We start from the raw sequence: 72089 nt of genomic DNA on the forward strand, positions 1-72089 counted from the left end.
AATTCCTATACACTCATGATGAAAAATCTGAAAGAGAAATTAAGGAAACACTCCCATTTACCACTGCAACAAAAAGAATAAAATACCTAGGAATAAACCTACCTAGGGAGACAAAAGACCTGTATGCTGAAAACTATAAGACACTGATGAAAGAAATTAAAGATGATACAAACAGATGGAGAGATATACCATGTTCTTGGATTGGAAGAATCAATATTGTGGAAATGACTATACTACCCAAAGCAATCTACAGATTCAATGCAATCCCTATCAAACTACCAATGGCATTTTTTACAGAACTAGAACAAAAAAATCTTAAAATTTGTATTGAGACACGAAAGACCTCGGATAGCAAAAGCAGTCTTGAGGGCAAAAAACGGAGCTGGAGGAATCAGACTCCCTGACTTCAGACTATACTACAAAGCTACAGTAATCAAGACAATATGGTACTGGCACAAAAACAGAAATATAGATCAATGGAACAAGATAGAAAGCCCAGAGATAAACCCACGGACCTATCATCAACTAATCTATGACAGAGTAGGCAAGGATATACAATGGAGAAAAGACAGTCTCTTCAATAAGTGGTGCTGGGAGAACTGGACAGCTACATGTAAAAGAATGAAATTAGAACACTCCCTAACACCATACACAAAAATAAATTCAAGATGGATTAGAGACCTAAATGTAAGACTGGACACTATAAAACTCTTAGAGGAAAACATAGGAAGAACACTCTTTGACATAAATCACAGCAAGATCTTTTTTGATCCACTTCCTAGAGTAATGGAAATAAAAACAAAAATAAACAAATGGGACCTAATGAAACTTAAAAGCTTTTGCACAGCAAAGGAAACCATAAACAAGACGAAAAGACAACCTTCAGAATGGGAGAAAATATTTGCAAATGAATCAACGGACAAAGGATTAATCTCCAAAATATATAACCAGCTCATGCAGCTCAATATTAAAGGAAAAAACAACCCAATCCAACAATGGGAAGAAGACCTAAATAGACATTTCTCCAAAGAAGACACACAGATGGCCAAGAAGCACATGAAAAGCTGCTCAACATCACTAAGTATTAGAGAAATGCAAATCAAAACTACAATGAGGTATCACCTCACACCAGTTAGAATGGGCTTCATCAGAAAATCTACAAGCAACAAATGCTGGAGAGGGTGTGGAGAAAAGGGAACCCTCTTGCACTGTTGGTGGGAATGTAAACTGATACAGCAACTATGGAGAACAGTATGGAGGTTCCTTAAAAAACTAGAAATAGAATTACCATATGATCCAGGAATCCCACTACTGGGCATATACCCAGAGAAAACCATAATTCAAAAAGACACATGCACCCTAATGTTCATTGCAGCACTATTTACAATAGCCAGGTCATGGAAGCAACCTAAATGTCCATCAACAGACGAATGGACAAAGATGTGGTACATATATACAATGGAATATGACTCAGCCATAAAAAGGAACGAAACTGGTTCATTTGTTGAGACGTGGATGGATCTAGAGACTGTCATACAGAGTGAGGTAAGTGAGAAAGAGAAAAACAAATATCGTATATTAACGCATATATGTGGAACCTAGAAAAATGGTAGAGATGAACCGGTTTGCAGGGCAGAAGTTGAGACACAGATGTAGAGAACAAACGTATGGACGCCAAGGGGGGAAAGTGGCAGGGAGTGGTGGTGGTGGTGTGATGAATTGGGAGATTGGGATCGACATTTATACACTAATATGTATAAAATGGATAACTAATAAGAACCTGCTGTATAAAAAAATATATAAAATAAAATTCAAAAAAAAAAAAAGAGAGAAATAAGTAGTCTCTTTATCTTCTATCCCAGCAGGACTCAGCTCATCTTTGCTCCTGCCATTATCTTTATCTTGGAGTATCTGTCCACAGGGGACAGATTCCAGCTGCTCAGCCTGGGCCCCATCTATCTCCTGCCTCAAGGTTCTGGATCCAGGTCATCACAATTGTGCCAGATATTCATTTTAAAGTCGAGTAGGTTAATATGAACAACATGGGAAGACTTATGTTGTAACTGTGGATGGGGGAACAGAGTTGCATTGGTTTTCTGTTAGAGCAGAAATGGATTTCGGTGTTGGCTTCAGTCTGTAACATATTTTGGGCGCCCACTGTGCTCAAAACAGCTGTTCCCTGACACTTCCTCTCCTCCCCACATCCTGGAGCAGGGAGGGGAAGTGGCAAAAAGGAAGAAAAGGCAAAGAGGATGTGGAAGGCAGGAAGGTGGGCAACCTCTGCCGCCCAGCCTCACCCTCCAGCCCGCACCGGCCGCGCCTCTCGGCCCCGCCCTCGCCCCAACCTACTTTAAACTCCCGCCCCCTCTTAAGGACGACCAATGCCCAGCCGGGGAGCCCGGAGGAGGCTGCGGATTGGCCGGCGCCGCGGTTGCCCAGGTGACGGGTGGGTCCTGCTGGGTCCCAGAGCCGGGCGGGGCGGGGGCGAGGGTTGCCCGGTGGTTTCCGTCCCGGCCCGCCCAAGCCTGCGGCGCCCAGGTTTGCGCCCGGCGGTAGCTGGAGGGGGCTGTCCCCGCGCGCCCCTCCGCCCAGCGCGTTTTTTGCCGGCCTCCCGCTAGGGGCGCGACGCCCTCCGCCTCCGTCTCCGCCCCCAGGATCTGCGGCTGCCAGCTTCCGAGCGCGGCTTCCCCGGACGGCGGCGCGATGGGCTGCGGGAACTCCACCGCCACCAGCGCGGGCGCGGGCCAAGGTGAGCGCGGCGGGCGGCTGGGGGCGCGGTGACGGCGACTCGGGGGCTGTGGGGAGCTCTGCAGGGCGGGCCGCCTCTGCGGGAGAGGCCAGGAGAGAGGCGGCGAGAAGGAAGGATGCAGGGACCTCGGGCAGGGAGGGCGAGCAGCCCCCTCTCCCCGTCCCCATTTTCGGGAGAGGAGCCGACCGTCCGGTTTTGGAAAGACCGAAAGCAGGGCATGTCCCCCCTGTGCGGGGGGCGGTCGCGCCGGGACGAGGCGAGCCTGCAGAGCGATCCTGCGGAGGGAGCGCGGGGAGTCCTGGCGGCGGGGCTCCCCTGCAGCGCGTAGACCCGGAACCCTCCTGGGAGAGAGGGTTCCTACTCGTGGCCGGCGTCCGCTCCCCCTCGTCTCGCAGTCGCTCCCGCAGGCCTCGCCCCCAGCCCCTCGGAACCCAGAGGCTGCACCTGGAAAAGTGCAGCAGAACAATTCAGTACTTTTTTGCGGGGAGTTGGGTGCTAGTGCGTTGGGAAGAACTGCAGACAGGGCTCTAAAAATTCATCCGAGCCTGTCTTGATGCTTAAGACCCGCTGGGCTGCTTGTACGATTTCTCTGAGAACCTGCAGTATTGAGGATGCTTTAGAATATGTGTGACAGAGCTTTAATATTAGCAGTGATCTGTTCGTATATTTTTCATTTAAAAAATAAAAAATATTGAAAGTTCTGTTTACACCTCTTCATTTTGTTGATTGGCAGGGGAAGTCTTCTACAGATTTCCGCAGTCAGCCAGGCTTTGTATCGAGTGACTTATTCCTAAACTCAACAGTTCTCTTTGACCCAGCTAGTGTCTACTGATTTACGAGTCTGGATCTGTTTTGAGTAATATCTGCTGACCTATTTTGGTGTCTTTTGGATAAAGAACTCATATCTCATCCAGTTGAGATCAATCAGATGCCACATTCCATCCTAGCCAGCAAATGGGAACAGCGCTCTGATGCTGCAGTATTTCCTAGGCGGGCGTGGATGCCCTGTCAATGACTTTGTGACCTTGGGTCTGTCACTTCCCTTAACCCAGGCCTCCTGGAAGATGTAGTTTAAAATTTAAGCCTTTTTCATTTATTTAAAGTTTATTTTGATGTTCACGTATGGGATCAGATATGGAAATCTGCTCATTTAATTGGCCAAGTTTGTTATTCCTCTTTGGCTGTCAGTGACCACACAAATGGAATATTTTAAGAAACGGTGCTAAAATATGTGGGATTCTAGTCCTAGAGCTTTGAATGAACCCAGGTAATAATTCATTGAAAAGTTTATCTCTTGCAGGTAACCTTTACCATCGCGAATTAAATTCTCAGTCTTGTGATAGGCAGAGAGCCACTGGGGAACACATTTTTCAATTCCTGTAATAGTGATGTAGGTTAGTTAGCTTAGTTAGTGCCTTAAGGCAAGGACAGGATTCTAACTTGAGAGTGGCCAGAGACCTCTGCGTGGAAACCTGGAACAGTGTCAAGGCCATATCCTGCACCAGGAATTACAATTGACTCTTGAACAACATGAGGTTGACCTGTACAGGTCCACTTATACACGGATATTTTTCAATAGTAAATACTATAGTACTAGACGCTCTTTGGTTGTTTGAATCCGAGGACGTGGAACTGTGGATATAGAGGGCTGACCATAAGTTGTACTCGGATTTTCAACTCTGTGGAGGGTTGAGGCCCCTAACCCCTGTGCTGTTCAAGGGTCAAGTGTATATCTCTCAATCTAACATGCACTGTGGCCCTATGACTTCCACTGCATGTTCACCCTACTGTTTTTTTTTTTTTTTCTGTACATGGGCCTCTCACTGTTGTGGCCTTTCCCGTTGCGGAGCACAGGCTCCGGACGCGCAGGCCTAGTGGCCATGGCCTACGGGCCCAGCCGCTCCGCGGCATGTGGGATCCTCCTGGACCGGGGCACGAACCCGTGTCCCCTGCATCGGCAGGCGGACTCCCAACCACTGCGCCACCAGGGAAGCCCCACCCTACTTTTAAAAAGGTTAAGAACCATTAACCACAATACACAAAAAAGGAAATCATAGGAAGGATTTGTAACAGATTTCCTTTAAAGTGGAGCTAGTTTACTTCATTTACATTTTTGTTTATTAATGAACTGCTTGTCAGGTTTGGGGATAGAGGGAGGAGTTTCACTGCTAAACCAGAATGATGATAAGGGAGCTCTGCAATGGTAAGGTAAGAAATAGAGAAAATATAATCCTCTTTACAAATATTTGGTTGACCTTCCCCCCACCCCCAGGAGCACATCCCTTATTATGTAAAGGGAAATACAGTTATATTGAAAAAAACCACTCCAAGTGCATGTCTTCTTGATGAGTAGCCTCACTTTTGTTCATGAAGGACAGCTCCTGTAAGAGCGTGCTGTTCTCTCCTCAAGCTCGTTCTTTGCTAAAAATTACTGTATGTTCAGAGCAGAGCAAGATACTGAGGGCAGACTGTAAAACATGAGGGAGGAGAAAACATTTGAGTTGGGAGTTGTTGCATCACTTCTTTGATGGCTCTGCCCTTGTCTCTGAGAAGTCACCCCCAAACATTTCTCTGCTAGTGAGTCCAGCTGGCTAGCTTCGGGATTTGTTCATTGTTATTTTGAAATCTTCTGTCAGCTGGTGGTAGGACTTCTGTTTCAGAAAGGAGGAGAGATGGAAGGTTAAGAAAAAAGTTCAGAGAAAGATGGTGGCCAGCTGCTGAACTTGAGTCTGGAGAGTGAGGCTCAAGCTTGACATGGGCACTGTGCTGGCTGTGTTACTGTGGGCATTTCATTTTACTTTTCTGTACTGTAATTATTATATAGTAGTAGAAAATACCACGTTGAAGGTGAAATGCTTTTCCTTGAATATTTTTCTATAAGAACATGGCAAATCTACTTTCAGAGGATGCATTTGCACTTTATAATAATGCCCCCAACCTGAAATCTCCATTGTAAGCCCTGTTTTTACTACCTAAGTAATTCAGGTAAAACCAGATAATTGTTTCTCTTTTCCCTGAGCTATTTGGACAACTGCTTTTCTTGGCTTTTGTCTGGTGAAATTGGTTTCTATGACAAATTGGTATTTAGTGGTGTACTTGAGTAAATTTGATTCTGTATGTCCAACATGTGGAAAAACTAAAATGCAGTACAATGGTCAAATGGCCGGAAGGAATCAGATCATTCAGCCCCTAGATAATTCAGATTAGATTTCTAACTCTAAGCTTGTACAGAGTCCACCTCTATGTGCAAAGCTTTGTACTCTTTTAGGAAATTTTAGGGCAAAGGTAGGGGCAGCCAGCAAGGGATGATTGTAGAATGAAATCAAACTTTCCCCCTCTTAAGAAGCTGATTATCTAGGTAAGAAGGTTAACCATTTGAGAACAGTTGCAAAGCAAAGTGTAGTAGAATATACATCGAACGTCCAAATGCCCAGGAGATGTTGAATAAGATGCTAGTTTAATCGGAGAAGTCTTTGGGGAGGAGTCAAGCTATCAGTGCTTCAGTGTAGATGGGATAATGAAAACCATTCTGCTTACACAAGCGCTCTCTCCATTCTAATGTTTTAATAAGATCACCCTCTCAATGTAGGAATTTGATTTTTCCCAGCCTAGAATTATACAAGGACTTCTTGTATTTTCCATTCATTGAAGATTCAGTACATTTTTCCTGCACAGTGTAGAGTCTAGACACTAAACTGTAGAGAAACATCTGGGTTAAAGAGTCCATTTTTAAAAATTGAAGTATAGCAGATTTATAACATTTTGTTAATTTCTGCTGTACAGCAAAGTGATTCAGTTATACATATATATACTTTTTTATATTCTTTTCCATTATGGTTTATCTCAGGATATTGAATATAGTTCTTTGTGCTATACAGTAGGACCTTGTTATTTATCCATCCTATATATAATAGTTTGCATCTGCTAACCCCAAACGCCCACTCCATCCCTCTCTCACCCTCCCTCCCCCTTGGCAACCACAAGTCTGTTCTCTATGTCTGTGAGTCTGTTTCTGTTTCATAGGTAGGTTCATTTGTGTCATATTTTAGATTCCACATATAAGTGATATCGTATGGTATTTATCTTTCTCTTTCTGACTTATAAAGAGTCCATTTTTAAGGAGTTGCATTTGCTATAGGGCAGGGAGCTTTTGCTTTCTGTGTGTTTTTCTCTGCTCTCCGTCCCCACCACTCTCTCACTCAGTAATCAGATTCTCTATCCGTTTGTTTTTCCTTGAATGTATTCTCTAATTAGGCTGAGACATGAACACCCTTGCATTTGAACTGATGATCCACAACAGGTCAGTCGTATCCTGTATACAGTCATATATGTAGATTGTTGAACAAGTCTGTAATGTAAACCAGAAAATCCTATTTTATGTGAACCAGAAAATCCCTTCAAAGTTTGGGCGGTTCCAAATATCTACAAGAGCCTATTTCGATGCAGGCTATTTTGCAGGCTGTAGAAGCTTTTTGCAGGGCAGAGTCATTTCAGAAGTGTTCTGCTCATGGTAGTTGACTGAATTGGTGAGTTGTAGGTTTTCTACCAGAGATGTGTAACTGGCAGCTATCTGACCATAGCTTACTACTAGAATGTTTCTATAATGGTTCTTCTGTTATTTATATACTAATAGTCTGAGAAGGCATGGAGGAGGAATTTAACAATTCTTTATCCTATTTTATCAGTGTACCCAGGGAGTTACTCTAATTCTTTTGGGTCCAATTACTTAGGTTAGTTATCTCCTTATCCTCAATTAGATAGGTAATTGCATTCTCTTCTTTTGCTGTAGCTGTATGGTCCGGCCTTAATCTACATCTGTAAATGGTTTGGTAGTATAAAAATTCTTCCGGGGCTTCCCTGGTGGCGCAGTGGTTGAGAGTCCGCCTGCCGATGCAGGGGAAACGGGTTCGTGCTCCGGTCTGGGAAGATCCCACATGCCGCGGAGCGGCTGGGCCCGTGAGCCATGGCCGCTGGGCCTGTGCGTCCGGAGCCTGTGCTCCGCAACGGGAGAGGCCACAACAGTGAGAGGCCCACATACCGCAAAAAAAAAAAAAAAAAAAAAAAAATTCTTCCACTGTGCTCAGCATTAGTCCAGGCCATGTGGGGGGGAAATAATATAAAATTTTGCTCATATCATCAAAGAAGTCATTAATATCTTGTGCTACTTCCCCCCAGGTCACTTAGGTCCCAGCTCCACCATCCTTCTTTCTGTTCTTTATGCTGAACTCATTCTTGTTTTCTATCTGTTTGAAACACTCTTTGCTGGAGAGCTGATATTTTGTTAATTTATTTATTGTCTTTTTTGTTCCCCTTCCCCAAAGGTAGGCCTCATGAGAGCCTCGCACATCTTGTTCACAACTGGACTCAGCCTCTAGACCAATATCCAAACTTTCAATGGAATTTTTAGGGTCTTAAAATTTTTTCTTTTGTTGAATGAATAACTATATTGGGGAAACAAAGAAGGTGTAAAATTGAGTCTTAAATTTTCATCATGTACCCTGTGACTGATGTAACACTGGAGGGAATGAAATAAAACCTTAAGCAATCAGGGAAGCCTGCTTGGAGGAGGTGGGACTCGATTTGACTTTGAAGAATAGGTAGGATTTGAATAAGCAGAAAACGGAAGGGAGGGCATTTTTAGAGCAGTATGAAAACATAGGGACAGAAATGGGTTCGGTGCATTTCAGGGCAGTGAGAAGTCTGGCCTGACTGGGTTAGTAGTTCATGTTGGTTGCGGGATGTTGGAAGTAAGAACAGTTAGGATGGGGGTGAGGAGGACAGAGAGGCAGGAAGGCCTCAGCATTGAGAGGAGGCACTGAGCCAAAAAATCCTAGTTTGAATCCTGCTTTCATCATTTATCAGCTGCATGACCTTGGGCCACTTGCTTAAACTATCTGTACCTTAGTTTCCTCAGCTGTAAAATGGGAGAGTAGTTAAAGAACCTACTCAAGATTAAATGAGTTAATATATGTAAAGTGCTTAGAGCAGTGCCTCATGTAAGTACTCAGTATGCTATTTATTATTAATATAGGGAAAGACATTCATGACTGGTATAGAAGGAAAGAGCGAGCATGTAGAGTGACATAATTTAACGCTGTTGTCAGGAGTGAGTGAAGTGAGAGGGCCGTCGGTGAGTGATGGAGGTATTGATGTCAGGGACCCCTGGAAGCCAGCTAGGCCGAGGATGGGCTGCATGTGAGGGAGGAAGGGGAAGGGAGAAGGAAAAATGAACCCAAACTGTTAAAGCCTGGGCGACTGGGAGATGTTACTTCCTCTAAAGGAAGGTAAGAGGATGCAGGCGATCCATATACTCTTGGGTGTACCGCGTTTGACGTGATGTGAATGATGAGGGGTGTGGAAACGCCTCTGCTCAGACAGTTACCACTGATGCAGCAGAATCAGGAGGTTCACTTGTTCTAACTCCCCAGAATCGATGTTGCAACCATGTGAATGGTTCATGCAGGTGACCCAAGTGAATTATCCAAGTTCTGCCGTGAGCCATTTACAGCTCAATCTAGACATGGCTTAAATTATAGCAGCTAACTGTCAATGTGTTACTTTATGTCTGTACTTATACGGCTACCTTTATTTATTAATTTTTACCTGCTGAAAGCATAGCTACTCAGCAAGGACAACCTGTAAGCAAAGAGATTTTCTGTAAGAGCTTCCACGTTCATTAACATAATTTTATTTGCAGTAACATGGATGGACCTAGAGGGTATTATGCTAAGTAAAATAAGTCAGACAGAAAATGACAAATACTCTATGTTGTCACTTACATGTTGAATCTAAAAAATGAAACAAATGAATAACTATAACAAAACAGAAACAGATTCACAGATAACAGAAAACAAACTAGTGGCTGCCAGGGGTTGGCGGTGGAGTTACGGGTGAAATAGATGGAGGGGATTAAGAGGTACAAACTACCAATTATAAAATAAGTAAGTCACAGGGATATAAGGTATAGCACAAGGAATATAGTCAATAATATTTTAATAAGTTTGGTGCATAATCTATAAAAATATTGAATCCTATGTTCTTCTACACCTGAAATATAATATTGTAAGGCAACTATACTTTAAAAAAATTATATTTCTAGGACACGTTGACCTGAATTTTTTTCTCCATTACTGAAGAAATGACTTATGAATCTGTATCTCTTATTGGCTTATTAAAAAATAAACACTGCTTTAGATGAACTAAAGAGCTGTTGTTCTCCTTCTTTGGGCCAAATTGAGACTATGACATAGTTTTAGAACTATTATGGGTCAGAGGAGACGTAGCAAGCTGTCAGAATTAGAGGGAACTCTGTTTATTTTTCTGTAGTTATGTTTATACAGTTCTCAGAGGGACATTTTTCTTTTATAAAACAAATAAAGAGTAAAATGTTTCTGCATATTTTTATTATTTCCCATGAGAGCCATAATCATTTATATTTCTGATGATTTATGCTGAAAGAAGAGTGATTTGTAAATCTTTAGTACCTTTTAGAAATTCTTCATATACATAATTTTATTTTTTGGTGTGTGTGTTTAAATGATCACTACTCAGTCTGAACAAGGAGACATGATTTAATATGTAATTTAGCAATTCATTTACTTGTGAATATTTCCAGTATGTTACATGAAAGCTATAAAGTGCATAGAGAACAGTGATGAAAAAGGCATTAATAGACTATATTCTCTAATGTACAGATGTATGTGACCTTTTAAAAGAGATAAATATTTTCTTTGTATTAGAATTTGGCACATGTAAGGAAACTCATAACAATAAATGTATGACTCTGAACAATATTGAAAACATACTGAGCTGTACAGCTCAATCTTTTTAACTTATAAGACTGATTAGATTGCAAAGGAACATCTGTCTGTAGAAACCAAGATGTTATAAATATCTACTTAATATCACTGAACTGATGTAGTATCTTGCAGCTGGCTTTCTCATGCACAAGGAATAAAATTTTGTCTGTGTTTGCAGAATGTATGATATGTCATATTAAACTTAATTCTCCCCCAAGATTAATTTTGCTATGTATTTCTTTTCAAAAGGGAATTTCTGTTCTTGGAGAGGTGGAGGAGGCCAGGGATGAGGAGGTGTAGTGGGTTGAATGGTGACCTCTAAAAAGATATGTTCACGTCCTAATCCCTGGAATGTGTGAATGGTATCTTGTTTGGAAAAAGGGTCTTTGCAGGTATAATTAAATGAAGAATTTTGAGATGAGGACATCATCCTAGATTGTCTGGGTAGGCCCTAAATCCAGTGATAAGTTTCCTTATAAGAGACAGACGAGGAGAAGACAGAGATACAGAGAGAAGGTGGTGTGAGGACAGGTGTAGAACAGAAAACGCACTCTGTGGCCACAAGCCAAAGAATGCCAAGGAGGGCCTACTGCCACCAGATGCTAAGAGGCCTAGAACGGATTCTCCCCCGGAGCCTCTGTAGGGAGTTGGGAACTCCTGACACCTTGATTTTGTACTTCTGGCCTCCAGAATTCTGAGAGCAAGTATTTCTGTTATTTAAGCCACCCAACTAGTGGTGATTTGTTACAGCAGCCCTGTGGAACTAATACACAAGGCTTTTTCTGCACTTGTTCTGGGAATGGGATAAAATAAGAAAATATAGTTTACAAACTATACCTGGAGTGTAAATAATTATTTGCTGAAGCAAATACAGCACAATTTAATCTTGCTGTGATTCATAAAGCATTTCAAGGTTGTGCAGGGGGTACCCGATTTTTATAAAACATGAAGAATATCTGAGAGGTTTATTCCCTCCATATGCTCTCCACTTCTCCAGTTCTCGGACACCAAATGGGCTGTCCTACCATCCAGTTCAATTCGGATGCTTCTACCCGGAGTTAGTGTCTGTCACCACAGGTTTGAGGGCTCAGTCCCCCGAGATGGTCTCACCTCAGATGCCAGTAGCAAGGATCAGGTCCCCAGCTTACTTGCATTGCCATCTGACTTGGCAGCAAATTTGGGGGTTCTCACAGCCCCCCTCCTCAGATTTGACAATTTGCTAGAATGCCTCACAGAGTTCAGGAAGGCACTTTCCTTACTGGTTTAAAGATACCAGTTTCTTATAAAGGACACAAACGAACAGCCAGATGAAGAAGTACAGAGGACATGTTAAGGGTCTCAGGGGCAGGGGTCTCCGTCTCCATGGAGTTGGGGGCTGCCCCCTCCTGGCACATGGATGTGTTCAACTCAGAAGCTCTCTGAACCCTGTCCTTATAGGGGTTTTTATGGAGGTTTCACTACATAGGCATGACTGTTCAAATCATTGGCCATTGCTGATTAACTGAATCTCCAGCCCCTCTCTTTTCCCAGGAGGACAGGGAATGGGGCTGAAAGTTCCAAGCTTCTAATCAAGCCTTGCCTTTTCTGGCGACCAGCTCCCGTCCTGAAGCTGTCTAGGGGCTGCCAAGAGTCTCCTCATTGGAATGAAATAGGCTCCTATCACCCCTATCTCTCAGGAAATTCCAAGGGTTCTAGAAGCTCTGTGCCAGGAATGGGGAACAAAGATCAAATATCTTTCTATGACTGCTCAATATCAGATTAAGTTTTTTAAATGTTTAAAATAAATTGCATTTGCTATGCATTTTAAAGTGACTGAGGCTTTTGACTTGGAGAATCATGAATACAATTTTAAAATCTTTTGACGAAAGTATTGATAAAAGGTATAGACTTCACTGGCGGTCCAATGGTTAAGACTCAACGCTCCCACTGCAGGGAGCACAGGTTCGATCCCTGGTCGGTGAATCCCATGTGCCATGTGGAGCGGCCAAAAAAAAAAAAAAAAACGAACGGTATACATAATCACGGTGAAGTGATATTGTGAACAAGCAATAATCTTTAAGTGTTAAAGAAACAGTTACATTCAGAAGGAAATATTCTTCTTTACATACCCTAACCATTTACAATTTTTGTCACTGGAACTGTATATGATACTTTTCTGAGAGCAGACCTTCCCCCCTTCTACTTTTTAGGAAGATATTTAAAATTATAATTATCAGTACTACAATTTAGGAAAATAGTCATTAAATCTTTTTTTTTTTTTTTTTGCGGTACGCGGGCCTCTCACTGTTGTGGCCTCTCCCGTTGCGGAGCACAGGCTCCGGACGCGCAGGCTCAGTGGCCATGGCTCACGGGCCCAGCCGCTCCGCGGCATGTGGGATCTTCCCAGACCGGGGCACGAACCCGCGTCCCCTGCATCGGCAGGTGGACTCCCAACCACTGTGCCACCAGGGAAGCCCCATTAAATCTTTTGACTGACAAAAATTCTAATGGTCTGTATATTTTGTGGTGCTTTTATCCCACAAGAAACATTTTTACCTTGCCTCCCTTATATTAAGGTACCACGGCTATGTTCAAATAGTAAAGAGTCATTTTGGCAGGAAATGAAGTGGTACTAACAGGAACAAATGTTCTATCCCAGACGGCTTGAAAGAAATAGCTACACCACTATAAATATTTGTTCAATAAATGATGAATCACATGAACCATAAACCTAACTTAAAGCAAATGGGATTTTGGCACTATCTGAATAGTTGTAGTCAAAGGATCTTTTGCATGAATTATCTAGAGAAGAACTCTCCGTCTGGTTAATTATAATCAATACATAGGTGAAGTGTGATTAAAATGTTGCACTAAGGGTAATCAGAATTTTTCTTCTATTTCTAATAATTTTATGATTTTATACTTTTGCAGAACAAAGAGATATTTCACATTTTATATGCCTAGATATTCTGATAGTTTTGCTGACGGTTTCAACAATTACAGTCGTCTTTGTTTTTCCTTTTTCTCTGTGAAGCTGTGTGTTGGGAGTCGTGTTCTCTCTGCCCTGATTATAAGCTTATCATTAACCCCCTGCTACCTTGCTCCTAAGAAGATGCACATCTTCCCTTTTATAAAGATGGAGTGTACATTACAATCATATGTATATACTGGATTTAGTGTTTTTGACTTCTTGGCCTCCTTCACTTTGCAGTTATTAAATAGACGGTGCCCTTTAAATGAGGGACATTTAAGAACAGAAGAAATGGCCTGCTGACTTCCTTCTGGAAGGTAGTACCTGGCATCTGCCTTGAGCCTGCTGGGATGTTAGATGGTGAACCCAGCAGGGAAGAGGCTGTAAGGGTGCCTGGAGCCTCAAGGTGCAGTCAAGGTGCAGTGGATGCAGGGTTGCTGGTGGCTGATTAAAATAGGTACTGAGGAGGCAACGCTGTTTTGGCTGTTTTGAAGCGAATTTCACAGCCATTTATTGTACTTTGTCTTCTCAGCTGCCTTTGTCGGCCCAGTATTAGAAACTGAAGCTGGGTGAACTAGTGACTGTCAAACAAATACTGGAGCAGGAATTTTACTTGGGTCTTCTGCCTTCCAGTTCCACTCTGTTCTTTCCCTACCACCCTGCTGCCATTCCCTGAGACACAGTGGGGCGGCTTCTGTCTGCTGTGCCCTCCCCGTGGATTGTACTCGATGGCCCTTCATCTCTAAAGGCCCAGCACTCATGACCCGTCATGATCGCTTTCTTCTCTCTGTAAGACATCACAGAATCAGTTCCCAACACCTCCGGTTCTCCCTTCCCCTGAGTGCAGCAACCCTCCAATCATTCCCTGTCCTTTTCCATGAAAATGAAAATAAGAAAATGAGGATATTTATTTTCTTTTTAGACTTTCTTCCGGATTCTCATGCTTGTTTTGACTCTGAAATAAAACGTTAATTTTTATGGGTTTTTGGTGGCACTAATCCTTTATTTTTACCTATCAAAACACTCCACTGTTCTTATGTTAAGGTTTTTAAAATATTAGGATTTTTTTTTTTTGGTTTTATGATCTCAGATTCCAAAGCAGTTTTTATTTATATAATTTTAATGAGAATTGTGGAATAGAAATGTTACTCTTCCCTGAGTAAAGACTCAAGTTTGTTACAAAGTTCAGGTTTGGTCAAAGCCTTAAAAGAATTTATTTGAGACATAGTCTTGATTACCTTTATGCTCTGCTTTGAATTTGCAGAATTATAGATCCTAGATTAATATCACTGTGGTACAGTTTTTACAATTTTGGCAATAACTTTTTTGCAGACTTATTTGTTTATTTTGTAGCACATTTTCCTTTATTTTCACAGAAGTTAATTTAATTCCCATTTCATAGATATGGAAATTGAGATATTAAGGAAAATGTGACTGCTAATAATAACAACTTAGTGAGCTATTTTTATGTGCCAGACTTTGTGCTGTTTACATCTTTTTATAATTTTTAAAATTTATTAAATTTTTTTTACTGAGGTGTCATTGACATATAACATTGTACTGGTTTCAGGTGTACAATGAAATGATTCCATATTGGTATACACAGTGAGATCATCACCACAATAAGTCTAGTTACTATCTGTCACCATGCATAGTTAACTTTTAGGATTTACTGTCTTGGCAACTTTCAAGTATGCTCTACAGTATTATTGACTGTAGTCACTGTGCTGTACATGACATCCCCATGACTTATTTATTTTAGAACTGGAAGTTTATATCTCTTGACCCCTGTCACTTGTTTTGCCCATTCCCTAACCCACCTCTCCTCTGGCAACCACCATTCCTTTCTCTGTATCTTTGATTTTTGTTTTGTTTTGTTTTGTTTTTTAGATTCCACATATAAGTGAAACCACATGGTATGTGTCTTTCTCTGACTTATTTTGCTTAGCATAATTCTCTCAAGGTCCGTCCATGTTTTCGCAAATGGCAAGATATCCTTTTTATTATGGCTGAGTAAAATTCTATTATTCTAGCCTCTTATATATATAGGTATATCTGTATATATCTCACATCTCCTTTATCCATTTATCCAGCAATGGACACTTGTTTTCAATCTTGGCTATTGTGGATAATGCTGCAATGAACATAGGGGTGTATGTATCTTTTTGAATTAGTGTTTTTGTTTTCTTTGGATAAATACCCAGGAGTAGAATTGCTGGATCATATGGTAGTTCTATTTTAAATTTTTGAGCAACTTCCATACTGTTTTCTGTAGTGGCTGCACCAATTTACATTCCCACCAACAGTGTGCACTGGTGTCCCCTTTTTTCCAGATCACTTACCAATACTTGTTATTTGTTGTCTTTTTGATAGTAGCCATTCTAACAGGTGTGAGGTGATATCTTGTGGTTTTTATTTGCATTTCTCTGATGATTAGTGATATTGAGCATCTTTTCATGTGCCTGTTGACCATCTGTATATCTTCTTTGGAAAATGTCTATTCAGATGTTTGTGCATTTTAAAATCAGGTTGGTTTCTCTCTCTCTCTCTCTTTTTTGCTATTGAGTTTCATGAGTTCTTTATATATTTAGAATATTAACCCTAATCAGATATGTGATTTAGAAATATTTTTTCCCATTCAGTAGGTTGTCTTTTCATTTTGTTGATGGTTTCCTTTGCTGTGCAGAAGTTTTAAAATTTGATGTAGTCCCACTTGTTTACTTTTGCTTCTGTTGCCTTTGCTTTTGGAATCAGATCCAAGCATTAATTTCCAAGACTGGTGTCAAGTAGCTTACCACCTGTGTTTTCCTCCAGGAGTTTTTATGGTATCAGGTCTTACATTTAAGTCTTTAATCCATTTTGTGTTAATTTTTGCATATGATGTAAGATAATAGTTTAGTTTCATTCTTTTGCATATGACTGTCCAGTTTTCCTGACACCATTTATTGAAGAGACTGTCCTTTCCCTATTGTATATTCTTGCCTCATTTGTTGTAAATTAATTGACCATGTATGCATGGGTTTATTTTTGGTTTCTCTAGTCTGTTCCATTGATCTGTGTACCTGTTTTTTGCCAGTACCATACTGTTTTGATTACTATAACTTTGTCATATAGTTTGAAATCAGGGAGCATGATGCCTCCAGATTTGTTCTTTCTCAAGATTGCTTTGACGATTCAGGGTCTCTTGTGGTTCCATAAAAATTTTAGGATTATTTGTTCTATTTCTTTGAAAAATGTCATTAGTATTTTGATAGGGATATACATCTTTTAAAGAACTTCACAATAACCTTTGAGAAAGGTATTCTTATTTTCCTCATTTGACACAAGAGGGAAGTGAGGTTTTAAGAGATTAAAGTATACTTAATGCCATTTGGCTTGTAAAGTTGGAACCAAGTTCTGTATTGTTCAGGTAAGGATATTAGGGGAAGGAAGTGCAGATGGAACTGTGCTATGGGCAGAGAATCTGTGTTAAGTGATAGGACTGGGGTCCAAAAGAGATGGGTTGTTTTTGGCACGTGAGTGAGAAGCAGAAATGAGAGGGTTCAGTAGCAAATAGAAGCAGAGTTAGAAATATGTTATTCCTTTTGGAGCTGGGCTGGCATCCTTTAGTACCGCTAATTCATTTAGGACATCACCTCCATTTTGTCTTGTGACTTTGCTTTACTTTATGATTAGTACATAATGTGACTTATAACAGTTCCATGTAGGTACTAGCTTAGAAAAGAAAATATTTCTCGAATCTGTCAGTTTCCTAATCTGCTCATCTGTAAAATGAGCAGATTAGTTTGGGCGGTCTGTAAAATCCCTTTCAGAAACAACACCTTATAATTTATAGGAATTGTTAAAAATGGGCAGAATAAATTCTAAACCGAAGATTTGGATTTTATGATTTTCCTGCTCTCCTTTTCTTTTTTTAAGATGATCTTTCAAAAAATCATATTCTCAACTCATCTCTTATAAAATATTATTTTAGTTGGGTATTGGGCTTAAGATTTTTGTAGCAATACTATCAAGATAATGGAAAGCTATCTTTTTCTTCTTTTCTAGGCCCTGCAGGAGCAGCTAAAGATGTGTAAGTACTCAATATTATGATTTTCTAAACTCTTTCTGGGGAAGACACTGTTTTCATGGTTATGACCTTTAGATATGTAGGTTTGGCTGAAAAGACATGGAAGTACTTTCTGTACTGAGCAAAAATTAAGATTATCATTTGGTTTATAACTAAAGGGCTATTTGAAGAATGGGTTTATTTGTGACTTTTCATTTTAGCATTTCAGTTGCCCTAGCATTTTAACTCAGAACTTTAAGAAAGGGAAATGTTTAACTCTGTTTCTCTACCAGCTTGTGTAGAGATTTCTTCTAATTGCAAGCAAGTGATTATGGGAGAATTAAGCACCTAGCTCCTATGACTATGCAACATCTTAGAGTTTAGCCCGTGAGGAGGGCCTGGAGCCAAGCGTTTACCAAATGCACACTGAATCGTTTTAAAGTCGATAATTAGACGTTTGAGTGAATGTATATGACCATTCAAGGTAGTCAATATTGAGTTGAACTTCAGACCACAGGACCCTTTCAGTGTTTCCATCATGCCCCTTCTTTGCATCTTCCTACCTCAAATCTAGGTATAGTAAGGACATTGCAGTAGTTCACTATTTAAGAGTGTTTGTGGCACAGGAAACTGTATTCAATATTCTGTAATAAACTATAATGGAAAAGAATATGAAAAAAATATGTAACTGAATCACTTTGCTGTATACTACAAACTAACACAACATTGTAAATCAACTATACTTCAGTGAAAAAAATAAATAAAAATAAAAATCAGCAGTTCTGGAAAAAAAAATAAAGTGCCATTAGGGAGCTGGACATTGGGATTGGGGGAGGGAGAAGGTGGGGATGGAGAACCCCAAGAACGACAACAACAAAAAGAGTGTTTGCGGTCACTCCATGGATTGTGGAATCAACCTCAGCCCAAGCCACCCCAGTTGGTTTGGATGTCAGGACCAGTGGTGCTACACACACACCAAGAGCGTAGGAAAAGATGTATTGCTCACATAATGAGGCTCTCTGGGGAGAGCAGGGTGGCTCCCGAACTGGTCCATTCAGTCTGAGTGAAGGAAGGGGTGAGCAGCTTTGGTTTTTATTGGGAGTGGGGCTGGGGTGAGGGCTCCTGCGCATGGGCAGAGGAGTGCCTGGCTGTATCTTCCCCGCCAGCACACATGTATGAGTTCCCAGCTTTCTTAAAGGCTTTCACAGCTGGAGCAAATGGAGTGGTGGGCCTTAAAAGCTTTCATCAAAAGCAGAGTCAGCCTTTTTTTTTTAACTGTAAAAAGGAATCTGGAGAAGATTAGAATAGGGTTGTAAATTTTGGGGGGAATTAAATAAGCTTTTTATATGGGACTTTCACTACAAAGGAGGCAGTATAGAATGCTTCAGTGTCCTGGTTGCAGTGGTTGAGTTTATTACCAAAACGTTTAGCAACAATGTGTTCAGCATCCTTACCTGTTCCTGTTATTGCAGTATCTGGGTCTCTCTTCAGTCTCTCCCTCCCCTTTCTATATGTTGTTGCCAGATTAATCCCCTGCCCTTTTAGGCCCTCCACTCCCAACTTCTGATTAGTCTCCACTGCCCACAGGATTGAGCCCAGAATCCTTTGGGAATAGGAAGCCCCTTTAGGTTTCAGCCTTTAGGGGGAAGGAAACCCTGCAGTTAGAGAGTGAATGAGGCCAAGGACCCAGAGGTGAGCTGAAATCCTGCTCTGAGACCACTCTGAGCATCTCAAACTGACCTCCTGTTTCCTGTCTTGGCTCCTTTTCTGTTTCCTCTGCCTGGAATGGCATTTTCCCCAATTCTGTCTGTGAAAATTCTATCTCTATTCTCCTGGGTTTATATCTTATCCTTTACGAGAAGAACTTCCTGGATCTCTCTACTGGATATGTCTTCCTCTTCTGAACTTTTAACAGCAGCTTGGACCTGTCTTACGGTATGTCATATTGGGCTTATAATGTTATTTATCTCCTTGTCTTTTCTCCCTTGGGAATTAACAGAAGTCCCCTCTAGTTAATAGTATCGTGCTGTGGACATAGTGTTTAACAAATGAATTCCATCATTTCTCTTTAAGGAGAGATTGATTTCATGACTTCCTCTTTCTTTCAGAAGCATGGAAATTTCTAAGAAGATTTAGTGATACTTTTGTGGACATTTTGTCAATATTAACAACTCCAGGACATGAGATGCCATTTAACTACTTTCTAAAATCCTGAATTCTCTAGAATTTAAACTTTCTGTGACTTTGTGTACCTCATAGGTTCTATAAATAAAAAGATGTAATTTTACTCAGTAAATGACCCTTTAAAAAATAAATATGGTAGGGGCTTCCCTGGTGGTGCAGTGGTTGAGAGTCCGCCTGCCGATGCAGGGGACATGGGTTCGTGCCCCAGTCTGGGAAGATCCCACATGCCGTGGAGCGGCTGGACCCGTGAGCCATGGCTGCTGAGCCTGCGCGTCCGGAGCCTGTGCTCCGCAGTGGGAGAGGCCACAACAGTGAGGCCCGTGTACCACAAAAAAAAAAAAAAAAAAGGTAAATTTAATTGGAAAAAATTGAAGAATATTATAGTATTATTTTTCCTTGCACAAAAGGTATACTCAAACCCTTTTTTAAGAAAAAATCAGAAGCTATAGATTTATAAATCTTGACTGTAACATTAGGGGAGTGCTATGAAACTAGGGGGGTGCCATGAAAGGAGCTAAGAAATTAAGACAATTTAAACTTATATTATGAAGATTTAAATTTTTTCTTTTTGTTTTAAATCTGAAGACACTGATTTCAAGGCAAAAGAAGTGGCCAAACTCACGTAATGGATGCTAAGAGTACAGAACTTCAAATAGGGCAACCACCATAATGTACAGACCACATAAAAGTCTTTTGGGGGAAATTATGATTGTTTTTTAGAAGTCAGAAACGTTATGATTACTCCCTTAATATATAATAAAAATCAGTTCTCTAGGGAAGGTTTGGGATTTTTACTATATCTCCACTTACCTGTTTATTTGCCTGTTTTCTATAGGCAAGAAGCCAGGATTTAATAACAAATAAAATGATATTTCTGCCCTGAAGTAGGTCAGTGGCTACTGGGGACCAAAATACAGTGTGATTTTAAGTGTTAATTATTAAAATAGTCAAAATTTAATGCTTGTCTGGGTCTTGAAGGGTGAGCAAGAATTTGTGTAGGAAGGAGAAGAATGGCAACCCAGGGCAGGAGAAAGAGCACGAAAAGAGGCACATGGGTACAGAGAGCCCCAGCTCTTCTGGGAAGTCAACCAGTCTGCCCTGAGCCTGTGGTGTAGGCTCAGCAGAGGTGGAAGATGAGGCTGGTGGGCTGGAGCCGGCTTCGGGGGTGCCTTTGGTGCCAGGCGGGTCATTGTACTTGATTTTTATATGCATTCAAGAGTCATTCAGAATTTTAAGGTGGGGAATTACATGACTGTGTTTGAGCTTTAGGGTGATGACTCCCAAGGCAGTGGGATATGTGAGATGGGGGAGGGGTGGAGGCACAGGGGATTAATGGCGCTGAGGCCACGAGAGGGTTAGACAGCAGACAGGACACCAGAAAGGAGCAGAGGTGGTGTGTTCAAGGTGCACCTGGAAATACAATTGATAAGACCTGTTGAATGACTGAATGGGGAAGGAAAGGAAAGGAAAATGTGAGGCGAAGATGACCCTGTGGTTTCAAACTTGAGCCGAGGGAAGGGATGGCTGATGATCCAAAGAGATCACATGAGCTAAAGGGAGAAGAGAAGCCAGTGCATGTAGAGCGATAGCCACACTGGTCACTTGGGGGACTGTGGTTTCAGTTGGGTGATGTGAGTTCTCTGATGGAGTCAGGGTGAAAGCGAACTTAGGAGTGAGGAGGTGATGCCTGGTCTTTTGTTTTACAACAAAAAGGCAGTAAGGGATAGAAGGATGTTAGTAGCTTAAAGAGGAAGCATATTTTAAGAAATACATTTCTTTTTTTTTTTTTGGCCACACCGTGTGGCTTGTGGGATCTTAGTTCTCCAACCAGGGATTGAAACCCGTGCCCCCTGCAGTGGAAGCACAGAGTCTTAACCACTGGACCACCAGGGAAGTCCCAAGAAATATATTTGTTATAAAAGGAATACTAAGGAAGTTCAGAAAGTATGGAAAAACATTTTTTTTTAAAAAAAGAAAAAATCAGCTATTATCCTCCCACCAGAGACAATCATCATTAATATTTTACACTGTTTTCTTCCGTTTCTTTGTGATTATTTCTGCCTAGTTATGTGTATGGATGATTTTGTATATTGAGGTCTGTTTTTCTTGTTCTGTTTATTTTTTATATGGAGGAGAGGTAGGTGTGCCCATAGGCAAAAGGGTAGGAGCAAGTTGAGTACGAAGAGCTGAGGGTAGTTTGGGGAGGTGTTATCTGTGTGACTGAGGGAGTAATCAATGTACATAGATCGTAGGACATGCAAGAAGGATTAAAAACATAGAAGGGTCCCCTTAGCAACTTGAGATAAGGAGGAAAGCATGGGTGAAGATATATAGAAATTTAATCATCATAAGACAGACCCACATGTATATCAGGGAGTGAGACTTTCTTTTTTCTCTCTCTCTCTTTTCAAAAATAAATCACAGTACACTAACATGCAGAACAAAACAGAAGTGAATTCAATGTGATGACATTTGGCTATTTTCACAAACCTGCGAATCAGCCATGCTTTTATTTTTTATTTTTTTTAACATCTTTATTGGAGTATAATTGCTTTACAATGGTGTGTTAGTTTCTGCTTTATAACAAAGTGAATCAGTTACACATATACATATATCCCCATATCTCCTCCCTCTTGCGTCTCCCTCCCTCCCACCCTCCCCTTCCCACCTGTCTAGGTGGTCACAAAGCACGAGCTGATCTCCCTGTGCTATGTGGCTGCTTCCCACCAGCTATCTATTTTACATTTGGTAGTGTATATATGTCCATGCCACTCTCTCACTTTGTCACAGCTTACCCTTCCCTCCCCATATCCTCAAGTCCATTCTCTAGTAGGTCTGTGTCTTTATTCTCATCTTACCCCTAGCCATGCTTTTATTTTATTTCAGCGAATTATCTTAGCTATTTGGCACAAATAGGCCATGTTGGGATATTTTTGGTTGGAAATGGCAGAAGCCCAGTTTAAACTGGCCTAAACAAACAAACATAAAGGAATTTATTGGCATGTGTAACGGAAAACTTCCAGGGGTTAGGCCTTAGTCACAGCTGGATCCAGGTGATTGAATGACAGGAAGAAACTCTCATCTCTCCTTTCCTGTGTTTGGCTCCATGCTAAGGCAGCTTTCCCCCAGTGGTGATGGAGATGGCCAGTTTCTATCTCATCAGCTTAATAATTCCTGTAGAAAAAGAGCTTCTCTTTCCCCGTAGATTGATCAAAAGTCCTAGGGCTAGGCTTTCACTGGCTAGGACGTGGGGTCAGGTGCCTCTCCCTGAACCAGTCAGTGGGCCAGGGGAACATGGGCTCTCATTGGCCAGACCTGTGTCACGTGCCCACTGCTGCAGCCAATCGGTGTCATTAACCTCACCTAACCATATGGCTAAACAGTGGGAGAGTGGTGATGCTGTTACCAGAATGGGAGAGAATTATAACTGGGCAGGCAGAAGAGAAGCAACTTCTCCATGTAGGTCACCTTCCATGTTATTTCAAAAAAATCTCCTGATTTTTAAGAATACATATATTCTATATATATGAATTTTCCAAATATATGTTGAATAACTAGTTGACTCAAATTTAATGTCTGCTGTTGAACATAAAAGCTCATGGGCACTCAATTTAAACAAGGTTATTCAAATACTTCTTTCACTTAAAACTTGTAAAGTGATATTTCATTAAGATTTTTTTCTGGACAAAGTAATTTTATTGTTATGGAAGGTAACAGCTATAGAGAAAAATATCTTGGAACGAGTTATCATAAAACACGCTGAAGGGACTTCCCTGGCAGTCCAGTGGTTGAGACTTTGCCTTCCAAGGCAGGGGGTGAGGGTTCAATCCCTGGTCGGGGAGCTGAGATCCTGCATGCCCCGAGGCCAAAAAACCCAAAATATAAATCAGAAGCAATATGGTAACAAATTCAATAAAGACTTTAAAAATGGTCCACATCAAAAAAAAAATCTTTAAAACAACAACAACAACAAAAACATGCTGAAGCTCTGTCTTTTTTAAAACATGAAATTATGTATCTCTAATCTTGAGTTTCCTTGGAATTCTTTATAAATTTCTCGTGTCATATACACCCGTGTCAGCTGAGCCCTCTCCTAATTACAAGCCTGAGGGTATCTGACAGCCTTGTTTCTCCTCTGTGACATGGCAGGAAAGGCTGTCTTCTGAAGTGAGGTAGCATTGAAAAATTCTACCCGTCTTCTGGGGTGGAAGTAGCATTGAAAAAGCATGCATTTTGGAAGCAGACAGACCTGTGTTTAAACTGCTCTCCGGGCTTCCCTGGTGGCGCAGTGGTTGAGAGTCCGCCTGCCGGTGCAGGGGACACGGGTTCGTGCCCCGGTCTGGGAAAATCCCACATGCCGCGGAGCGGCTGGGCCCGTGAGCCATGGCCGCTGACCGTGCGCGTCTGGAGCCTGTGCTCCGCAACGGGAGAGGCCACAACAGTGAGAGGCCCGCATACCACAAAAAAAAAAAATAAATAAACTGCTCTCCATCCTTTACTAGCTGTGTGATATTGTGTCTTAATCTTCTTCTCCGTAAAATTGGGATAATAATAACTGTTCAGGGTAACCGTCTTCATCATTATCCTCATCATTCTCAATTTTAATGGCTTATCTTTATTGAGAACTGCATACCATAGAGTGATTTCCAGCACTTTAAGTACATTATCTCATTCAGTTCCCCCAACAGTCTGATGAAGACAGTAGTGCTCTTTCATTTTATAAATGAGGAGATGGGACACAGAGAGGTTAAGTAACTGCTTAATGGTTATGATGGTTATTAGTACAGTATATTCAGTTCCTAGGATAATACTTGGTATTATGTGTTGCTATCCTGCTCCCCCATCCTGCCCCCCGCCCGTAAATGGTAGCTAGAATTATTAGGTGGTTTAAGGGTTGTTGAAAAGATTTGGCAGTGCCTCTGTTATGAATCCCTGATGGCAGAAGACCCAGTGCATTGAGGGCCTTGCTGTGGTTAGAAATCTCACATTCCCATTGGTTGCCCATCAATACATGGTCAGATTTTCCTTGGTGGGACCCAGTGGAATAAAAGCAGGCAGAGAAGCAATTGAGTGGGTTCATTCAGGGATAGAGAGGGGTTGGTGGTGACCAGCAAGTGTGGTTGAAATGCTTGACTGCAAGGCACATGCTAGAGAGAGGGGCAGGGGGAGCCCTAAGGGGCTGATGAATGGGGAGAGCTGGGAGCATGGATGGACTGGAGGCTTCTTGGGAATTGTGGGGAGGGGAGAAAGAAGGATTTTTTTTTCCCCTAAGGAGTGGGATCGTCTACTCTAAAATATCAGAGGTGAAATAATTGCAGGAACTAAGCTCCATGGAGCACCCCTGGGATTAAGTTCTTAGAGCAGCAGCAAACGTGGCTGGGATAGAGGAAGTCAGCAAAGTGTGAAGCAAGAGGTCGTTTAGGTGGTTTTCATGGGATTTAATATTGTCCAAGGTAATGATGGTTAGGAAGAAAACCTTTGAGTCAGGGCCAAAATGTTTAGTGCGTCCGGGGCTGTTATGGCAGGGCTGATGCCAAAGAGGAGAGTTTTTGAGTGAAAATGAAATTGGCCCCATCTGACTGCTTTGGCGAGGTTGGGAGCATTCTGGCTCTGTCTCCTGTTTGGAGACCCTGGGACGAGGGAAAACAAGCTGCTTATTCCCAAGGTTTTGAGAAAAGTGATACATCTGGGAAAAGCAAGGTTTCTTAAAGGGGAGAGAACACTCCTGCCTGCTTTGTAGCAAAGGATACTTCTACAGCCAATGTTGAAGTAATCCAGCACTGTGTGCTTCTTAGAAGGAGAACAGAAGAGGGGTAGGGAAATTGCAGTTTAATTCTTGATCCATTACCCCATACAAAGAGCAAATGTCACTCACGTTCTCCGGTAGTACATTCTGGAAGAAAGAAAGGGGCCCATCCAAGGAGAGAGACTTAAAGCTAACTGTCCTAAGAAGTTTTGAAATTGTGAAGACATGAATAAGATTACATATAGGCCCTAACAGTCGATGATAAAATGTTAATTCTGTCCAATATCATATGTAATTAAATGCTTGGTAGAATCGATTGGAACCTCCGTGAAAAGGAGAGGTCATCATAAAAACATATTATAGAGAAAATTAAATGATTCCACTTTATCTGGAGGATGGTGGTGTCAATGGAAGTAAACATTGTCAATTAATAATCTTATTCCAAAAGATGATCATGAATGGTAACTAAAAATAGATCATTGGAGCTACACGCATGATCACCTGAGCTTTCCATATTGAAATTGTACCGTTTACAAATCAAAATAAGTTTGGCCTCTGTAGTGACACTGCAAATATGGAAAAGGAAAAGGCTGCAGCCTGTTTTTCTGCTTTTTAGATCATCGCTAATAAGAATAGCTCTATATTTAGAACATTTTTGTTGATGAATAAGTAAAAAATAAATCCTTTCTTTGCCACAGAACTATGTCGTTCTGGAAGTCTAGGGCAGTGAGAACGTTCTGAATTTTAAGGCACCTGTAGCCACCATGCGTGAGGAGATATTGATTGGTGTGGCTAGTGGCTGCCTGATGTTTATCATCTGTGTTTGTTCTAGAGAATGCACATAATGTATCCATGCCGTGGTTCCATTATTTTACCTTTGAAACCTTTTTTGTAGGTCACTTGGGACAGCTATTTTATACAACCCAGAAACTAAGCAAATATTGTGACGAAAATATTTTGATTACCATGTGCTACTGAGGAAGAAAAAAGTAGTGGTTTATATTTACTATAGTAGCTCTGAATAAGGTCTCGCTTCATTGAAGTGATCATTATTGATAGGATGGTAACCATAGCGGTATAAATTGATTGAAAGGTTTATGTGTTTTGTGTGGATAATTAGTTTTAAATGGGTATATGCACAAAATACATTAATGAAGAAAGGACAGGCAGAGGAAAGCCAGCCAGCCCCGAAGAGCAACCACAGACATGGAGCTGGTTTGGAAGTGTCTCACCTTCTGGAACCTTGACATAAAAGAAGTCGGAGCTTTATGGTTAGAGAGAAATTCAGTGTCTCTGGTTCATTTAGGAGAAGGTCTGCAAAGCTAGTAGGAAGCAGATGGGTGTGCAGTGACCTAGAGAATCTGGATCAGTATAGATACTCAATCTGAGAAGTGTGAGGAGAGTACCATGCTGGCTTCACAGGAAGTAGGCTAAAAGTATTTGGTGGAAGCTCTGAGATATAAGAAAGCAGTTTTGAAACCAACGGTTGCCTTTTTTTTTTTTTCTTTTTCTGACATCGCCCCAAATTGGGGCAACTTTGGTAAGATAGGGATCACTAAACACTATATCGCTCTGCAAAGGTGTGTCATTTTTTTTAAACATCTTTACTGGAGTATAATTGCTTTACAATGGTGTGTTAGTTTCTGCTTTATAACAAGATGTGTCATTTTTAAACTATCAACTGAGGATTTAGCTTTTCAGCAATCCCCAAAGTGGAGGGAAATGATGGACTGGTGGTCTACCCTCAATCACACTTGGCTCTGCAAACATTTTTATGAATGCAGTGGCCGAAAATCTGAGTCGGAGACTGGGAGCATGTGATCTCACTCTAGGAGATTATCATGAGACTCAATGGGTGGCTTTAACTTTGACACATTCTTTCTCCTCCAACACCTGTCCTTTGATAAAAGAAGCTAAATCTTTGTTAACAAAGAGAGACCCAATGGTAATTAAATGCCCAGTGTATTTTTTAAACCTGGTCCCAAATTGTTAACATATGCTCCATGGTTCTTAGGAAATGTTCTTGCTGTTTAAAAGTTTTTTTTCAAAAGATGTGATGTAACCTTTTGATTAAACAATATTGCACTATTACATTTTCTTTCTAAATGTGACGTCACTTTCCACAGATTTTCAGATGGTGAAAATTTCAGAAATAAGACACTGTCTTGAGACCAGAGAAAGCAATTTACCAAGAGGCTTTCGGTCATGCTCCCTCTGGAAAAAAACAAGTTTATTACACAAGTTTACTCTGTAGAGTAGTGGCTCAGGAGGATTTAAAAATGGAGGAACTACTTGCTAAACTTAATCTAGGTCTCTTAGTACCTCTTTGCTCCTTTACTCTTTGGACCCGAGAAGTAAGTCTTCCTTCTAAAATGTGTCCTGGGCACAACTGTGAAATGGACCCTGTTTATACCCGAACCCCAGCTCTTACTTCCAGCCCCTCCCCTGGGGCCCGGCCCCTTCTTTCAGGTGCCTCTCCCTTCATTGACACTGAGGCATACATGATGGATAATAGAGAACTTGAATTCGTAACTTTAGCCAACAGGTAAAATTAAACTATATTTAAATCTTAGCCTTTCCAGACCCTTAAAATTATTCAAATGGGTGGTTGCTTACACCACTGAATAAAAAAAGCCAGCCTACCTGCCTCTTTACAGTCCACCCCCCCTTCCTCTTCACTTAGTTGGGGACACCGGAAATCAAGGGGGGCTGTGACTTTCTCATCTTGTTGCATTTGTCGTGATATTAAGGCATTAAGACTGTGTTAAGTGGGCGGGCTTTCTCTGTTAGCTGTTTTAGATTCAGTTACACATTGCAGGTAGTAGTCTGTGGCCATTAGTCCCTGGTTAGATTAGAGACAGCTGTTGTAGCCTCGTCTATGTCCCATTTCCTCTTTCAAGAGCACTAGACTGGGCTAAATTAAAATTGAGGTGAAGCTAATGAAGAAGAGCTGACTTTCTCTCCCCATCTTTGCCAGCCAGAAACTTTCTGTTTTCCTGGCAGGGCCTTTGAGAATGGGGTAGACCAGCTGGGTAAGAGGCATGGAATTGGGTCCCCTTGCCTGGGTGATTGCCTTGTTAGGGGGTGCTTGTCCTCCTCAGGACCTACTGCAACCACCGCTTATTGCTACGGGACCCACAAATAAAATCAGATCTCAGTATGCTCCCACGGGACAAGCACGATGTCTGACCTGGGCAGAAAGAGCTTATACTGCAAAGTAATTGCAGGCTTGTGCATTTTCTTCTACCAGAATCCTCAGGAATATGTATGGAAATGGCTTCTAAGGGTGTGAGACCAAGGAGAAGCAGTGTATGCTGAGACTGAATTTATTGATATTGTCGTATTTAACAGAGAGTCTAGATTTAATTTAGGTGCATGGCTAGGACTCTTAACAGTTTAGTCAACTTGGTTGATGAAACTAAACTGTAGGAGCTTATGCTGGAGTATGTCAGAACTTCTCTGGTGTGATGGAGAGGAAGGAATCCAAAGGCTTGAAGAGATAGGAAAGCTGGTGTGAATTTCTCAGGTGTGAGCTGCTCCCCACTGCAGAGGAGACCCCCTTCCCTAGGAGACTGAGCAAATTGAGAAACACATAGTGAAGGGAGTATCCAAGATGATTGTCCTCTATAACATGGCTGTGACAGTTGGGAGATGCTGCCCTTGAGATGGGTTCTTTGTTTCCTTGGGTGTGATGGGATCCCAGAGAAGCAGAGGCCAAGAACTGAACCACCTAAGACAAGGTGGGCACACTCACCATAACAGACAGCAGGGATGAAGAGGCAGAATGTTTCATCCTGGAAGGAATTTTGATAAGAGCTAGTTGGTCACAATCTCCCTAGGGATAGATGAGAAGGATGGCCATCTAAGGGTTCATTTTCTCCCTCTGCATATTTTATAAGAGAAAGGCTTCTGGTCTGTGAGCCAGAAAGCTAAGCTGAGTCATCACAATGGAAAGGCATAGCCTCTTAACCCAGTTTCCAGACCCAAGTCAGACTCAGCGTAATTAAGGCCACATTCCCTTGAGGGAATTTTAAACACGGCCACATGTATGTACGGTAGATATTTTTTCATATCTTCCCCAAAGGATTTGTGTTCATTTACTAGAGCAACTGTGTCCAGAACAAAAGGAAGTACCTGGACCTTTTAGAGATTTCTAGGCACTGGCTCTGAGTCGCTGTTAACACCTGAGGACCCAAAATGCCATTATGGGTGATCAGTCCATGTGTGGGCTTATAGTCAGGTAAAAAAATGGAATTTTGGCTAACCGAAAAATTGCAGTGAGTCCAGTAGTCTGCAGATCCCATACTCTGGTTATTTCCTCAGTTCGTGAGTTCATAATCAGAGTAGATGTATTTGGCAACTGGAAGAATCCCCACATTGGCTCTCTGACCTGTGAAGGAAGGGCTATCTTGGTAGGAAGGGTCAAGTAGAAGCCTATGGAATTTCCCTTCTATACCAGAATAATATACAAAAAGGAATACTGCATTCCTGGTGGAGCTGCAGAAATTGGTGCCCTCACCAAAGACTTGAAAAAATGAAGACTCTTCTCATGTCTCCTTTTAACTTGCCTCTTTGGCCCATGTGGAAGGCAGATTTATTTTAGAGAGTGACTTTGGATTCTTGTAAATTTGATGAAATGGTGATTCCAATTTCAGCTGCTGTTCAAGGTGTGGTATCTTTATTGAAAACACTCAACATAGCCCCTAGCTCCTGTTTTGCAACCTTTGGCGAATACTTTACCTCTGAACCAGTTTGCGAGGATAATAGAAGCAGTTTGCTTTTACCTGGCAAGGCCAACAGTATACCATCACAGTCTTGCCGTTCATCCTCTATTCTGCAGTATCTTGATGTTACTGATGTCCCACAGCACGTCATACTGGTCCAATACACTGATGACATAGTAATTGGGCCTGATAAACAGGAAATAACAGGTACTTTAAATCCTTTAGTGAGACACGTTCAATGCAGGGCTGGGAGATAAACCCCACTCTTGCTACCAAGTAATGTGTCAGTTCGTGTCCAGTCAGGGTAAAGGAAACCACATTAAATATTTTAGCAGAGAGAAATTACTATTAGGAATTGGTTAAACAGGTCATGGAGGACTGAGGATGTAAGAAAGGAAGGCTGAGATCGTAGGGAGAGTTATAAGAGGAAATGGCTACCGTTTCTAGGGCAGGAGTGACAAAGGAAGGAAGTTGGGGTTATTGGAATCTAGGACCTGGAAGAGGAGCGGTTCTCTGGGGCTGGGACACTGACTTCTGGAGAGAGGGCACTGCCAGGCTGGTGTAATCACAGCTGAATGGTGTAATCCAGCAGTAAGCACAGCTGGAGGCCACATAGTAGCCACTGCCCACCCACTTGAGCTGTAGTGACCCGAAAAGGAGTGTTAACAGGGCCTGTCCTGGAAACTGGAACCAGCTGCTGGGGTGCTGTAGGCTGGAGCAGCACGCAGAGCTGGAAGGAGCAGCCCTTTCCCCTCTTTTTGCATTTTATGTCTCTTGAGCATCCCATTTGGTAGAACCTAAGAGGCAGCCGGGTGGCAAAGGAGGATGTTTCTCAGAGTCCTCGCCCCTGCGTTGCAGAATGTGGGGAGGGTGAGTCCAGCACAGTTTCCCTGGCCAGAGCAGATTTTGTGTTGATAGGCCACGTAGTTGTTTCCAGTTGTCGACCCCTTGGTAATTTGTGCTGGTTTTCCTTCCCCTTATTGACATCAGCCTCCATGGTGGTGAAATTGGGACCGGAGCGGGGGAAGGGGAGAGGGAAACTGGTGAAAAGTACCTTTCACTTTTTGTTTTTAGGTGATTTGATTGATGGTATCTGGTCCCTTGCCTCCTATAACCCCGTGTTTTGGTTCCCTTGGTAGAGCCTTATTCTCAAGGTTTCTTCCCTATTTATGGTAGATTCAAGGGTGTTCTCGTCCCTGAGTCCCTTCATTCACACTTCCCATTTTCAGTGCCTCTGCCTGTAGGCACCTGGGCATTGACTTCTGCACTGTGCTTCAGAACTATTATTTAGAAGTAGATTGCTACACTAGGAGATTTCTCCTGGTTGAGGTATGTCCACTTGCTTCTTGTTTAAAGGAGCAAGTGTACGGGTAGGCTGAGTTTGTGGAGATATTTGGACCAGTTAACTCCCGAGCAGTGCGGTCTGGCCTCTTCCAGCTCATCTACTGTGAATCGGCCTCCTTTTCACTTTGTCGTTTCCAGCATGGACTAATTCAATCTTCAGTCTCTGTTTTCTAAGGGAAGACTCCAGGGTGAAGTCATCTCATTCTTTATCTTTAGTACCAGCAGAAAATAGGGCCATGATGTCCGTGACCGAGGGCCCTCCAGACTCTGTCAGCGGCTGCTGTTCTCGCCAAGGCGGAGTCCGTGTGGCTTTCTGTCCTGCGCTTCCTCCCCACTTCCTTCCCTGCTTTAGGAACAAATCTTGTGATCCGTCAGCAGTCACAGCTGCAGGCTGCACAATAGCCACTGCCCTTCCACTAAAGCTGTAGTGACCAGAAAAGAAAAATAATCAAGTCCCTCATGAAAAACAGTGGCTCATCCAAAGGCTCCATGGTGGGGGGGTGATCTGGCCCGAGCGCAATTCCTAGCCCGATGCTCTGGATTGGCAGCGTGGAAGAAGGACCACAGGCTATTTTCGTTACTTTAGAAACTGAACGGAAATCTGCATGTGCCTACAACGAGGCTGCACAGGCTCTACATTAGCAAAATATAAGATTTATTTGCCTTGGATTCGAATTACACAAACACCCTGTGGGAACCATCCCATGCACATCAGAGGCTTCCTTTGGCACTTGTGTGTCTAAGAAAATTATCAGCAAGTGAGATAGTAAGGCCAGTTGATAACAAAATCTTTCAAAATATGTTTTGTGAGGGGAAACAATTACAGTGATTCTTTAAATTGGTGTACAGGTGGGGCAGCCCAGGTGTTCGGACAGCCAGGCCATTACTCAAAACTTGAAAATCTCCCCAGGGATTAGAATCCTAAAGACTGAAGTTTCTTGCTAAGTTGCTTAGCTGTCAGATTAATTTATCACCCCAGTTTTGAACTGTCCCGAGATAATGTCCACTTTTTATTGACAAGAACCACCCTTTCAGGAGAAGTTGGTCCCCACACCAGAAAGTATATTTTTTGGATGCCCATCTGGAGTTACTAGTAATCATGAGACAATTTCGCCAGCTTTTCAGGGCCTGTGGCTTAACATCTCTGGGCTTTCCTTTTACTGGGAATCTTTATTGCTGCTTGATGAACCATTTCTTCTTCGAATGCTACAGCCTGTTCAGTCGGGGCAGGACCACATCACCCTGCTGGGAGGATGCTGTCTTCCTGGACAGGACAGGGCAGCACTTGGCTCTCAGGCAGCTAAACACAGTGGCTTGGACCTCTCTGTTGCAAGGAGATTTGGTTTAGACCAACCACGGTTTTCTGATTTAACCTCAATTTGAAACTGGTTGTCCAGATGAATAGAGTCTAATGTAACTGCTGATCTGGAGAGGTTTTCTATTGGAGTAAAAATGATTTATGTAAGCCATTCAACAAGTTCTGCAAAGATTGATTGTCCCTGGCAGCATAGAGGTTTAGGTCTAATGCTATTCAAACATTGACTAAGACTCTTCTGCCATCTTGTTTCCCTCTTATAAGTGGGATGGTAAAAATCAGAGAGATCCAGCTTGGGAGATGAGGGTGTTTGTCTGATACAAATTAGCACGGGCTCACAGTTTTTGAAGCAGGAGCTAGAATCACACAACCTTGGTTTTGAATTCTGGCTCTATTACCTGGGCTTGTAACCTTGGTCATGCTGCTCCACCTTTCAGAGCCTCAGTTTTTCATCTTTAAATGTGGCTAATACCCATCTTGCAGGATTGTGATGAGGATTAAAGGAAACAGTAGAATCCTACGAGCAAAGTGCCTGGTGCAGTTACACAAGCAGGTTGTGAGACAGGGGTGAGGCTCAAAGCTTTTGCAAGAGTGATACAGAGGCAGTGCCCACTCTAGGGGAAACCAACATGTTGGTTTGTCACTGGAAGTGTTTTTGACGTTCACATCTTCCTATTTGAGAGGCAGAGTGGTGAGTTAGAATGTGGAGCATGTTTTTCATGTCAGATAGATGGGGTTTCAATGTTGGTCTTGCATATTTGTTAATTACCTAGCTCTCTGAACCTATTTCCTCGGGTGTAAACTCTCAGAACTGTTGAGAGGAGTAGCACTGATGCATGTGAAGTGTCTGGCCCTGTACCTGACACAAAGGAAGGACTCAGTGATGATGCTGTTTTTACCCATGTAGTCTTTAGTCTCCTGTCTTTGTATCATAGAATAATTGTTTGTGGAAGGAAGGGAGCATGTAGACAAAGACAGGCATTATAACTTACTTAAAGGTTTAAAAGAACGGACATCTGAAAAGTCTTTATAAATGGTATTTTTAAAGATTTAGTAATATCTCTGAAGCTTAATTTGTTATCCAATAAATATGACAGCCACATTATCATTTCCTGCAAATTAGATGTGTAAGATTGTTGATTAATTTTATCAAGGAGAACACAGTTGGGTTTTAGGGCATTGAATAATTTATGAGAGATAATAGATTAAAAATAATTCACTATTTTTTTACATTTGGGGAAGTTAAATATATTTTAAAACACTGAATAAATCCTTAAGATGGATTAGGCAAAAGGGGAAAGATTTAAAATACACAGATATGTCATTGGATATGAAAAGAATATCTGTGAGAAAAAATGAGACATGGTATATGTCCAAATCTGCCAGTTTCAGCTTCACAAACAATTTCATTATAATGTTGACTATTCAGAACCAGACTAAACAGTTCTGATAATCTTGAACGAGTTTGTCACCATCATTTTCCCTAGTATCTGTACTAACAGGTTATAAATCCATTTTAATTAAAACTGGTAAACAGCACCTGAAAGTGTTATACCACTTCAATAAGCATAGCACCAGTTCTAATACAGTATGACTTTGACACCTTTGAATTAAAAAACGATCCAACTTTAGCAAGAGATAAATGAAGTTGATAATTAAAAGTGGGTTATGGGCTCAATTTGGACAAATTAGATTTCAGGGTGGTTTTTGCCCTCTATTGGAGTATTTTCTGTGTGCATGGCCAGTGTTTAACAGATAATTTCCAAATCTCCACTTCCTTTCTCTATAGGCTTCGGATTTATGGGCTGTTGCAATGAAGCAAAATCTCACGTACATATATATACATTCACAGCTTTTAAATGTGTGAAACCATGATATGACAATCCCTGCAATTAAAAGACTCAGTGAAGCTGTTTAGATGTTTTCAGTCTGCTTTCTTCTTAACTGAAGCCCCTTATAATTACATGTTGAGTTCAGCGAGATACATTTGAATCTTGTTTTTTTTTTTGCTTCAGAAAAATAACTAATGTATGCTAGCTAGTATTTCAAGGTAAGCTTCCTGACCTCCTAAAAATATGCCAAGGAATTCTAGTAGAATGTGGATTCCTCTTATTCAAGGAAAGATACTGTGCATTTTAAAGTAGTGATTCCCTCTAGAAATTTCCTTTGAACATTTCCCTCTTCTCTTTGCAGTAGATCATGTATAAAACGGTTGTTGTTTTAGATAAAAGAAAGTTAAATTGACTTTAACTCTTTTTGCACTAAGGAAATCTTTCATACCTAGAATTGTGCTGCTGAGCTGGCATAAGAGACACAAACTCATAGTGTGTTAGGACTAGAAGGGACCTTGGGCGTCATCTGGTTGACCCCGTTATTTTACAGATGAGATACGGGCCGGCAACTTGCCCACAGCGTGTCACACAGGGAGTGGGTGGCACAGCCAGACAAGAACCCAGGCTTCCTGACACCCAATTTATATGCTCTTTCCAGTCTTGGCTGCCCTCAGGTTTTTTGTTTTTGTTTTTTGTCCCTTGAATTAGTGTTTTCTGTTTTTTTAGTTAAAATTTTTTTAATTGAAGTATACTTGATTTACAGTCTTGTGCCTATCTCTGCTATACAGCAAAGTGACTCAGTTATACACATATGGACATTCTTTTCTTTATATTCTTTTCCATTATGGTTACCTCAGTTTTTGATCTTGTTCAGCAATTGGACTTGTTGGCACTTGATGGATTTGCGCTTTTTGGTAAGTAGAAAACTGCCAGTTTCCTAGTGGATAAGTGATTGAGGTGAAGAGAGAATCCTGTGTTACAGAAATACTCGATGGAAGAACTTGAAATAAACAAAATTGGCTTTAACTTGTCAGTCCCTCTTTTCTCAGAGCCAAAAATGAAGTCTCTGACTGTGTAACCAAACAGCTCATAGCAAATGTTTTTGACCTTTTAGAACAGAAGAATCAATAACAGAAGATGACAAGAGGAGGTATGTTTGGTGTTGAAGCTACCTTTAATTTGAATGATTTTGGTCCCACCTCATGGATTTAATTTAACATGAATTAATTTAACTCATGCATTTAATCGACCACAGTAGCACATTGCCAGTAATACAGATTCCACCAGGAAAACTTTTGGCACAGAGAATACAGGTAGGAGCATGCAGTGTGATAAATATCTTGCCCAGGGACCATAATCTTTGCTTCTTCCAAACAAGCTTGGTTTGTCCTGTGCACACAGCTTGTGCTAGTTTCCATCTTGTGGCCTTTGCGTGTGCTGTTCTCTAAAATTGGATGACATCTCCTCCTTCCTTCCGCCTTCTCCATCCTTCCATCCTCTGATTAGCAGCACCCCATTCTCATTACTCCTTATCTCTCTCTCTTCCTCCTCACTTTATACCTACCTACAGGTAAAGTGTTTTTGTGTGTCCATAGCACCTCATACCACATTGACCATTCTGAATTCTTGATGAATGTTGACTGATTAACTGTAACATGTCACGCTACTGATATTTATTACTCTACTAAATTCTAAAAATCCCAACTTCTCTTCTTTCTCATTGCAAGTAAAATATCTAAAAACTCTACTACACAGCTTTCTTTTTTTTTATATATAGCTTCTTTTTTTAACATAGAAAAACAATGATCTCTCCAAGGGCAATAATATTCTGAATTCTACTTTTGAAAAGTCATGAGTTATTTTAATAATTCTATAATTGTTTGAAGGACCCCATGCTCTCATCATTTTCTGCAAATGTTTAGTAACCATGTAGTTTGGTCTGATTTTTCTATGTCTGCTTCTTTTCATCAAGAAACTATGGAGGGGTATATGTTGGTCTACCATCTGAAGCTGTCAATATGGTGTCCAATCAAACAAAGACTGTGCGAAAAAGTAAGTAAAACCATGTGATGTTTACTCTCTCTACATGTTTATTTTTTTTGTTTTGTGAAAAATGTATGAAATGTATATTTCAGCTTGCCTGACTCACCCTACATATTACTGACTTGCAGTGAACTGTGTATAAGAGCCATAGCTGGGACTTCCCTGGCAGTCCAGTGGTTAAGACTCTGTGCTTCCACTGCAGGGGGCATAGGTTTGACCCCTGGTCGGGGAACTAAGATTCCACATGCCACTTAGTGCGGCCTTAAAAAAAAAAAACCAAAAAAACCATATCTGCTCATTGTAATCATTTGTTGAAATTGCCACCCACATGATGAGAGTAATTACAGAGCAAAATTTAGCTTCTGTTTGTGGTTATGCTCCATGGATATTTTAAATTTCTTGTTAATTTCAGTGATGATCAGCGTGAAAATGAAAGCAAACATTTCAGTAAGTTTATGGAGTTTTGGTAGAACATAAAGTTACATTCCTATACTATATTATAAATGTGACTGATAAGTAGTCTGGTGATTAGAAGAAAATTAACTGTCTTTTGTATAATGAAATGAAGTGGATGCTCCTTTTTCTGAATTTTAGTAGTTAGTAATTGGCAGGGCTAATGAAGTGCTTTTGATAATAGGTATGATTGCAGCCTTGTAGATAGCTTCTTGCTTAAGTAAAATTTTTTTAAAATGTATTTTTATTTATATTATTTATTTTTGGCTGTGTTGGGTCCTCTTTGCTGTGCACGGGCTTTCTCTAGTTGTGGCGAGCAGGGGCTACTCTTCGTTGCGGTGCTGGGGCTTCTCGTTGTGGTGGCTTCTCTTGTTGCGGAGCACGGGCTCTAGGTGCATGGGCTTCAGTAGTTGTGGCATATGGGCTCAGTAGTTGTGGCCCTTGGGCTCTAGAGCACAAGCTCAGTAGTTGTGGCCCACGGGCTTGGTTGCTCCGTGGCATGTGGGATCTTCCTGAACCAGGGCTCGAACCTGTGTCCCCTACATTGGCAGGCAGATTCCTAACCACTCCGCCACCAGGGAAGTCCCTTAAGTAAATTTTTAAGTGTGGCTCGTGGTGAAGAATGCTGATTTACTAATCACTGTACAGTTGTCTGATAATATGGTTTTCAAGAACTATTAATATGTACAGATAAAATTATATATATGTAATATTTGATTTAATTTGTACACAAGCCTTTATTATTTCTTAACGTACTATGGTTATTTGTTCCTCATTGTTTTTTCTCTACTCGATGATTCAGACTAGCAAATACATATATGTCACAACTATTTGTAGTTTTGTAGGAAACTAGAATATATTCTTTATAACTGAACATTTAACCTTTCTTAATTTTCTCTTTTTTAAGATTAGAAGAAAGTAATATCATGACAATAATCAAGAGGTACTGTATATTTTTCTAAATAATTCTATATATTTAGCCTGGATGAATGAACTGTAGATATTAATGCTCTATATTTCTAAGAAATCTCGAACTTGAGTATGAGGAGGGGTCTCATCTTGTGGTTAAATCTATGGAACCCAATGTATTTTATTGTAAAGAGGTCTCTAATGATTAGATCAATTTTCTTTGCAGTTACTTTTTTTCATTAATATTTTTGCAAATGTAACTTAATTCATTTAATAAGAACAAGCTGTTTGCCTAGACTACCAGGGTTTCACTCTTCATTGCCAAAATCTTTGAGGGGCTAGGACCTTGGAAGTGACAGACAAGGAGAGACTAGAGAGGTTGGGAATTAGATTAGGATCAATATTAAATATTTGGCAATAGTCAGGGGTAGTTGATATACAGAGAGAAGATGTACCAGTACCAAAACTCCAGTAGAGATAGGCAATCGTCAGTGTGCAAAGATGCAGTTTTTCAGGAAGGAATAGTAAAATCATAGACCAAGTTTAAAAGATGAAGCACTGTGGACCTGGTGAAGAGCTTGAAGTTAGAGTTATAAGACAAACAAGAACAAGGACAGAAGAAAAATAGCTTTCATTTATTAACTACTGTCTGGGTACTAGTCTCTAAAAGCTACTGAGCAGCATTTCCATTGAGGAAAAGAGTTTCTGTTTACCTGGACCAAAATGCATGCAATGCTTAGATCCCCACTGTCTTTCAGTCTTGCTGAATGACATCCCACCTCTTTTGAACATCCAGTGATCAGGAATGCTCTGTCTCCTGAGATAGCCCATTCTCTTTTGGGTGTCAAACAACCCTGGATTTGAATTCAGGCTCTTTCACTTAACTAGCTGGGCAAGTTTCTCCCCCTGATGCTTATTGAAGGGCTCGTGTTAGGATTAAATGTGAAGTAAATGGTAGCTTCTGCTATAATTGTCATTGTCATCATCACCATCAGTATCATCATCACTGTACCATCATCCTTTTTTGTAACCAGAATCCAGCCATTGGTAGATCAGAAGCAAGACTGATTTGATATTGAACCAGCTTCTGGCTGAGGGCCAGTACTGATGCTGGTGTCTGGGAGTGGATGGGTTGTAGAATAAGCTCACAGGTGGAGACAAATAAGCTTTCCTACTGGAGAAAAGGGACATGGAAGCCGTAACTGGTTTCTTCTGGACAAGAAATACAACAATATTGGGCAGCTGCTTTTTCAAAGACCCTCTCATCAAGGCTACAGCATCATGGAGCATTATTCCCTAGTGCCCATAGCCACACTAGGGTGTTGAGCTTCTCTTTAGGGACTTGCTGGAGATTTTCTATTTCCAGTATTTTTAACAGGGTTCTAACTCTCATGTAGATTTCTAAGTTCCCTGCTAGTTTTCCTGATGCAGCAGTAGTTTTACTATTTGCATCAAACAGAAAAGATAATCTAGTTGAAAGTAAACATATATTAGTGTTTACCCTCCTGAAAACAGGGTGTATTTCAAAAAGCATCTGAATAGAGTGGGAAGAAGTGCTGTGTAGATAGATATCTGGAGACTCGGTAGCTCTGCTGTTAACACAGGACCTTAGATGAATCCCTTACCTTCTCCCAGCTTCACCCAATTTTAGTTACATGACAGAGTTAGACAAGATGATTGTCCAGCTTTGTATATGGATCTAAAATTTCCTGATAACAGTTGAGCACTATTGCTGGTTAATCAGCCCACATAACATTAGACAGCTAGGTAGAATATCTCCCTACTGCTCGTGGCTGTCAATATAAAAATAAAAACTCTTTTACTGCCATCCCTCTCTCCTCTCAATTTCCACCATTCTTTACATCTATTGTTAAACAACCCATTTGCCTCTTTTGAATTATCTGAAAAGTTTTCTAAGTTGATAGGCTGTCCATTTACTCAATTGCTAAGCATCCATTGTGGTACTTATCTGTGAGCCATCTGGACGCATGGCATCTGAGCTTAAATTATTGGGCAGAAACCCTGATAAGAAGAGACATTTTATGGAAAAGTTTGGAGACACTTTTTTTTTTGACCTAACATATAAAACCTCTCTAGAAATAAAGCCACCGAACTCACTCAGTGACCCAACTTCAAAGTTGATTTGGTTACTTTTTGAAGCAAATTGAGGAATGATTTCAGAATCAAAGTTACTTATATCATGATACAAATGTGTAGTTTCTTCCCTAGATGACCCAAGGGTGAAAGTTATGCCCATTTAGGTATACGGGATGCTGCCAGCACAGTGATGCTTCTCAGATGCCAGTGGATGGGCTCGCTGCATCAGATCCCCTGGGGGGAGCTCGAGGTGAAGTGGATGGCTCTCCCCTCTTCCCAAGAGCGTCTGACCAAACAAGGAAGGGATAGATTGTGGCTGAGCAGTTGGTATCTTTGTGATGTTGCCGTGTAGCTTGGTTCAGGCATCCTCCTGTTGTATTTTGTTATAAGTTTAGAAGTCTCTCTCTCCACCTGACTTTGTCTCTTCATATAAGTGTCATCCGTGCTTCACACTGCGCTGGCTACATATTCAGTCTCAAATCAATACTGGACGGATGTTGAACGTGTGTTTTACTGAAAAGAAAATCAGTAAATAATTTGCAGGCTTAACGCTGATATGTTTTTATCTAAGTGGTGCCTTTTCGCGCTTGCTAACTCTTTTCCCTTTTTTGTTTGTTGCCTTCATAGCCTGCTCTTCAAGATCTGGATGGAATTTTTGCTTTGTGGGATTTTGTAACGTGCGCAGACATTTGCAAGGAAATTCTAAGCAGTCGCCCCCCCGCCCCAAATTCTTAGTTTATAGTTAAAACCATGGTACATATTGAATGTTGTGGTACTAGAAAGGAATTGGTTAAACAACACACATATATGGAACTATATTTGGTCCACCTGCGGAAGACAAGCTTACAAAGGGTTCTTGCCCAGCTGGCTGCTGTGCCCCAGCTGTGTTCTTACCCTGACCATCCCCACAGCTCATGAAGATCATGTCTTTTCACTGATACTTTTTTGATAGTTTTTATATAACAAAATCCTTCATCTATTTATAACTTACAATAATAAGGCACTATCGATGAATTACCCAAAGTAATATATTTGCTGTTATCTTTCACTATTTCTACTTCATGTTAATTTTTAGCTGTAAAATTGTTAAATTGATTCTTACTGTTATCTCTTTCCTTTTTTACTATTTGGTTTTCAGCTTTATTTAAATATCAGAGGAATTTCTTTATTGAGAACAATGTACTACATGGGAATACTTAAACTGTTGAGGTTTGCATGCCGTATGTACATTTTGATTAATTTCCTATTTTCTCTAGTCAAAGGCTTACTACAAATACTTACTACAAATACTTCGTAGCCATTGAGTCTCCCATTCTACCTGTGTGTGATCAGAGCATCTCATCATGTTAATTCTACACTGTTTTCAAGGACTTGTCACTGATGTTAGTCGGATATTTGGAAAGTTCTTAATTTGATAGTGATCATGTGTATCCACTTAGTACTGAAATGTAAATCACTCAATTTACCAGTGTATTTCAACAATTAAAACATTTTTATCCCTCTTTACCTGGATTTCTTCATTATTTTTCAAAAGAGCACTTTCAAATAAGTCACACATTGTGATGTATAGATATAATACATCAGTATAAAAATAAAAATGTATAAATAGATTACTATGAAAACCCAAAATTTTTCACAAGAAGAAAAGCATTATCTTATATATTTGGTCCATACAACTATCATAGGAACACAAAAATTTTTTTTATATCTTTACTGGAGTATAATTGCTTTACAATGGTGTGTTAGTTTCTGCTGTATAACAAAGTGAATCAGCTATACATATACATACATCCCCATATCTCCTCCCTCTTGCATCTCCCTCCACCCTCCCTATCCCACCCCTCTAGAGGGACATCCGATTGATCTGAAAAATAAAGCTGAAGATTAGAGTCACTGAGAAATGATTACGATACACCTACTCCTGTCCCATATCCACATGTCCATATGGAATTTAGGTGAAACATCAGCAGTTTATCCCATTAGAGATAACAGATTAACTTTTTGAAAATTTTAAATTTTGAAATAACTTTAGATTTACAGAGGAGTGTAAGGATGGTACAGAGAGTTCCTATATGCCCTTCATTTAAAAAAATTAATTTTTATTGGAGTATAGTTGATTTACAATGTTGTGTTTCTGCTGTATGGCAAAGTGAATCAGTTATACACATACATATATATCCACTCGTTTTTAGATTCTATTCCCATATAGGTCATTACAGAGTATTGAGTAGAGTTCCCTGTGCTATACAGCAGGTTCTTATTAGTTATCTATTTTATATATAGTCGTGTGTATATGTCAACCCCAATTTCCCAATTTCCCAATTTATCCCTCTCTCTTCTTCCCCTGTGGTATCCATAAGTTCGTTTTCTACGTCTGTGACTCTATTTCTGTTTTGTAAATAGGTTCATTTGTACCATTTTTTTTAGATTCCACATATAAGCAATATCATATGATATTTGTCCTTCTTTGTCTTTCTATGTCTGACCAGCTTCCCCTAATGTTAAATAACATCTTACAAAACATAGCACATTTGTCAAAACTGAGAAATTGAACTTTGGTACAATGCTATAAACTAAACTGCAGCCTCTCATTGGATTCCATTAGTTTTTCTATTAATGTCCTTTTTCTGTTCTGGGATCCAACCCAAGATCGCACTGCATTCTGCTGCATTTAGTCATCCTGTCTCCTGAGTCTCCTCTTCCTGGCATTTTTCTCAGTCTTTCTTTTTCACCACAGAGGTGAAGTGCCGCTCTCATCACATCATATCATAATATCTCATGATTTCAACATAACTTGTTATTGGTGATATTAACCACGATCACTTGGATAGGGGCGTCTGTCAGGTTTCTCCACTGTAAGGTTTCTTGTTTACTGTTTCCATCCTCTGTTCCTTCTAAGTGAATCATAAGTTTAGACCACACTCAAAGGAGAGGGGAATGAAGCTCAACCTCCTGGAGGAAAGAGTATCAAGAAATTTCTGGATTTCTTTTTTTAATTTACTATCTTAGCCATTTAAAAAAATATTTATTTATTTTTGGCTGCGTTGGGTCTTCGTTGCTGCGCGCCAGCTTTCTCTAGTTGTGGCGAATGGGAGCTACTCTTCGTTGCACGGGCTTCTCATTGCGGTGGCTTCTCTTGTTGCAGAGCACGGGCTCTAGGCGAGTGGGCTTCAGTAGTTGTGGCACACGGGCTCAATAGTTGTGGCTTGCAGGCTCTAGGGCGCAGGCTCCATAGTTGTGGCACACAGACTTAGTTGCTCTGTGTCATGTGGGATCGTCCTGGGCCAGGGCTCGAACCCATGTCCCCTGCATTGGCAGGTGGATTCTTAACCACTGCGCCACCAGGGAAGTCCCTGGAATTTGTTAAAAGCATTTTTAATATATGTGTGTGTGTGTATGTGTGCGTGCACTTTTATATATAAGCATTATATATTATGTATATAATGAAATATTATTCAGCCATAAAAAAGAATGAAAATCTTGCCATTTGTGACAACATGGATGACTTAGAGGGTATTATGCTTAATGAAATAAGTCAGACAAAGAAAGACAAATACTGTATGATTTCACTTATATGTGGAATCTAAAAAACAAAACAAATGAACAAGCATAACAAAACAACAGAGTCATAGACATAAACAGCTGTTTGCCAGAGGGGAGGGGCTGGGGGGAGGAGTGAAATCGCTGAAGGAGATTAAGAAGTACAAACTTCCAGTTACAAAAAAAGGAGTCACAGGGATGAAATGTACATTGTGGGGAATATAGTCAATGATAATGTAGCATCTTTGTATGGTGACAGATGGTAACTAGACTCGTGATCATTTCGAAATGTATAGAAATACCAAGTCACTATGTTGTGCACCTGGAATTAACAAAATGCTGTAGGTCAATTATACTTCAAATCAAGAGGGAAAGGGGAAAAACCAAGCACCACAGTAATTATTAATTATTTTGGGGGAGATACTTTGAGACTCTGCACATGTCCTGTTTCTCCTTAAAGATTTGTCCACAGGCTTCCCTGGTGGCTCAGTGGTTGGGAGTCTGCCTGCCGATGCAGGGGACACGGGTTCGTGCCCCGGTCCGGGAAGATCCCACATGCTGCGGAGCGGCATGGCCGCCGAGTCTGCGCGTCCGGAGCCTGTGCTCTGCAACGGGAGAGGCCACAACAGTGAGAAGCCAGCGTACCGCCAAAAAAAAAAAAAAAAAGATTTGTCCACTAATTTTAGCATTCACCTTTGGACCTTGCCTGTAGCATGTACTGTGGTGTTCCAATGCTGATTTTCTACTTCCCTTGTTCCTTCACATGTGTTACTTGGAATTCTTCTCTAAGGAATATTTGTCTTATCTCCCAAATTTACTTTTTATTCAGTCATTTATTTATATCCATATGGACTCATAGATATTAATTTCTTTAGGTTATAATCCAACACTATAGTCATTATTTTATTGCTCAAATTGTTCAAGCTTTGCCCATTGGTAGTTTTCTCATGTTGGTTCTTGACAAACCCCATCCTTTTTTTCTTCTTAGGTTGACTTTTAATAGCAAGCAGAATAAAAATCCAACTCAAAAGTTAGTTAAAACACATTCCTAAAACTTCATCAAATTTAATTATAAATGAATACTGTTTTCCATATTATGACAAGTCTTACCATTTTCCTTCAACTAGACATTATTTAAATTTAGAACCTCGTGATTCTTACCAGTTAATAATACTTATCACCCACTTACCTAGGTCTTAAGGTTAATGATTATAATTTTTATTAAGTATTGCAAAGATCTTGAGTGAAAGTCTTAGAGAAGAATAATTACTAACATTAGGAGCTTTCAAAAGAAAAGTGAGAGATTGGAGAAGCCTTTAAAATGCCTGAAATTTAAGAGTTAATAGCTTTTCAAACTATATTCTGGTTCTTTGTAAGATTGTTATTGAAATGTATGTGTACTGGAGAGATGAGTTTCAGAGAATTTCTGATTAATAAAATTGTTTGTTTTGATTAGAAAAGGTTTTCTTAAGAAACCTTCTAAGTCAGGAGATATTTATTCCTAGACTTGGTTAAAGGAGACTGCTAGAATTTAGTTTTGGAAGAACTGTTTCAGTCTCTGGAATGTAGAAATCTGGTTTGGCAAGTACAGCTAACTTCTGGGATTTTATGGAAAAGTGGCTGCTTGATGAACTGAGTTCTCAAAAGTGATCTGGACTAGGCTTTGGGGAGAGGAACAGGATGATAGAAGGGGCTACGTTAGTACAACTGGGAAGTTATCTCTCTGGGCTTTTGAATTGAGAAGAGCTTGAAGAGGAGGAGAAAACAGGTTCCGTTTTGCAAATGAGAGCTTTATGTAGTCATGTTATATCTATGCCTGAAGTTGTGAAGAATTTCAGGAGGGAAAAGCTATGTAAGGAACTCATTCCCAGGAAGATAGTTTACATTTTCTTACATTTCATTTTACATTTTCTTTCCATTACTTTTACTTAAGGCACATGATAAATCCCAGCAGTACAAAATGATGTGCTTTTCCATAGATTGGGTTCTGATACCCCATTCTGATTTTTAGTTGTTTATCAATCGTCACCACTTGAGTTCTTGCTGTGCCCCACTTGGGGCACACTAGTTACCAAGGGTACTGCTGGAAGACCCACCCCCTGCATTCGGGGCTCTTTAGAATAGTGGGGTTACACTGGTTAACCTGTAATAAACACAGAGCAACGCCCAGGGGACCATGATGACTTTGGGAGCACAGCGTAGGGGCACCCATGTCAGACTCATGGCTTAGGAGACTCCCCAGAGAGCAGTCCCCTGCAGAGCCACAAGGGAGAGCACCAGGTAGCCAACTATAGGCAGGAAAAGAAGAAAAGTTTGGGCAGAGAACCATAGGTGCAAAGGCGCAGAGCCCTGAGGACCCTCAGCGTGGTCTGGGAACTGCTTGGAGTTCATCCTGGGTGGGTGGGAGGAGGTGGGAATGGGGTCGCAGAGGTGGGCAAGGTGAGCTGCGGGGAGCATCATGGGCCGCGCTGGAGCTTCTCCTGAAGCCTGTGCGAAACCACTGTGGAGAGAAGCAATTGTGAGGTTTACCCGCTGGGTCTCCCCATTCACCTGTCACCTGGGGGCCATCAGAAGGCTTTGTCTTATGGTCTCTTCCAACTCCTGGTTTGTGAGTCTCTCTGTGTAGGAAGCATGATCAATACTTGCAGTTGTGTTTTGTGAAGGTGGGCCTTTCCCATTTAATCCATAATACAAAAGACTTGGAGTTTTCAGACACAGTGCAATTTGTAGAAACGTTTGTTAGACAAACAATAAGGTCCATCTCCTATACAAGACACTCCTTCCAGACTGGAGAGGTGGCTGGCTGTTTAATCTAATGCATAGAAACCAACACAGAGAGTCAAGGAAAATGAAGAAACAGAAGTGTATATTCCAAACAAAACATTCCATTAGGAAGGTCAGAAACATTCCATAGGGCAGGACCATGCCTATCCTAGCAGCAGGTATAACCAGGTGCTTAGTAATTGGGTTTTTGATAATGTTGAAGCCATCCTATTGCTTCACATTGCTCTCCCACTTCTCTCTCCACTAAAGCAATCCCTTAAATGAAGACAAACTTCTTTCTCCACCAGTAGAGTCTGTAACACTTAGATAATTTAGCACTCGATTACCTATTTTGCTTATCCTCTAAATATTTAATAGCAAAGTACTGCAGACTCCCTAGAATGCAGGTGCCTTGTATATTCTTTTCCATTCTTCTTAGAATTGGGTCCCAGGAACATATTATGAAGAAATGGCCTTGGGTTGGTGTGAAAGCAAGATAATTTGTGACTCTCAGACAGGGACAGACTGTGGTGTCTTCTCTAGAGCAGTAGTGTCTTTGGAACAGATTTAAGGCCTGTGTTAAATCATTTGGCTTTTCTGTGCCTTGGAAATTTTCAATGATTGGAACAAAATCTATTCTAATTTTCCTCTAGGATTATTAACAGAATTCATTCACTCATTGATTCATTCATCAAACTATTATTTTCTGAGTGTCTACTCTAGGCCTGGCATTGTTTTAGGTATTGGAGATGCAGTGGTGAACAAATCAGACAAAGGTCCCTTATATCATGTGTTTTAGGTTTTACAGAGGGGAGGTGCACTAAGTGAATAAATATTATATATGTAGTTGTCAGAGTAATAAGTTCTACGGGGAAAGCTAAACCAGAGAAGGGGGAATAAGGAGCTAGTTGGGAAGGTGGGTATTGCAATTTTAATCTTAAATAGGACAATCAGGGAATTACTCACCAAAAAGATGACATTTGAAGGCAAAGAACTGACGGAGAAGTAACTACCCGTGTGGGTTCCAGCAGAAGAACATTTTAAGGAGAATTGGCAAGTTAAAATGCCCCATGCAAAAGTGTGCCTGGAATATTTGAAGAAGAGTAAAGAACTCAGTGTGGCTGGAAAAAGATGGCAAATGGGAGAGTCATAGTAGAGGTTAGAGGGCTGCTGGGCAGGGGGATTTTGGAGGAAGATCAGGACTATTACAGACAATTTGCTTTTTAATTTTTTAAAATGTATTTTAAAATAAAATTTGGATATATTTATGGTGTTCAACATGATTTGATATACATAATGAAATGATTACTACTGTCAAACTAACACATTATCTCCCATACATTTTTTTGTGTGTGATGAGATCACTTGAAATCTACGTTCGTAACGTATTTCAGGTATTCAATACAGTATTATTAACTATAGTCATCATGCTGTACATGAGATGTCTAGACTTATTCATCCTCCCTAATGGCAACTTTTTACCCTTTAACCAACATCGCCCCATTTCCCCCACTCTCCCAGACCCTGGTACCCACTGTTCTACTCTCTGTTTTTTTTTTTTTAATTTTTTAAAATTTATTTATATTTATTTTTGGCTGTGTTGGGGCTTCGTTTCTGTGCGAGGGCTCTCTCGAGTTGTGGCGAGCGGGGGCCACTCTTCATCGCGGTGCGCGGGCCTCTCACTGTTGCGGCCTCTCTTGTTGCGGAGCACAAGCTCCAGACGCGGAGGCTCAGTAGTTGTGGCTCACGGGCCTAGTTGCTCCGCGGCATGTGGGATCTTCCCAGACTAGGGCTCGAACCCGTGTCCCCTGCATTGACAGGCGGATTCTCAACCACTGCGCCATCAGGGAAGCCCTACTGTCTGTTTTTATGAGTTCATTTTTTTTTTTTGTAAGACTCCACTTACAAGTGAGATCAGACAGTATTTCTCTTTGGTTTATTTTACTTAGCATAATGTCCTCCAGGTTCATCTATGTTGTTGCAAATGGCAGGCTTTCCTTCTTTTTTATGGCTGAGTAGTATTGTATATGTACACCACATTTCTTTATTCATTCCTCCATCAACAGACACCGAGATTGTTTCCATGTCTTGACTATTGTGAATAATACTGCAGTAACTATGGGGGTGCAGATACCTCTTGGAGATAGTGATTTCATTTCTTTCAGCTATATACCCAGAAGGAGAATTGCTAGATCCTATGGTAATTCTATTTTTAATTTTTTGAGGAACCTCTTTACTGTTTTCCATAGTGACTGCACCAATTTACATTCCCATCAACAGAGTACAAGGATTTCCTTTTCCCCACATCCTCTCCAGGACTTACTGTTTGTCTTTTTGATGATGGCCATTCTAAGAGGTGTGAGGTGATACTTCATTGTGGTTTTGATTTACATTTTCCTGATGATGAGTCATGTTGAACACTTTTCATGTACTTGGCTGTTTGTATGTCTCCTTTTGAGAAATGTCTATTCAGGTTCTTTGCCCATTTTTTAATTGGGTTATTTGTTTTCTTGCTCTTGAGTTGAGTTTATATTTTTTGGATATTAACCCCTTATCAGAAAGATATATGGTTCGCAAATATTTTCACCCATTTCATAAGTTTCTCTTCACTTGATTGTTTCCTTTGCTGTGTTCAACAATAAAGGAATACTTAAAAATTATGAGTCAGCTGGGGCTTTCCTGGTGGCGCAGTGGTTGAGAGTCAGCCTGCTGATGCAGGGGACACGGGTTCGTGCCCCGGTCCGGGAAGATCCCACATGCCACGGAGTGGCTGGGCCCGTGAGCCATGGCCGCTGAGCCTGCGCATCCGGAGCCTGTGCTCCGAAATGGGAGAGGCCACAACAGTGAGAGACCCGCATACTGCAAAAAAAAAGAAAAAAAAAATTATAAGTCAGCTACACAGGACTATTACATAGTCAGAAAAATCATGCTTTTGAAGAGTATGTAATTCAATGGGAAATATGCATAGTATATTTCAGAAAGCAGAGATAAAAATTATATACAGAATTATCCTGTGTGTTTGTGTGTGTGTGTGTGTGTGTGTGTGTGTACACAGAATAAGGGTGAGTGGGGGGTAGTGCAGTGGTGGGGAGGGTCCTTGACTCTCACTGTTCAGTGACCTTCATGCCTGGTACACCCTGACCCCTAGCACTAGTGCAGTGTTAGGCTCACAGGCATGAGTAAAAAATGAAGTGAGGCTCACAGGCGTGAATAAAAAATGAAGTGAATATTGATGGATGAAGTCCTTTCATCAGTTTACCAGATCTTGACAGTTTATAAGACATTTTTAACTATATTATATTTAACCCTCACAGCAATCTTCTGCACTTTAAGGTGATAGGAAAATAGTTTGAATTGACTTCTTCCTTAACAATCGGCATAAAATCTGCAATAACTTTCAGAGTTTAACGTCTTAAAAAGAAGACAAACTCCATGGGCTAGGGTCATGCCTATGTAATGCATACATTTACTGCCCTCTGGTGGAATCAACTTCTAATAGCAGCTTAATTTTTTCCCCTTTATTGCTGGTGGGAAGTAATCCTTATCTTACTTTCCTTAATATATTCATGCATACGAGGATTCATCAGTTTCTTCATAATGGCCAAGAGTTTATATCCTGGCTTTGCCACTTACTAGCTATGTATCTTGGGCAATTTACTTAACTTCTCTGTGTCTCAGTTTCCTAATCTGTAAAATGGAGACAAGTAACTACGATAAAATATCAAAAAGCAATAGGTATCAAGTGTTTCCTACATGCCATGCATTAACTCATTGAATTTCCACAATAATCCTATCATAATAGGAACAAATGTTATTTCCATTTTACAAAACAAGGAAACCAAAGGCCCAGAGAAAAATAGTTTCTACTTCTCAGAGGTGTGAGAATCAAGTGAGTTAATATATGTAAAGTGATTTGAAGATGGCCTGACTGGAGTAAGTGTTCAGTCACGTCATCAACATTATGAGGATTACAAGACTGGATCTGTGCCAAAGACATTGCCATGGACCACATGGGTCGTTATTTATGTTTGGATTACTCCCATTTGTAACACATGCCAGTTACTTGCATAATGAAACATACACTATATCAAAGAGTAAACTGTGTTTATTTATACGTATTCTTCTAGACACTTTTCTTAAGTCAGGACATAATTCCTTCTCATTTCTCCAGGGGCTGATGTGAGGTCAGCCTATTTCACTGCTGACTGCCCTGGGAAATTCAGGGGAGGGGAAGAAAGGATAAAAGGGCAGATGTAGTATTTATATTAGTTTGTGATTGTCTGCAGGTAAGTGGGATCTCCACATATTTTCCCAGGTCTGAGAATGGGGAGTGTGAATGAGGGAACCAGGATGGTGCCCAAAGCTGTTCATGTAGCTCATTATGCTGCCCATCGCTTTATTCATCTACTCAAAATATATGTACTGAGTCCCCTCATGTCTCATATTATTCTAAGCACTGGCCTCTCCCTCAATTCTCCTTTACGAAATTCATCATGCTGCTAATACCAACAGAAATTAAAGAACTGGGGACACAGATCAAGTTGAGAACACAGCTAATATATGGATTTTCTCATAGACAAATTTTTTTTAAGTTTTATTTATTTGTATATATACGGTGCGCGGGCTTCTCATTGCAGTGGCTTCTCTTGTTGTGGAGCACGGGCTCTAGGTACGTGGCCTTTAGTAGTCACAGCATGTGGGCTCAGTAGTTGTGGCACAGGGGCCCTAGGGCGCTCGGGCTTCAGTAGTTGTGGCGTGTGGGCTCAATAGTTGTGGCTCACAGGCTCTAGAGCGCAGGCTCAGCAGTTGTGGCACACGGGCTGATAGGCTTAGTTGCTCCGTGGCATGTGGGATCTTCCAGGACCAGGGATCAAACCCGTGCCCTCTGCATTGGCAGGTGGATTCTTAACCACTGCACCACCAGGGAAGTTCCAGACAAATTTTTTTACATTGCATCTTAAAAAGAAAAAATAGGTATTGTGTAAAGAAATTCAATATATGTACTGTGAACATTTGAACATCCAACAACTGACATTACATTTGATTCTTTTTTAAAAAATATTTTATTTATTTATTTGGCTGCACCAGGTCTTAGTTGTGGCATGTGGGATCTTTGCTGCCACTTGCGGGATCTTTTTAGTTGCAGCATGAGGGATCTTTAGTTGTGGCATGTGGGATCTAGTTCCCTGACCAGGGATCAAACCTGGGCCCCCGGCATTGGGAGCGTGGAGTCTTAGCCAATGGACCACCAGGGAAGTCCCACATTTGATTCTTGATCAAAGGGCTGCTCATGCAAACTTAAAAATTGAACTTCTGACAATTTAAATAATCAAGTCCAATATTAATGGAGGCAGATAATTGAAGGTGGGAGGAAGTACATTTTGGAACTTGATATTTTTTAAAACAAATAGAGCACTAGAGGACAGCACATAGAAAGCTGAGGGAGTACGAAGAGAATGTGCTAGGGAATGACCAGCACATAGGACGTTCCAGGGAAAGATGGGCTTGGTGCCCATTTCACTTTGAATATGAGTGGTATAATGACAGCATGGCTGCTTCATGGGAAACAGGCAGCTGCCCTGCAATGCCTGTTACCTAAAACTGCCAGTTCTTACCAATACTGTTGCTGTGCAAGTACATACTGAATCTGTCTAGCTTTCTACCCAGCATAGAGTGAAGTCTCATCCATGGTCTTTCAACTTAGCCTGAAGACTTTAGAATCTAAGTCCCTTCCTTCTTTCCTTCCTTCTTCTCCCTCTCCCTCACTCCCCGCTCCTTTCCTCCCTCCCCCCTTCCTTTCTTTCTCTCTCTCTTTCTCTCTCCCCCTTTCTTTCCTCCTTCCTTTCTTTCTTTCTTTCCTCCTTCCTTCCTTCCTCCCTCCCTCCCGCCCTCCATCCCTCCATCCTTTCTTTCTTATTGTTGCCAGGATGGGGAATCCTTTTAGACAGGAACGCAGAAGTGCAGACCATGATCCATTCTACTACCCACAGTCCTTGAATCCCTCAAGCCCATCGCACTGCTCAGGATAGTGGCCATGTGACCCCTGGCCCCCTGCTTAAGCTTCACTTTTCAAGGACATTTTGTTTCCAGAGATCACAGGTGATAATTTAATTGCTGGATTTACCCATGAAATGCCATGCACTACTAGAGTCCCATCTTACAATTTTAGCTGTAATCTCCCAACTTCAGAGCCAGTCGAGCCAGAAATCCATCCTCGATGCCCTTGTCCTCGAGTGTCCGCTGCTGGTGACAACCCCTGACACTATTTACTATAACAGGCAGGGCTTTTGTTGAAACAGCCGAGTCTGCCTTAACTAATTTTAGCATAAAATGAATTAATGAAAGGATATTAGAAGTGCAAGAATCTGGCATGCGGGAGAAGAAGGAAGGCAGAGAGTGTCAGGCTCTGAGGCTATTTCAGCCAGAAGCAACACCCAGGCCATCCCATGGGGGCTGCCCCAGTGAAGATTCCACCGCTGCAGCTGCCGCTCAGTGCACACACTGATGGTCATGGAACTGGACGCTCATGCTGTTGAGACTGGATACCAGAAGGCCTGCCACTGCTGCCCGTCTTCAGCTGCCTCTTCCAGGAAGCCTTCCCTGACTCCACGAGGAGTCAGGCCCGAAGGGCTGGTAGATGGCAAGGTGGGGCTTGAGTCTAGGTTTGTACAACCTCAAAGACCTTCTACTACAGCATAGCAATATTTGTCACAGACTTAACTAACAAAAGAGTGGTTAAAAAGCATAAAGAAAGAGATAAAAGGAAACAACAGGGAAGAAAAGAAAAAAGTATGCAGGGGAGAGATGACCTCATTACTGTGTGGTTTAGAGCAGGGGTCCCCAACCCCCAGGCCACGGACTGGTACCAATCCGCGGCCTGTTAGGAACCGGGCCGCACAGCAGGAGGTGAGCAGCAGCCGAAGCTTCATCAGCCGCTCCCCATCGCTCACATTACCGCCTGAGCCATCCCCCCCTCCCCCTCCCCCATGCGTGGAAAAATTGTCTTCCACAAAACCGGTCCCTGGTGCCAAAAAGGTTGGGGACTGCTGGTTTAGAGATTGCAATAGGCAACATTCGTGTTAGATACGACAGCTGGACTTTTAGGAGATAAAGAAAAAAACAGTCTTTTCTTCCTCTCCCAGTTGGAACCAGTGTAGAGATAGACACAGGAATCAGACAGGTGGAGATTAAAATATCACTCTTAAAAAAAAATCTGTTGAGTTGAATAGCATGCCCCTCCAAAATTCATGTCCACTCAGCACCTCAGAATGTGACCTGATTTGGAAATAGGGTCCTTGCAGATGTAATTAGTTAAGATGAGGTCATACTGGATTAAATGGGCCTTAAATTCAACACGTCTGGTGTCTTACAAGAAGGAAAAACAAAGACACAAAGGGAGCATGTCATATGAAGACTAAGGCAGAGGTGGGAGTGATGCAGTTGTAAGCCATAGAATGCCAAGGATTGCCAGGAGGCACCAGAAGCTAGCAGGGGCAAGAAAAGATTCTTCCCTAAAATCTTCAGAGGAAGTATGGCCCTGCTGACACCTTAGTTTTGGATTTCTGGCCTCCAGAACTGTGAGAGACTACATTTCTGTTAAGTACCAGCCTGTAGTACTTCATTATGGCATCCACAGGAAATTAAAACACCACAAAAGCAGTTTGGAGAACACGACCTTCTGCTCAAAAGGAAATGGGTTTGTGAGTGCCGCATCCCTCAATAGATGGACTTTCCCACCCAGCCTTTCTTTGAAGCTTTACCCCAGGGCAGGCTGGCTCAGGAGGAGGATGGAGATTAGCTGAGCAAGCCCAGTTCCTTCCTGGAAACTGACCAATCAGAGGGGAAGGATGGGGATTGGGGGTTGTCCAGGTAGAGTTCTTCCCACAGGAAACACGAGGAGTGGGGAATAAGAGTTGCTGCCTAACAGTGGACTGCGGATGCCAGTTTTCCAGGCTGCACCATGTTTTTTCTAAAAGTATTTGAATCAGTTCCCATAAAAGTTGGGAGATTTCATATAAAATCCAGATTTCAAGCTTCTCTTGGAAAATGGAAAATCTGGCTACACTGGGCCACTTTCCCACAGGGCTAGGACTGACTGTTGCTGCCAGTTGGTGCCTTCCTCAGATGGGGGCCCTCTGGCTCCCCATTCTGCCTGCCACTCCCCGTGTCTTACCCCTGGTCCACACCATCCTCTCTGCTCCCACTTGGCACCTTTAGACGTTTTGGCTTAGGATTCTCAGATTAGTGGTTGAGAGCAGACTCAAGTCAGACAAACCCTGGGTTCAAATTTGTGCTCCTTACTTCCTAAATATGTGGGCTTGGGCAATTTACTTCACCTCCTTGAGCCTCAGTTTCCTCATATGTAAAGTGGGCATAAAAATAGAACCTACCTTATGCGGCCATGGAGAGGATTCAAGAATATAATCATGTGAGTCTTACACATGCCAGACACATCGTAAGTGCTCAATAGATGGAGGCTCTTGCTGCTGTTTGAAAAGCAAAACCGGACATTGTAAGAGGAAACCTCACAGAGAGAAAGCCTCTGGCGTGAAGTGTGCTTTGTCTGGTTTTAGGGCTGCCCTCCATCTCACCTATTTTCAGAAAAATATTTTAATAAGCCAGCTACCAAGGAGCTCCTTTCTGTAGTAAGAAGTCCAATAGCAGTTTTGGGAATCAGAGGTCCAATTAAGGTGGTTTTTTCCTCCTCCTTGACAGTTTGATTCTCTTCTGGAAGGAGGTCTTGGGGAGGCAGGAAACTCTGGATCCCATCTAAATACTTTGATGTCTGGGTTTTAAAATAGTTGCGATCTTAGCTGGCTTTGCAGACTTCCTAGTGGCCCTCAAAGGACAGCTTCTGCTCGGACTGATCACTTCTCCTGGGAGGCCTGGAATGATGGAAGATGCAGAAGGAACCAACTGACTTCAAATAGCCTACTTCCAGGTGGAGGCGAGAAGCCAGATGGAATTGGGAAGGAGGCAGGGTGACAGAGAGGAAAGGTTGTTTTTTTTTTTTTTTTTTTTTTTAATGAAGGACATAAACTTTTCATTGTGAGAAGGAAGGCCCAGTTAGGAGGCCGTCAGCCTCTGAAATGTTTGCAAGCTACAGAAACCAACTCAAACCAGTCCTTGTAAAAACATGAATTTATCTGGAGGAATAATGGAGTATTTCCTAGAACCCAAGGCCAGTGAGGCTTCCCCAGGGACTAGAACCAGGAACTGGGAAGTGATCAGGTACACAGTACAAAGTATACAACTTAGTTGTTGGTACAACTGGACGAATGCCTGGTTGTTCAAGCATCATGTATTGACTAATCCATCTTTTCTCAACAGGTTTGAAATGGCACCTTTATCACATTCTAATTTTTTGGTGTTTGGGTCAATTCTGGTAAAGTTCTACTTCATCTGCTATTACTGGTTATTATGGGTTGAACTGTATCCCACGAAAGAGACATGTGGAAGTCCTAACCCCCAGGACCTCAGAATGTGGCCTTATTTGGAAAGTGGGTCTTTACATAGGTAATCAAGTTAACATGAGTTCATTAGGGTGGACCTTAATCCAATATAATTTCTGTCCTTATAAAAAGGGGACGTTTGGACACAGAGATAGATGTCTCCCTTCACAGAGGGAAGGCAGTCATACGAAGAAGAAGAACCGGCTTGATGTACCTATAAGCCAAGGAATGCCAAAGAGTACCTGTGAACCACCAGAAGTCAGTAAGAGGGGAGGATCCTTCCCCAGAATGTCTCAGAGGGAGCATGGCCCTGCCAACACCTTGATTTTGGACTTCTAGCTTCCAGGACTGTGAGACAATACATTTCTCCCCGTTTGTGGTACTTTGTTATAGCAGCCCTAGCAAGCTAATACAGTGCTTCAATGTCTCAGACTGTTTTGATTATTATAGCTTTATGATATTTAAAAATATCTGGTCATGTTAATCCCAGGGATCTTATTTTTAAGATGGGAAAGTTTAGATCTCATGTAAATGCTAAAGATTATAATCTAGAACACCATTATTAAAGTTAATTTTAATTATCTAGGAAACTCATTGAAATATACTCTTGAAATGGGTTCATTTTATTGCATGTTAACTATCCCTCAATAAAATTGATTAAAAAGAACAGTAAGACTCAAATGTATCATATCCTACCATGTAGCAAAGGGGGGGTCACCACCATTTTGCTTTTTAACGTATGTTGCATGGTTTATGCAACTTTGGGGCTTCCCTGGTGGCGCAGTGGTTGAGAGTCCACCTGCCGATGCAGGGGACACGGGTTCGTGCCCCGGTCTGGGAAGATCCCACATGCCGCAGAGCGGCTGGGCCCGTGAGCCTTGGCCGCTGAGCCTGTGCATCTGGAGCCTGTGCTCCGCAACGGGTGAGGCCACAACAGTGAGAGGCCCACGTACCGAAAAAAAGAAAAAAAACTGTGTGGTGAGGACCACCACTGCTGTGCTGTAGACGGGGTAGCTGACACTGACAGGTGAAGTGATTTGTCTGAGGTCATGTAGTCAGTGCAAGGGAAGAGAACTGACCCCAGGCCAGTGGGATCCTAAAGCTGGTTTGTTTGACACAGCACCAGGAGGCCACCCCTGCTATGCCAGGAAGCCTTCTGCCTGGATGGCATCTGGAAAAGCTGAGGGGAACACAGCAGAGGCTACCTGCTGGCCCAAACCCTCACCCAGGGGGTTTAGCAGGTTACCCGACACCAAGCATTGTTGTCCCACCTGGAAGAACTTAAAAACTGATCAGTACACGCATGACTGCAATGACAACAGCAAAGGTCTTTTAGCAAATTCTATCTTCCTTCGGGAAAGTCCATATCGAGGAGCCTTGATGTGCTGCGTCATCTTGGGGTGTGTGTGTGTGTGTGTGTGTGTGTGTGTCTGACTGTGAAGGTGCATATATGAGGCCTTGTCTCACATATCCCAGCCAGCTCTCCTCTGTCCCAGCTCTGTCCCTGGCACATCCCGGATACCATCATTTCCACCTGCAGTAGCGCTCTGCATCCTGGGTATGCCAGCCACTCCCACTGGATGTGGCCAATACCTTCACTCACTCTGCAGCACAAGGCATTCTCCTTTAAAGCTTTGAGGGGCACCCCACCTATCTATGTCTCTGCTGAGCTCCTCTAGCCGTTACCCAGCCTTTTGAGAGAGTGAATGCCCCTCTTCCAGTTGGTGTGGTGCACAGCAAGGGTCTATGGATCAGGCTGCCATGGTTGCTTTCCTGGCTTGACTCCCTGCTCCCTGTGTGTCCTCAGGCATGTTGGTTAACCCCTCTGAGCTTTAGCTTCCCTATCTGTGAAGTAGAGATCATGGTACCCATCCCGTGGCTAGCAGGGAAGAGTAACTGAGATGATGTACGTAAGCGCTAGTAGATAGCATCATCTAGGAAACGGAGGCCTTTTCATGTTTTCCTTCATTCAAACATCATAATTTCTTTATCGCTATCACATCTTGAAGTCAGTAGGAACATGTTCCAGCAGCTCGGGGTCCTCGGGGCTCTCGGTTCTCATAGACTGTGGACAGGCTGCGGCTTCAGGTGAACCCAGGTGTTACCCAGCAAGGGCTCACTGCCTGACACTCAGAGAAGCCAACATGACAGAGCCAGCTTTTGAGAAAAGGAGTTGTGTTGTGAGATCGACTGATGAAGAGACAGGAGGCAAGGCTCACCGATCTACCTCCCGGATCCAGGGTCCAGGGAGAAATTTACAGGATCAGGGGAATTTCAAACGTGGAGGCTGATTGGCTAGTCTCCAACCCGTCTGTATTAGCTACTCGGGCTGCTGGAGGCCAGGTTTTCCTTATTGAAGCACTTCTTGCTTCGTAAAAGGCTCTGGTGGCAGCATTTCTATTCTTTGAGCTCCGTAGACTGAAGATTCCCGGGTCGTCCTGGAGACCCGGCCTCCTGTCTTGCACATGCCAGTCCTGTCTCGGTAAAAATAACTCGAAGTTTGACTAATCAATCATCCTATTTAAGGAGGCAAAACTCATTTTAGCTGGTCAGTGTTTTACGTGCTGTTTCACAGGCGCTTCCCATTTTGGTTTTCTCCTCTTCCTTCACGGGTTTCAGGGTCTGACTCAGCACTGAGGACTCAGTGTGCTCAACACCGGCCATCATCCTCCTGGTGAGACCCCCCCATCCTCCCCGTTCAGCTCCAGGCCTCGGAGATGAGTGTGTGACATCGACATGACCCCTCGTGAGGCCCCTGTGCTGTGCCGGCGACATTATCATCCTCCATGCAGTTTCCCTTGTAATGACCTGAGAGACAAGGTCGTGCTTGTGAAAGGGCCCACCTCCTCTTTCCCTTGGCTGGAAAATGGTGATCCTGGCTGAAAGAGATTTTCACCATCTTGAGAACCATGGAATGTGAGCGCTACAAAGGCCTGCAGTTCAAAGTCCATTTTACAGAGGGGGAAAACCGAGGCCAGGAGAAGGGAGGGGGCTGTGTGTTACAGGAAGACAGTGCAGGCTGGTCAGGAAGCCGACTCAGGTTCAAATCCGGGTTCCTTCACGTACTCACTCTGTGACCCTGAGTAAATCACGGGGTGTCTCTAACTCTCGACTTTGTCTCCTGTGAAATGGGAATGACAGTCGTGCCTGACTCCTCGTGGAGTCACGAGGAATAATTGAAGTTGTGTGTGTGTGTGTATCGCTCAGTCCAGAGCCTGGCACCGAGGCAGTGCTCCACCAGGTCTAACGCTTGCCCTCTGCCCTAATTCCCCTTCACTTTTCTTCATCTATTCAGCACCCTTGCTGTGGGGTGCGCCTCACAGCACCCAAGGGAGCTGTAGCAGAAGTCCCACTCCTTCCCCTTCATGATGCCCATGATTCTGGAAACTGGGGACCTGGGAATTACCCTCATTTTGTTTTCAGGTTTCCCATGGTCACATATGCTGCATAAGCTTTGGGGACAACTTTGGTCTTCCTTACTTATAATTATGTCATAATAATTGCAAAAAATTGTATAATTACGTTTTTTAAAATGGAAGTATAGTTGATTTACAGTGTTGTGTTGGTTTTAGGTGTATAGCAAAGTGATTCAGATATACGTATAAAAAACTGTGTGTCTCTCTCTCTCTCTCTCTCTCTATATATATATATATATTCTTTTTCAGATTCTTTTCCCTTATAGATTATTACAAGATATTGACTGTAGTTCCCTGTGCTATATAATAGGTCCTTGTTGTTTATCTATTTTATATATAGTAGTGTGTATCTGTTAATCCCAAGCTCCTAATGTATCCCTCCCTCCTTTGGTAACCACAAGTTTGTTTTCTATGTCTGTGAGTCTATTTCTGTTTTGTAAATAAGTTCATTTGTATCATTTTTTAGATGCCACATATAAGTGATATCATATGATATTTGTCTTTTTCTGTCTGACTTACTTCACTTAGTATGCTAATCTCTAGGTCCACCCATGTTGCTGCAAATGGCATTATTTCATTCTTTTTATAATTACATTTATTATAAAGAGTAATAGGCACCTATGGCATGTGTCCACTATGGCACCATGCATGAATCTTCACAGCAGCCCCCTGAGGCAGGGTCTATCTTTATCACCCTCCTTATGCAGATGAAGAGGCCGAGGCATTGAGAAGCTAAGGATTTGCTCAAGGTCACTAGCTGCTTGGTGGCGGTGTCCAGATATGGCCCCAGATCACTCTGATTTTGGAGTTGCTGTGTTTGTCTCTCCACACGCAACCAGCATGCCTTCATTACTCTTAGCTATTGCCTTATTTAAAGAGGATCATCCACTTTTCTTTTGTCTTTTAAAGTCCATGTTGGCTTTTCAAGTTTTATGGGCAATTATATAGTTTCCCAGTTGTTGATTCTCGGGTCTGGCTGTGGCACTGGCAGTTTCTCTTCTGATGAAATTGGAGATGGCCAAGGTCTACCCGTCAGCTTCAGATGTTTGACAGCTGGTATTCTCTGCCACATTTTCTCTTTCCATTTAACAACTTTTGCCTCAGATGGAAAAATTTATAGTTTTTTTAAATGGCTTTTTACAGAATTTGAGGGTTGGAGGTGATGGGTGGAAAAACAGGCAGGGTAGAGGAGAAAGTCTTTATTTTTGAGTCTGGTCTCATTTAAAAAGCTCTTTTTGCACTCTCTTCAACGTTTTGGTTTTCCAATTTTTCTCTTGTTAGTGGTTTTGCCCTGTCTCAGTTTATTTTGTGACTCGTGCCTGAGGGGACATGTTCTCAAAAGAGAATGCTTCACACTACATCTTGTTCTGGCCATGTACTTCCCCCTGTCTCTCAGTCAAGGCCCTCTCTGTGCGGGGAGCGGAGGGTTCACTCTGGTGAACGGGATGCCATATAGGAGCAACCGTTAGATGGGGTAGGGATGGAATGAACTTCCCTTAGAAGAGCCAGACATTTGAGTGATTAAACCCATGACACGATGTTTTTCCTGGCACCAGGACCCCTTAAGCAGCAGATTAGTACAGAGGATTCTCCTGTGGGTGACTGAAGCACATCAAGATTCCTGTTGTTTTAGTCAGAACGAAGAACAGAACACTTCACTCAAAAGAGCGGGGGCTCAGGAGAGGCCACCCTTTTTGTTCCACTTGGAACTTCCAACCCATAGGCACATTCCAAGAAACACAAATGACCAAGAAACCCAATCATATCCTTTCTGATATGTGTTACTTCCTTGTAGTTGCCAACCACTTATGTTGAAAATGATGACAAAGAAGGAAAGATAGAACAACCCACAGTTCCAGTTCCATTCTACATGTGCAGAATGTGCACATGTGCACGTACCAAGAAGTAAAATAAAAACAGTTGAGTCAGCTTTGTGCAGCATTTCCACTGTTCTGGGAAAAAATAAATACACATGCATGTATGAGCTACAAAATATGAATTATGCAATTTTAGTAATTCTGCATGAGTCAAGTGCTCTTATATTTGCTCTTTATATTGCACATCTTTGTACAATATAAAGATGGACTATAATTTATGCTAATAGTTAAAAATTTCAACTTTCCTCTACTTAGAACAGCATTAAATAATAAATAAAAAGCACCATGTCAAGGTCAACATCAATGGTCATAAATCACATTGATAGCATGTAGCCTTGATATGATGTGATGAAATAGCACTTTATTCTGTGATCTTCCTCCCCACACCAATAAGCGCAGTTTAACCAAGAGAAAAACACCACACAAATCCCAATGGACAGGCATTCTACAAATACCTGGCTAGTACTCATAATTGTAAAATCATCAAAATCAGTAAAAGTCTGAGAAACTGTCACAGCCAAGAGGAGCCTTAAGGACACATGACGACTAAAAGTATGTGGTATTCTGGATGGGATCCAGGAGTAGAAAAAGGGCATTACCTAAAAACAAAGGAAATTTGAATAAAGTGTAGACTTTAGTTTTAAAAAAATGAGGGGGGCTCACTCAAGGGCTATGACGATCATTTCATCGGAAAACTAAGATGCTTGGGCCTCAGAGGACCCGGGTCCAGACTTTCAGGCCACAAGTCACACTCTCTGGCTTTCACTCAGTGCAGGGGTTCACTTCTCCTCCAATTTCTTGGGGCTGCATAATCTCCTTTGAGCCCCATTTCCTCATCTGCATAAGAGTCTCAGAGTGGTTGAGGGCATAGGCTCAGGAAGCAGAAGCTGGATGTTCATCCCCGCCATTGCCACTTCCTAAACTTTTGGCAAATCGGTGTGTGCCTGTTTCCTCACTGGTGAAGTGAGCGTTGTCAGACTCTTGGTGGCTGAGAGGTTTCAGTAGGTTATCGCTTGTCAAGTACTTAGCACAGTACCTGGTGCTGGGCAGTGCTCCGCATAGGTTAGTGTGGTTGTCTCTTGTGACTGGCTTCCTTTGCTCTCACGTGGACAAACAGAGCCACAGCCTAGGGTAGCATTAACCCTGCTAGTATGAATCACAATAGCTCATAGTTATTAAACTTTTGCTGTATAAGTATTTCATAAGTATTTTCATTTTATCCTGAAAATCGCATTGAAACAGTTACCTTTATTATCCCCCCATTATCCATGAGGGAACTGAGGTTTGAGAACAGGCAACTCACCCCAAGTCACACAGGTAAGTAGGAGCCAAACCCACATGCATATTTTGGGAACACATGACTTAGTCTGTTGGGGCTGCTATATCAAATTACCACTGACCGGGTGGCTTATAAACAACAGGAGTTTATTTCTCACAGTTTTGGAGGATGAAAGTCTGAGATCAGGGCGCCAGCATGGTTGGGTTCCCGTGAGAGTCCTCTTCCAGATTGCAGATGGCCAACTCATCACTGATTCCTCATATGGAGGAAGGAGGTGAGGGGGCTCTCTGGGGGCACTAATCCCATTCATGAGGGCTCCACCCTCATGACCCAATCACCTCCCAAAGGCCCCACCTCCAAACACCATCACATTGGGGATTAGGTTTCGAGGTATGAATTTTGCGGGGGGGGGGCGGGAAATGCAAAAATTCGGTTCACAGCAATGACCTTCTAAATCCAATGCTTCTATCGGATGGTGTGGTCTGCAGTTCTCAATCTTGGTTTCTTGGATTACTAGTTTGCATTCTTGAGGAGAAATATGATGGACTAAGCTCAGTCTATGGCTATTTTCCCCCTTGGGTTAAGTGTTCATTCTTGGATCAGTCAGCTGTGACCAGAGGGGTCGGGTCATGTGGTTCCAACATGGTAGCCTAAACCACATAGAGGCTGAGAAATTTTCCCAGAAAGGGAAGGTAGGCAATCAAACCTTTCTATTATGCACTCCCATTTCAATCCTAAAATTGTCTCAGTGTTCCCTCCAGAGGCTTAAGCCACTGCAGGTATTACTGTCTGCCTTCCTCCTGCCGAGCTTGGCTGTAGGCATGGGGGACCTTCACTGGCAAGCTCAGTCCTGCCCAGTTCTGGAATCCATCTACACAGTGTTGGCAGTACATTGAGTGCCCTGTGTCTGCCAGTGGGTGGGATCTGGAAATTAGTCTGGCAGTCATAAGCAGCAAGTGTCTATGTGTTTACCATGCTGGTTTCCCCCCACCTCTTGCTAGGTCTTTCTGATGACATTCCCACCTTGTTCTTGGGATGGTACTTCAATAACCCAGATTATTTTACCACTTCCCCCCTACTTCCTGGGCCCCCAACCACTACGTGAGGTCCTGTCCTAATTTAAACGTAAGGCTCTGAATCATAAACTCCCTCTGCTATCACCCACCCATCCAATCAGTTCCCTCTGCATGTTTTTCTTTTAACTTTTATTGTAGAAATTTTCAAACATTCACAAAAATATACAGCCTCATATGATAAATCTTCATGTACCCGTCACCTGGCTTCAATGATGATTAAATCATGGCCAAACTTGTTTTATCTATACTTCCACCTCATCTCCCACAGTATTATTTTGTAGCAAATTTCAGATCATACCGTTGCATCTGTAAGTAGTTCGGTGTACATCTCTGAAATATTAGAAGTTTGTTTTTAACATAATCACAAGCCTATTAACTCACCTACATATATTAGCAATGATTTCTTAATATCACCAAATAATCCAGCCAATGTTTATATTTCCAGTTGTCTCACACATCTGAAAGGTTTTTTATTAACAGTTTTTGAGTCAGCATCCAAATAAGGTCCCATATTATGATTTGTTGATAAAATCTCTAGATTTTTGTCTCTATCTCTATTTTCCCCTTTATTTCTTAAAGAAACTGGGATGTTTGTTCTGGAGAGCTTCCCAGTTGGTACTTGCTGATGGAATATTAAGAATGAGGGTTGCAGGCTGCCGACTTCTCATTGTGTCCTCATGTGGTGGAAGGAAGAAGGGAGCTCTCTGGGGCCTCTATTATAGGGCACTAATCCCATTCCTGAGGCCTCCATCCTCATGGCCTAACCAACTCTCCAAAGTCCCACCTTCTAATACCATCACATTGGGGATTGGGCTTCAACGTATGAATTTTGGGGGATAAATATTCAGCCTTTAGCAGGGTATAACCTAGACTAGATATGAAATAGACCCCAAATAATGATATATTCAATTAGGTAGAAATTGACTTCTCTCTCATGTAAACATCTGAGCTGACAACAGTGGCTCTGCTTCACAAAGGCATCAAGAGCCCAACTCCTTCCATTTTTTGGTTGAGAATTTAGTCTTTGGTTGCAGGAGATAAGAATTTTCTTTATATGAGGCTAAGGAGGGCTTTGTGCTTTTGTGCTTATTTTTTAAATTTTATTTACTGTTAGTCGTTCACAATCTTTTGTTATCTTTTTTCCAAAGCATACATTGTTCTCCAGTGATGGCCATTCAATTCTATTGCCCTTATAATGACTATTTCCTCCATCTTTTGCAAAAGCCTGATATGTCACACCCTCTAGGACCGTTTCTTCCACCAGTATCCCATTCCATTTCACCACTGGTGGAAGTTTTGCCAGTTTCATTGCCATCTGTGTCAGGGGCTAAATTAGTTCTGCGTATCAACAGTAACGGGTTTTCATTGCCTGTCGGCTGGCAGGTGATACAGCCTCAGAGTCCATTTTAGCATCTGCTTTTTCAGACTACTCCTGGCATCATCTGTCAGGTTGGGGTCCCCAAGGAGCAGCCAGTGGGACAGAGATTAGATTGTGATAGGTCTTCTGGGGGATGTGATCAGGATGGACACCCATGGTGGAAGGGAAGTCAGCAGGACTGGCCAGACAGAGGAGTTCGACTGAAATTCAGGTTCAATAAAGGCCTCAGCTGACCACTGGGGAAGCTGTGAAGCTGGGATGACCCATCAGACTGTCTCAAGTTTGGGCAAGGGGCTAAGACTTTATATCCCTGTAGTGATCAGTTACCACTGAAGGCTGCTGCCCCTGGGAAGGATGATCGTCCTTGAGTGAGGAGGCTTTCTTCAGGAAAACATGAGCTGTTTCTGAGAGGACTGATAGTTGAGGGACCTCAGCCAGCAAAACTCCCAGCAGCTGAGGGAATATGAAAAAAAATGGCCATAGTATTTTTATAGATCCACCCACTTAAGAAGTGGAGTCTGTTTTTCCACCCCTTGAATTTGGCTTGGCCTCACGACAGGCTTTGGCCAATGGGACAAGGAACACACGTGATACGAGAGTCTTGAAAAGTGCTTGTCCACTGAGCCTTGCCCTTCTCTTGCTGTTGAGAGCACTTTCACTGGTATGTGGAGAAGTCCAGGCCAGCCCCCTGAGAGGAGAGGGGCCCCACTCAACCCAGGTAAGTCCCAGACACGTGAGTGTGGCAACCTAGCTCATCCAAGGCCAGGCCAGAGGCCCAGGTGAACCACCTAGCAGACCCACAGGATCAGGGAAAATGATAAGTGTTTATTGCTTTCAGTCACTAAGTTTTAGGGGTAATTTGTTACACAGCAACATTTTACTGAGTAGACCAGCATGAACTTGGCACTTGATCTGACCAAATGGGGAAAATGTTTTGGGATTTGGCAAACATACATGGTTTTATTTCCCCTTCCCAAGTTTCTAGGTTTCTAATAAAACTCCAGGTAAACTCATGTGTTTTTCAGAGTTTTTACAAAGCACCCTTTCAATTACCCTCCTCAGCTCAGAAAAGGGAATATAAGAGGCCTTTACCATTCATATTTGCTAAAGAAAAATGCATGCTTTCAGAGCTGTCAGTGTTACTGAACAGAAAACACAATCACGACTGGAAAAAACCAGGGACTGCTATTTGATCATAAATGTTCTAAAGATAGCAGTCTGCTGATTATTCATTGCACAAAGTTTTTTCGAGTAGCATTTGAGGACCTGATGCAGTGAATTCAGTGGAAATGTGCTAAAGTGAAAAAGAAAGATCAAATCAAAAGAAAATGCAAATCGAACACCTTCCAGTTGCTTATTGGAAAAATATTTTCATAGTACATAGTTCTTGGCACTTAAAAATGTTTGTTGAATGAACGAATGAATACATGAATAGTAGGAGGATGTGCTACCGTGCTTGACAAATGTGCTTCCCTGCTGCCGCAGCTTCGAGATCTTGGAGGGATCAAGTCGGCATAAAATAGAGGAGTTGGGTTCAGTGATCTCAAGGTTTCTCTCCCCAGACCCCATAGATCTTCACTCAGATTCTAGGGCCACCACTTCCATAGGCACCTCTATCCCCTCTCCATTCCTTGACTTTTCCTTCTGAAAACAGAGGTTTGGGCCATCTAGAAAGCCTAGGTTTTGAGACTCTCCATGGAGTAATGGAATGTGCTGGGAGAAAGAGTGATCTGGGTTTCCTTCCTTCTTCAACCTCTCACCAACCTCTTGTGTGACCTGGGCCAAGTTATTCAAACACTCTGTGCCTCAGTTTCCAAATCTGTATAAGAGGACAATACTACTACTTGTAGGGTTGTTGGGAGAATCAGGGATAATATATGTAAAATGTCTGGAATGTAGGTGCTAAATAGCTAGACAGTATTTTATAATGGGTAAGTTGTAGATTGATGTAGAGTAGGGAGAAGAAAATTTGTATATTCTAAAGGACGTTGTGAAATCTGGTATTTTGGATTTTATTCGTAATTGTCAAGTACTGGGGCAACCCCTGTGGGCCCATTCAGCCCCGCAACTTTATTTAGAATTCTGAACTCTTTCTTTCTGACTAGTTCCTCCTCCAAACCCCCACGGGGACCAGTCACATTTCTCAAGCTGCTAAATCGAATGACAGTTGCTTCTTAATCCATGTGTTTCTCATTCCAAGATGTTGTTTTGAGTATTTTCGGCTACTAAGCACAAACTCTGGTCGGTTATGTTTTGCCTTATAATTTATTTTTTTCTTTTGCACATTTCAGATGCCTGCTTTTGGGTTTTGCATTATTCTGTGGTTTCCCAGTCATTCGCCCCACCCTTTAATTGCTCCACCAGCACTTAGTCTCTGCTGCCTGCCAAGGCTGTCTCCCCCTTTTCCTAATATCCCCCAGTTCTCTCCAAGGGCCATTCCTTAATCCAACGAGCTCTCCAATGCTTTGCAAAATTGAAAGTCCTCTGTTTTTTCTGCCCCCTCCCCTTAATGTTCATGGCAGTTATCTCACTCGGGCTCCCATTTCCTGCTCTTATTCTTGGCCCCCTGCCAGCCATCACACATTCATATGAAATCCTGCCTTTCCTCACAGAAGGGAAAGGCTGTTTCCATTCATGGAATGCTCATTGGCCACAAAGATGCTACACCCTAGCCACAGGCAGGGTGTTTCGGGTTTCCTGACATGCCCAGGTCAAGGCTGGATGGCTGTGGTCCCAACAGTTATTTACAATAAAGGCAAGTCAGGCTAGAGAACAGTGTCGTCTTTGTGGGGAAGGGGAGAGAATGGGGACTGTCAATTCTAACTGACATGGATTGTGGTCCATGTATCATGACGGAGCCTCAGTTTGTTAATCTGTGAAATGGGACTCATAATTATACCCACCTCACAACCTTCCCGTTGAGTGTCATGAATGAAAAGAGCTTTGTCCTGGGCCTGGAAAATGGTATTTGCTCCATAAGGATTATATTTTCTCCCCCTCTTATTGGTTGCTAAGCCCTTCAGGTCCGAGTCCCAGAAAGGAAGAGAATGATACCTCAAAGGGGTTAATTGGAGAGGGTGTAATGAAAGGATTATCTATAGATTTATGGAGGTGTGGGTAGGGGATGAGAAACACCCTGGGATCAGCAAGAGCCAGAAGCCATAACATTTGCTGAAGGGCAAGTCAAGGGCATGAGAGCTGTAGCCATGATACAGGGTCAGGGCAAACTAGCCCTTGGAAAGTGTCCTGGGGTCTTAGCAGACATCTGTCATTTCCTCCCCTCTTTCTCAGGATCCTAGATTTCTAATAAAACCTGGGAAAATCCAAGTGTTTTTTTAAAAATTAAAGTGGTCAGATAGGAGCTGTGGCTCAGGTAGAGGAATGCAGTCACTGCTAAAATTATAGCCCCTCAGAGAGAGGGGGCCTCACAACCCCCCCTTTTCTCTCTTGCTGCCCATGCCTTATATTGGCTGACCCACCTGGAAGCCAGAGGTTGAGGGGCCTGGAGGATGAAGTCCAGTAGTATTGGCCTCCTGGTCACAGAGAAAGGCAGGGAAACATGGAGAACGGGCTGGGAGGAGCAGAGAGTCATCTTACCATTGGTCACTAATAGCCAGTAACTTTGTGCAAGGAGCCTCCATTTCCTATAAAGTGGGCCTAGAACTAACCTGCTGATCCAGCCCCCAGGGCTATAATGAAGATCAGGTGAAAACATGATGATCATTTACTGTGCAGGAAGGCCTCCTCTTCATCGGCTTTATCTCACTCAATCCCCAACACCCAGGGAAGGTGAAAGGCAGAGGGGCTTTGCATTCAGGAGTGGGCTGGCCACTGGGGCTCAGCCAAGCCTTCTAACTGTGGGATCACGAGCAAGTAACTTCACTCTCTGAGCCTCCCCTGCTGTCTTCCTTTGGGTTCCCCAGCGAGCAGATCCTGAGACAAGTGTTTGAGGGAAGTGGTTTATTTGGGAGCTGATTCCAGGAAGCATAGAGTGGGGAGTGTGGGGCGTGAGGCAGGGAAGGGAGGAAAACCAAGAGCGGGTCTCAGTCCCACAGGGGCCTCTGGGAGACTTAGCAGGGCACATCCCTGGATTGTTCTACTGCCGGGTGAGGGTGCTGGACTGTTTACCCACCAACTCCCATCCTTCGTTGCCTGAGGCTTGCTCATGGGGTTTCATCTCCCCGGCCCTTCCCGGATACCTGTTTTTAGGCAGAGGAGGCTCACGCAGCCAGAGAGACACAGCAAGTGACATTTATGCCCTCCCATGAGCCAGGAGGAGTTGGCTGGGGGACCGACAGCATCTGCTTTGGTTTCCTAAGTTATATGATAGGGATGATGCCTAACTCACGGGGCAGCTGTGAAGATTAAATGATGAATGATGAAATGATGAAATGTCTGCCAAGAAACTGGCCCATAGTAGGTATCCAATAAATAGGAGGTATTCATAATAAGGTGGGTAAATATTACTCCTGTCTTACAGATTGTGGCAAATGGGACTCAGAGTTAAGACATTTGTCCTAAATCACACAGACAGTTCTCAGGTGGCCAAGGCAGACATGACTTGCACTCTGCCGTAGCTACCTCTGCTAATGGACTCTACAGGTAGAGAGCTTTTGTGTCACGAAGCATGAGAAGCTCCATAAATATAAAATGCTTGCAGTCCCAGACATGCTAGCTCACATCAAACTTAAATGGACTCTGAGTAGCTTTTCTCTCAGCCCTAATTCTCCTAAGCTCAAGTATATATTTTCTGAGTCCCCTGGGATCTTACATTCTGTGTCCCAACAATCCCCAGCCCTTCATTAGCGATGCCTAGGTGTCTCCACACATTTCAAGGGGTGCCAGAAAGTCTCCCGACAAAATAAAATATGCCGTAAAACGCTAAGGGCATAAAATTCTAGACACCTTGTTCTCCCTGTAATGTTTCCTTTTAAAAACAAATATTTTGAAATGCCCTCTTTACTATCCTGCTGATACATGCATAAAAAACAATAAAACGCATAACTCTTTTTAAAAAAATTGTAGTAAAACATACATAACATAAAATTTACCATTTTAACCACTTTTAAGTGTACCGTTCGGTGGCACTAAATACATTCACATGGTTCTGCAACCATCAGCAACATCCAGCTCCAGAACTTTTTCCATCTCCCCAAACTGAAACTCTGTACCCAGTAAACAGCAACTCGCTATTCCCTCTCCCCCCAGCCCCTGGCGACCACCATCTACTTTCTGTCTCTGTGAATTTGACTCCTCTAGGGACCTCATATAAGTAGAATCATACAGTATTTGTCCTTTTGTGACTGGCTTATTTCACTTAGTATAAAGTCTTCAAGATTCATCCATGTTGTAGCATGTGTCATCATTTCCTTCCTTTTAAGACTAAATGATATTCCGTTGTATGTCTATACCACATGTTGTTTATCCTTTCATCCATCCATGCTCCCTTGGGTTGCTTCCACCTTTCAGCTATTGTGAATCATGCTGCAAGAAACACGGATGTACAAATGTCTATTTGAGTCCCCACTTTCAATTAGTTGGGATATCTACCCAGAAGTGGAATTGCTGGATCATTGGTAGTTCTGCGTTGAATGTTCTGAGGATCCTCCATACCGTATTCCATAGCGGATGCAGCATTTTACATTCCCACCTGCATAACTGTTTTACAAAGGAGAAAAACAGGAAAGTAACCTGTAATTACATGGCATGTAGTGTTTCAGAATGTAAGGCTGGGGCCGGACCACAGAGATATACAACACTGCGGTTGCATGCCTACTCCGTACCCACAAGCACAGACCAATGTGCAGGTGTGACGCAGCCCATGCTGTTCCGTGAGTGTGTTGACATCAGTGATTTTCCACAAACAAGCACATCAATGCCATCTCCATTTGACTTTTTGCATTCCTTGTGTACAATATACATTGAATATATATTAAAAATGTGCAAAAAGTACCTTGATAGTTATATGTGAGACAAAATTATAATCAGAAAATTATGAACAAGCTTTTTATCTATATGTCTTTCCAGCAGGACATTTGAAAATTGCGTGGGATGGGGATAATTTTTTATCGTGCAGAACTGTCCTATGCCTCACCTGCTAATATCCAGCAGCAAATCCCCCCAAACCCACAACACTTTGACCAAAAAAATGCCCCTGGAAATTCCCCAAATACTCCCCAGGGAGTGAGATATGGTCCCCATTTAGAAATGCTCTAGCAAGCCCACCTAGCATCTGAAACACAGTAGATAGTGATTTTTGGTTGCTTGAAAATAAAAGGAGAATTGTTGGAGCAAAGGCATTTAAAAATGTCCAAGGAGTCCAAGACTTTGGTCACAAAAATCAGCACCTGGACTTTCTTCCACTGGTTTCTTCCATCCCACAAGAGCTCAGCTGTTCTCAAAATCTGTTTTTGGTGCTCAGCCCATGGGTGAGAAGGGACCCAAGGCATAAGCATGTGTGGTCTCTGTGGGGAAGTACAAAAAAGAGGGCAGATTTGTGAGACATCTTTGAGGCTGAACCTCTAAAACTTAAGTGATAAGATGTGGGGAGTAAGAAAAAGATGAAGTAAAAGATGGCTGAGTATCTTTGTGTTTGGGTACTGGAGAACTGACATGCCATTAGCATGGAGCGGGTGAGGTAGTATCATACTTAGAGCCGGCCCGGAGTTCAGCTGATGGAGGGCTGTCTGTGACTAGGTGCTCCACTGTGAATGGGGGCCCGAGGGTGTGCTCTGAATGGAGATGGTGGCACAGAGAGACTGGTTATAGGTTATAAGTGGTTCTGAGATGTAATAGAAAGAACACAAGGCATTTGGAGGAGGAAGACTAGGATTTAGATTTCTTCTCTACCATCCATAAGATGTGAGATTTGGGACACATTGCTGACAAGTGTCAGTTTCCTTATCTGTAAAATGGGGCTAATTCCAGCCCCAACCTACCTCCCAGGACACTTGTGTGAGAGCATCGTATTCTTGGCTTCACCTGTTTATCTGACACCTACTGCTCTGTTCACGTCACACCTGAAGTGTTAATAACTACCTTGTGTACCAGACAATTTTCTCCAGAGAAAGAGAATCAATAGAATACAGTATATGTCTGTGTACACTAAGAGGGTT

General features: G+C 42.1%; 1 protein-coding gene across 1 annotated transcript; it reads left to right on the top strand.

Annotated features, from left to right (window-relative positions):
* Window positions 1-2703: 2703 nt before the first annotated feature.
* LOC307060576 (overexpressed in colon carcinoma 1 protein) lies at window positions 2704-40946 on the top strand (the record flags this gene model as incomplete). The annotated part of the gene is made up of 6 exons (XM_079715132.1): window positions 2704-2749; window positions 17546-17570; window positions 35806-35841; window positions 36664-36743; window positions 38095-38130; window positions 40821-40946. The coding sequence occupies 5 exons, from the start codon at window positions 2704-2706 to the stop codon at window positions 38097-38099; spliced, it is 192 nt and encodes a 63-aa protein (XP_079571258.1). The 3' UTR covers window positions 38100-38130; window positions 40821-40946.
* Window positions 40947-72089: the final 31143 nt, after the last annotated feature.

This window comes from Hyperoodon ampullatus, assembly GCF_949752795.1.
Source record: "Hyperoodon ampullatus genome assembly, chromosome: 11".
In the NCBI taxonomy this organism is placed as follows: Eukaryota; Metazoa; Chordata; class Mammalia; order Artiodactyla; family Ziphiidae; genus Hyperoodon; species Hyperoodon ampullatus.